The sequence below is a fragment of the Lampetra planeri genome, chromosome 34 (genome assembly GCF_965212315.1).
Source record: "Lampetra planeri chromosome 34, kcLamPlan1.2.h2, whole genome shotgun sequence".
NCBI classification, from domain to species: Eukaryota; Metazoa; Chordata; class Hyperoartia; order Petromyzontiformes; family Petromyzontidae; genus Lampetra; species Lampetra planeri.
In genome coordinates, this window is record NC_136140.1 from 3,619,505 (window position 1) to 3,691,593 (window position 72,089).

The 72,089-nt window shown below is 48.2% G+C and overlaps 2 long non-coding RNA genes across 3 annotated transcripts in view; both read right to left on the minus strand.

Moving 5' to 3' along the window:
* Window positions 1-8,717: 8,717 nt before the first annotated feature.
* Window positions 8,718-58,580, minus strand: LOC144729973 (uncharacterized). Of its 2 annotated transcripts, none has more exons than XR_013587770.1 (3): window positions 58,230-58,580; window positions 33,574-33,652; window positions 8,718-9,897 (listed from the first exon to the last, which is right to left on the minus strand). It is a non-coding gene; the product is annotated as an uncharacterized LOC144729973 (long non-coding RNA). The 2 variants fall into 2 exon arrangements; XR_013587769.1 differs by lacking the exon at window positions 8,718-9,897 and adding an exon at window positions 29,738-31,931.
* Window positions 58,581-70,577: 11,997 nt separating this feature from the next.
* Window positions 70,578-72,089, minus strand: part of LOC144729974 (uncharacterized) — a 14,582-nt gene continuing 13,070 nt past the window's right edge. Inside the window, exon 3 of the long non-coding RNA XR_013587771.1 lies at window positions 70,578-72,089. This exon is cut by the window's right edge and continues 66 nt beyond it. This is a non-coding gene — a long non-coding RNA (uncharacterized LOC144729974).

Sequence of the window (72,089 nt, forward strand, 5' to 3'; positions counted from 1 at the left end):
ATGCTGACTCCCCTTTCATTACCTCCCGTGGACACTAGTCCATTCACACTGCAGGCTGACTCCCCTGTCATTAATTCCCGTGGCCACTAGTCCATTCGCACTGCAGGCTGACTCCCCTGTCATTACCTCCCGTGGCCACCAGTCCCCTCGTACCGCATGCTGACTCCCCTTTTATTACCTCCCGTGGACACTAGTCCATTCACACTGCAGGCTGACTCCCCTGTCATTAATTCCCGTGGCCACTAGTCCATTCGCACTGCAGGCTGACTCCCCTGTCATTACCTCCCGTGGCCACTAGTCCCCTCACACCGCATGCAGGCTCTATTGTCATTACAAAAGTACTCATCCGGGTTTGAACCTGCGAGGTTTTCGAGATGTGACTAAAATAAATTGGGCACGCTCAAGGCGATGAGTTGGAAATAGCTTTTGTTGCTAGTTCATCATCATGATTCTCATCATCATCACCATCATCAAACACCGTCTATCCACTACCCGCCAACACCATCGACACGGCTACTCTGCTCTCTTTCACGAACAGAGCGGCACAATAGCAACACAAACTACGTTTAGCGTGATAGTGGTACAATTACGTAAGCAGATTGCGAATGGACGCATTAGTTGTGTACGTCTCACACGTAAGACAGTTTGCTGCTGTTGTCGTTTTTGTCCTTCTCAAAAACAAATCGTCGCGTACACCCATTAAAGGAAGCGAAAACTGATGCATAAAATGTGTGAGTAAGGGCGGGGCGGTGTGTTATCTAATGGAAAGTCTTTTTATTTTTTGCTTTAAACCGATAAAAGCACGACCAGTGTACGTGTCATCGTGTGCGTCTGTCAGCGTGCTGTCCCAAAACACGACATGCTTGCTGCTGCTGCTGCAGGAGATGACGGGGGTTTATTTTTAGCTCAGTAGTCGAGCAGCTATCTACTGTTACTACGTTTTACCAAGTAAGGCCCACTGAGCCGAAACAGCTCTTTTATCAGAAGCGACCTGGCTGTCGCGAAGTGGCTTATTGCGTGGAAATGTATAGCAGCCAAATACTCTGAGCCCACGTTGATTCTAAAATGTGGAAGGGAAAAAAACGGAGGACCCGAAGAAAAATCCATGCAACCACGAGTGGAGAGAGAGAGAGAGATACACGGAAACTCCAAATATACAGGCATCATCAGGGTTGGGATCGAACCCGCTGACCCCATGTACACCAGGCGAGGTAGTTAGCATCTCACCACCGCGGTGCCCTGTAATGCAGGGTGCTTCAAAAAATGTGAACACTTCTGAGCATTTACAACAATACCACGAGAAAATGTGTCTCCGGGCTCTGGAGACCACCTGGAGAAGATTCCAGGCACGTGTTGACAATTATGGCGAACAAGTGAAGACCATTTGAAGCTATTAACATGCATTTGTTATCATGTTGCAGTGCATTATCCGTTCTTTTTCCATTAAAAACGATAGTCCCATATAAGTGTGAACAAATTTTGAAGCACCCTATATGTATCGGGGATATCCGTACCTAGTGAAGACTCTTCCACCAACAGTGGCATGAGAAAGCAACTTTCAGGGCCGCACCTTTAACTACTTTCGTTGTTGCTGTTGATGCCAGGGCCCAATGCCAGCCACGCTACCCCACCTCTGCACCAGCCATGCATCGCTGATGCAGGTTCCTTCGAGATGATGAGGGTTGCTGAGATGAAAGGTTCATCACGCCGAGGTCAAGGTCAAGATCAAACCGATCTCCGTAATGTACACGTGATGCAGCAGCAGCAGGAGGCGCTGGGGGATATGACAATGGACGTTTCTATACTCTTAGTTCTTTCGGTAAAGTCACGTAGTTAAAAAATGAAATTAATAAAAATAAAATAAAAATCACGACGTTTCGGAGGCAACACAAGTCTGGCTGTGACGGTCCCACCTGGTGACGGAGACTTGTGTTGCCTCCGAAACGTCGTGATTTTTATTTTATTTTTATTAATTTTAATTTCAATTTTTTTTACCTACGTGACTTTACCGAAAGAACTAAAAGTATGAATCCTTGCAGTCACGAAAGCCTCAAATCTAGAATTAATGGACGTTTCTGCCAAGCGGATTGGCCGCTTTTTGGTTAATGATCGCGAGCGCTATAGCAGATCCGTCGACGCCGTAGGAGAGGTCCTGGCAGCAGTCAAACCGAGTGAGGTGGAGGGAGGGGGAGGGTAGAAGGGGGAGAGGTAGGCAGGGGGGGGGGGAAATACCGGCGGACCGCCACCGCCAGGGTGGATTGAACTGGGCTACGCGGGGAACAGGCTGCGTAGTTTCCCCAGCATGCGCCGGTTTGTGCTCCGACCAGAAAGTCGGCATTTCTTGGCTAACGGAGCGCAACGTTACCTTCGCAAATCAGGGGGCCCTCAGCTGCCTGTCAGACACCCCCCCCCCCCGCCAACAACACACCCACCACGCACACTTACACAAAGACAAAGATCCCCCGCATAGCCCGAACAGAATGTTGGGGCAAGTGCTGTGTCGCGACTAGCTGGTGGGTGTGTGTAGAACACAACGTCCCCGTATTTACACATTGTACAGGTATTCATTTGACGCTGAGTCGACTTTGGGGAGGCCCAGGACCGGTTTAGATATTCGTCACTGGTGTTGGCCGTGAGCGAGAATGGAACTCGGGTCGCCGGGTTTGTAGCGCAGCGCGCTAACCGTTGCATTACCGCCCCCCCCCCACACACATTTATACAAACTTACACACATACACACTTATACAAAGTTACAGACAGACAAACACACACACACTTACACAAACTTACACACAGACAGACGAACACACACACACACTTACAAAGACAAAGATCCCCCGTATAGCCTTAACAGACTGTAGGGGCAAGTGCTGTTAGCGAGCACCTATAAAAGCCGGCACGGCACACGAGGGGGTGAGTGGCCAACACCACGCCCGGCCGCCTTTGTCTCCCCAGTAGCGATGTTTACACAACGAACCAGGTACTAATTTGAGGCTGAGTCGACCTAGGGGAGGCCCAGGACCGGTTCAAATAATCATCACTGGTGTTGTGCCGTGAGCGGGAATCGAACTCGTTTCGCTAGGTTCGTAGGTTAGCGCGCTAACCGCTGCACTACCTCTCCCCACAAAAACACACTTACACACAGACACACACACTTACACACACTTACACACAGACAAACAGACACACACACTTACAGACAGACACACACACACACTTACACATACTTACACACAGACAGACACACACACTTACACACACTTACACACAAACAAACACACACACACTTACACACAGACAGACACACACACTTACACACACTTACTCACAGACATACACACTTACACACAGACAGACACACACACACACTTACACACACTTACACACAGACAGACAGACAGACACACACTTACACACAGACACACACACTTACACACACTTACACACAGACAGACACTTACACTTACACACAGACAGACACACACACTTACACAGACAGACACTTACACACACTTACACACAGACATACACACACAGACAGACACACTTACACACAGACAGAAAGACACACGCGACCAACCCTTTCTCGCTCGCCAACTCACCTTCCACCTATCAATTCTCGTGACACGTGTCATGGTGGCGTTAACAGCAGCATGCAAATAAACGCATCGGAAAAAAAAACGTTGCGTCGGCTCTCTGATGGTCAAATCGAGGTTCATGAAATGCTACGCTTGGTCCGAGTGCAGCAGCGAGAGCATCATAGTGATAACATTGAAGGAAGGATACAAAAAAACCCACACAAGATGACACGCCACGGCATTTTTTTGACAAGCGACGCGAAAGTTAATCGCACCCGCCTGCCTCAAATGTATATTGGGCTGACAGCGTGCGGTTTAACACTGTAGCCACCTCATCGGTGGCTTGCTCGCTTGAGTGTCTTGCGCAAGCGCATAACGCGATGGCATGTGTACTTACAGCGCAACTCTCAAATTGATGGCCCGAATCTCGCTGCAGCTTTCAGAGGCCAGAGGTAAAAGCATGCGTGGTCGGTTGCCTGGGCTACACTCAGTGTTGTCCTTTTGTTGTCTGTTCATAAAGCGAACAATCCTGCTCATGTCCCCCCCACCACCACCCCACACACCCCCAGCTCTTACCTACCCCGGAGAAAGACGCGTAAAAAAACTGAGAATCTCAGCAACCCATCATTTCCGCAGCAAGCCTCGGAGGACTTTTGCTGGGAGCGCAGAGCGCGTGGAGTGAGCGAACCGTGCGGACCAGCGTGGTGAAATATGGTCAAGCAACCCCCCCTCCCCAGCATGGTGAAGTATGGTCAATGAGCCCCCAATGACTGACAAGACGTTGTGAAAGGCCTGCATCCTGCAGTGGATTAACAGTGGGGCTGTGCGTGCACACACGCTGTCCTCTGCTGATGCTGCTGCTGTGGTTTGCTGCTGCTCCTTGCTTCTGCTGCTTGCTTGCTACTGATTGGTGCCGCTACTTGCTGTTGCTGCTTACTGCTGCTGCTCCTTGCTGCTGCTACTGCTGCTACTGCTGTTTGGTGCTGCTGCTGCTACTGCTCTGTGACAGACAAAGCAAGGCTGTTTCTCTCTCACTGCAGTGCTCAGATGCAGTGCGCTGTGTGGTGACGTTCGTTTGATAGTAATGATACAAAAAACTTAGAGGCTCTGTGTCAAATCCACTTGTGGATGAATGACTTCCCACGCCTTATCTGCGATGGCGGTCTCTGACCATACTTCACCATTCTGGTCAGTGTAGATTGGTTAAAATAGGGGGTGGGGTGGGGGGCGGTCCAGGATTCGCCACTCGTGTTATCCGTGGCCTTGAATCAAACTCGCTTTTCCGGGTTCGGTCACGGAATTGTTTTATTTACCATAACTTTTCTATTCTGGTTCGTGCAAGACGCTGAAAGGGTGATGAGCACAGCCAGGCCCAGTTGAGATGTCACTCAGCACGAGGCTCTTCTTGCGTTTGTTGGCAACAATATTTTCAGGAGCTAAATGCCAATGCCGAGGTCGATCAGCCACGACGAGAGGGCTTCTCGCTATCCCTGACCGAGAATCAAACTCAGACGGGCAATTGTTGGTGTCGCATCGCAGTGCGCTATCCACCGCACCAATGTTCCACGTTGAACTACCAGCAACAGCTAAAAGCGCACTGGGTTTTGTTTCATTGTAAAGTGCGGAACTCTTCATCATCGCAACCATGAGCAGTGACATCAATTACACTTACAAAGACACAAATCCCCCGTAAAGCCTGAACAGACTGTTGGGACAAGTGCTGTTAGCGAGCACCTATGAAAGCCGGCACGGCACACGAGGGGGTGGGTGGCCAGCACCACGGCCGGCCGCCTTTGTCTCCCGAGTGGCGATGTTTACACACCGCACCAGGTACTCATTTGAGGCTGAGTCGACCTAGGGGAGGCCCAGGACCGGTTCAGATAATCGTCACTGTTGGTGTTGGCCGTGAGCGGGAATCGAACCCGGGTCACCAGGTACGTAGCGCAGCGCGCTAACCGCTACACACGTACACACACACACCTACACACACGTACACACACACACGTACACACACACACACACGTACACACACACACGCGTACACACACACACGTACACACACACGTACACACACACGCGTACACACACACACGTATACACACGTACACACACACGTACACACACACGCGTCGCTGCGTATATTAGTCGCGTCGCCAGATCGAGATGGAGCAAGAAACGTCAGCGAGTGGTTAAGCAGGGGAGAGCGAAACGTGAGACGTTTTATTTCCCTCTATAGGTCTCCGGCGGCGAGACTCTCGGAGACGAATGGTCGGGGGCCGTCGTATCGCGCAGCGAGCTTTAGCGATAGCGAATCGGAGCGCGCGCACAAATCTGGCGCAATAACTCAGGCGGGCAGAACACCGCGACACACCGAGTAGCCTGTGCGTGCTTTCGGATTTAAAGGGAAGAGAGAATTCACCAAAGGCACCCCCCACCACCACCACCAGTGCCGGATTATCCTCGTAGCACAAGTAGCTGCATATGTAGTAGTAGCTACGGGCCCCGCACTTTCAAGGGCCCCGCGCGAAATGCTTTCAAGCTATCAATTCCGGTTCAGTGATTCTGCACTTGCTCTGTTACTATAGTACTATACCGCCTTCAACTTTTATGAACGACTGGGTGTTTAAGGTTAGCGATTCATCGTATTATCTGGCTGTATTGAAAATAAAAAAAAACAATCACTTGACTTTGCAAGTAATTTTTTTAAATATTTATGCTTTTTTAGGTGCCCTTTATAAGAAATGCTACAGGCCCCGCAACTAGCATAATGCGGCACTGACCACCACCCCACCACCACCCCCCCAACCCCCAGCCCCCCCCCCTCCATCGCCGCTGCCCCGGAATGGTCGGCAAACAATGGGCAAGAATGAACTGGGGGGGGGGTGTGGAAAAAACGGAAAAATAACATTGGCGCGTGTTGGTTTTGCGTTTTGTTAAAAAAAAAAATGTTACCCACCACGACGCCCGGAGCTGTCAGAATGTTTCTAACTGGAGTCGTCGCATCCTTTACTCGACGGGGTCCGCTCGCGTTCCGGCGTTGTCCTTCCCCCACCTCCTTTTCGTGTTTGTAAAAAAAATGTGTTGATTTGCTGCTCCTGTGTCGGTCGACTCGGCCTCGATCGGGTACCTGGCGCAGTGTGGAGTGCTGCGTGTGTGTCTCTGTGTGTGTGTCTCTGTGTGTGTGTGTGTCTGTGTGTGTGTGTATCTGTGTGTGTATATCTGTGTGTGTCTCTGTGTATGTGTCTCTTTGTGTGTGTCTCTGTGTCTCTGTGTGTGTCTCTGTGTGTGTGTCTCTGTGTGTGTCTCTCTGTGTGTGTCTCTGTGTGTGTGTGTCTGTGTGTGTGTGTATCTGTGTGTGTGTATCTGTGTGTGTGTATCTGTGTGTGTGTCTCTGTGTGTGTCTCTGTGTATGTGTCTCTTTGTGTGTGTCTCTGTGTCTCTGTGTGTGTCTCTGTGTGTGTGTCTCTGTGTGTGTCTCTGTGTGTGTGTCTCTATGTGTGTGTCTCTGTGTGTGTATCTGTGTGTGTGTATCTGTGTGTGTGTGTGTATCTGTGTGTGTGTCTCTGTGTGTGTCTCTGTGTATGTGTCTCTTTGTGTGTGTCTCTGTGTCTCTGTGTGTGTCTCTGTGTGTGTGTCTCTGTGTGTCTCTGTGTGTGTGTCTCTCTGTGTGTCTCTGTGTGTGTGTCTCTGTGTGTTTCTGTGTGTGTATCTGTGTGTCTCTGTGTGTCTGTGTGTGTGTGATATATTGCGGGAAGCGGTAGTGTAGCGGTTAACTCTGCGCTACGAACCTGGCCACCCGAGTTCGATTCCGGCTCACGGCAAAATTTTGTGACGATTTTCTGAACCGGTCCTGGGCCTCCCCTAGCTCGACTCAGCCTCAAATGAGGACCTGGTGCGGTGCGTAAACATCGCCACTGGGGATACAAAGGCGGCCGGACGTGGTGCTGGCCACCGACCCCCTCGTGTGCCGTCCTTGCCCTCAAAGGTGCTCGCTAACAGCACTTGCCCCAACAGTCTGTTACAGGATATAAGGAGGATCTTGTTTTTTCTTTAGTACATTTAAGCAGAATTCTTGTTCTGTATGTCCACATTTTGAAAAACATTTTAGGCCAATGGCCGATGTATTGGGCGTCCTAGACCAATATTATCCAGCATCATTTGTTAAAGCAAGCAAAACACTTCGGACCGGTTTTGACCTTCTGAGTCTCATCGGCAGTCAAGCCCGTGCAACAGATGCTGACGGGTTGCCAGATATTGTTGACGAAAGCACTACACCTAAACTATGACGGGGGGGGGGGGGGTGGGTTCTATTGAATGAAAAACAAAAAACAATACCGCACGCAAACTTGTTACGCTTCGTTGGGGAACATTTTGGTCAAACGTTTGCCCTTGATTATTGTCGCCGTTTCATTGCCCCCCCCCCCCCCCCCTGCATTGGTGTCATTGTATGAGTATCCAGGGCGTCGCTTGATGAGTTCTCAGCTGGTTGACCGCGAGTCACGGCTCTGTGTGGTGCTCCATCGGGACGCTTGCTCAAAGGTTACACTGACCGAACGAGTGTTACATTGTTTTTGGGGTTCTTTTTTTCTTTGAAGCTTCATATCTAAATTCGTGATAATCGTTACACGTAAGTTGATCAATTGATTAAGTGCTCTGCGTTTTTGGCCCCGGTAGATAAATGGCAGATGTGCGCATTTTCAAGTCAAGGTTCATCTTTCATCAGCGTGAAATAACATTAACGAGTAAAAAACTAAAAAATAATCTCGGCGTGCGGACAACAAAACCATTTATTAGGCTGTGTTGTTTTTTGTTAACGTAATCTGATGACATTTGTTAAAATATATACGGACAAGATATGGCAGGACGGGTGTGGGGGGGGGTGTTGCTGGTGTAGGGTGTGAGCAACGCATTAGCACTCACGAGCTGAGAGCCACAAGTGACAAATCGCTCTCGGTAACATTTCGTTATCAAACAGAGTAATTGGCAACACAACACACAGACACAGACACGCGCGCACACAAAATACGATACGCGGACGACGACGACGAGGAAGAAGAAGAAGAAGACGCGCACGCGAGAGAGACAAAGAGAGAAAGGGAGAGAGACAGAGAGAGAGATACAACAACAACAAACCACACACGCGCGCACACGCCATCCTCGCAGCGGTGAGATGGTCCCGATTCGAGGCACCGGGGGCGTAAAGAGATCCAACGCCGGTGCCCGCTCCAACAAAATTGGACGCTAACGGCCGCCCTAATTGCGTTGCGCGAGGCAGCACATTAGGGCGACGGATACACCGCCGGCCCCCACCTCCCCGCGCCGATCCACTGCGCAGATTGCTATGAGTGCGCTCGGGGTCTAAGGACCCCCGGTGCGGTATCGTGTTCTCTCTCTCTCACCGCCGCAAAGTGCAATTACGGAGCGCGCTTGAAACCGGCCACCGCCACGCGCGCTGCTGCCGCCGCTGCTGCTGCTGCTTGTGCGTGATGCCCGGCCTGCCTGCAGTGATCGGAGATGTTGGGCGATGGGGCGCGGTGGGAGAGGGGGGTGGATGGAAGATGGGGGAGAGAGAGAGTCCGAAGGCCGTGGTTTAGGCAGCAGGGTGGATGGAAGATCGAAGTGCAGCTCCTGATCTCGGCGAAGATGGCACGTGGAGTCTGAGATGCGGCAAATGGCAGGTCAGTCGGGCGAGCGGTTAAGTCATTGGTTTGGCCAGTCAGTCATTTGATCCGTAGGTCATTTGATCAGTCGATCGGTTAGTTCGTCAGTCGTTTAGTCACACGGTTAGCCGGCGAGTCAATCAATCACGCCTTCACTGGGTTAGTCAGTAAGCTGGTAGTGTTATTGAAAGTCAGGTGAGGCTCTCATTTAAAATTAAAAGATAGCAAGTATTGTTTGAAAGGGAGACCTGTATTTTTAAAATAATGTGCGAATGCAAAACAGGCAACATAATGCAGTGAATTACAAAAAAATCACGACAAGCGAGAAGAAAATAATGACATTTATCCAAAGAGCAGAAACTAACGCAAGCCTGAAACAACACCATGAATTGTAAGACTGTACTGTACACACATGTTTTAAATGATACGTAATAAAAACACACGCACATTTATGTTTGTGTCACAACCTTTTGAAACCCGATGTATGCACCGCTTTAGGATCAGCACGGGATCATCACAATCGCAACCATTCTTGATTAACTTTCCTGTTGAACCGTTCTCGATCCACTGCTGAATAGCGGTCGCCTCCACGTCTGCACCCCTCCTCGTTTGAAGCTTCCAGTCGCTTCTCGAAGCCGTCACTCCCATCGCCAGTTTATCTTGAAGAAACAAGAATACAGCCCTTTGTCAATCCACTTCTGGATGAATGTCTCCCCGTGCCGTGGCGGCCTTGAGGGTTGTTTGACCATACTTCTCTATTGTTCTTGGTTCTTTCGGTAAAGTCACGTAGAAGGAAAATAATAAAATAATAAAAATAAAACAATAAAAATAAATAAATTCTCACGACGTTTTCGGCCACAACGCAAGCAGCAGTCCTCAGGTGAAGAAACAGAGCTTATGTTTAATTTGTATTACTTTATTATTTCCCTTCTACGTGACTTTACCGAAATAACCAAGAAGATGAATCCCTGCAGTCACGAAAGCTTTAAATCATACTTCTCTATTGTTGGTCAGTGCGTGTTATGGTGGAGGTGGGGGGATAGACCGGTGCAGATGATGCTTGCCGCCGTGGTTGGGAATCAAACCATACTTCTCTATTGTTCTTGGTTCTTTCGGTAAAGTCACGTAGAAGGAAAATAATATAAATAAAACATAATAAAATAGAGCTTATGTTTAATTTTTATTATTTTATTAATCCCTTCTACGTGACTTTACCGAAATAACCAAGAAGATGAATCCCTGCAGTCACGAATGCTTTAAATCATACTTCTCTATTGTTGGTCAGTGCGTGTTATGGTGGAGGTGGGGAGAGAGACCGGTGCAGATGATGCTTGCCGCCGTGGTTGGGAATCAAACTCAGCACAACGGGCTCATACCACCATAACCCTACTCCACCATCACCCCGCCGCACTGAAAAATGAAAAGGATGACAATCGTCAAGTGATAAATGGACGTGTACTGCTCACTTAGGGGCTGTGCACCTTTAATAACGTGTTACCGATTGGCACATTGCCCAGAACCCATTTTAAGGGGGGCAGGGGGGGTGGTGGTGGTGGTGGGGTTACCCAGCACTTTCAGGGTGGCAGGAACCGGGCTTGACAATGTGATCGAGTGTGCAATCTGTCACCCACTGGTCCTTCAAGTTGCCAAGTCCTATCCGCACTAAGTTAGGAAACCGTCTCGCAGTGTGCGTGGATTTATGCGACTGCTGCTGACTCATGACAAACAACGACGACATCAACAACAACAACAGCAAGAAAAACAGGGCCCTTTGTAAATCGTCTGCCCGGGTGTCTTCCTGCATACACTTTAGATCGTGCGTTCGTCTTCGGGAGGGTTTTAATTGTTTAAATTTGCGATACGGAAGATGAGAAGGTAAAGATGTCAGTAGCACACCACCTAATTGTATTTATTCAATTAGTCCGTTAAGCTCTGGCTTGTGTCTCCTAGTTTTAAACAACCATTTGTTTTATCAATTTGACCAGTACTCGGCAGTGCAAGTCCCTAATAGCAGCTCAACTTTGTACCGCGGCTTGGCCCACATTGGATCATATGTACACGCATTACCGTGCCACCCCCCCCCCCACCCCCCGTTACGGAGGGAACAGACAAGAGCTAATGAGTAAACGCCGTTTAGAAGAAAAAAGAGAACCGCATACGGCAAAAAAAGACACCGAGATAGCAACACGGGGCGGCGGGTGTCGTTCCGGCGGCCTGCACAGCTGCCGTGCGTGCTGCTCGTCCGTGACTTTGACAGAGGCTGTTGACTATTTTGACAGAGCGGGGAAAGGGGGGGGAAGAAAAACAATGGGCCCCCTTCTCTCTCTCTCTCCGACTGACGCAGATGCTCAAGCGCTGGGACCAATCGTCTGGTTTCCAATGGGCAACACAGAGCCGAGAGCGAAGGCCTCGTAATTAAAAAGTAGCGTAAGGCGATAGGTGCCGTGGCCCGCTCGACACATTACAGGGCCATTAGCAGGATGTGTTTTGCCCAACACAGGCAACGCGAATCAGTTTATGTGTCTTGAATTTCAGTGTTTTCTCTGCTCAAATTAGTTCCTCCATCACATTAGTGGCGGTGATAACTGACCCGGGGTCTTTTCGTGTTCCTGTAAACATCGCACACATTCAAGAAAGTACTTAAACATGCTTTTAACATAATGCTGTAAAATATAAGCGACTGTCCTACATGACCATATATGGAATGCGCAGTCTGTCCACGTGTCGTGTCTGTGCGTGTGTGCTCCAGTCTGGCGGGGAGCGGTGGTGCAGCGGTTAGCGCACTGCACTGCGAACCCGGCGAACCGAGTTCGATGCACATTCACAGACAACACCAGCGACGATTATCTGAACCGTTCTTGGACCTCCTCTAAGTCAGTTCGGCCTTAAACTACTACCTGGTTCAGTGCGTAAAACATCACCACCGCCAGCCTTCATAGATGCCCCTTGGCATCATTTGCCAAAACAGTATGTTAAAGGCTCTATGGGAGATATTTTTCGATATTTTATTTTTTTGTGATGATGTTGGCTACACAAACCCCTTTGTCCCTCATGCTGGTCGAAATCGGCGCTCCCTAACAGCACTTTCCCCAGCAACCTGCTTGGGCTAGATGTGGGATCTATGTCTTTGTGCTGCGGGGAGCAGCGCTGTTGTGGTTTCTCGTGCATCACTACTTATCCCCGCAACCCAGGTACGTAAAACCTGTTCTTGGCTTCCCCTAGGTAGACTCGGCATGAACGCCATTGGCCGGTGCCGTGTGTGAACGGTACTGAATTATTAACGGGGTGACTTGGAGTTGTGCTGCTGACACCATGCCCCGTGAACTATGTCTGTCCCGCATATGTACTCGCTAGCAGTGTGAGTCTGTGCAGTCCGTAAGGCTTCGCGAGGGATCTTTTTCTGTGTACTACGTGAGTGGGACTTTTATTGTGTTTTTTTGTGCGGGGGAGCGGTGGCGCAACGGTTAGCACACCGCGCTAGCGAGCGCCAGCTTTCTCGAGTGCGACCAGTAACAGCGACGGTGAACATCTGAAGCGGCCATGCGCCTTGTCGAAGTCGACTCAGCCTCAAATGAGTACCTGGGGCAAGCGTGTGCAAACATCGCCACTGGGGAGACAAAGGCGGCCGGGCGTGGTGTCGGGCACTCACCCCGATCGTGCCTTCATAGGTGCTCGCTCGCAGCACTTGCCCCAGCAGTCTGCTTCGAGGCTACACGGGGGATCTTTGTATTTGCTTTCGGTTTGTGGAGCAGTGATGTACTTGTACAATATTTACAAGCGGGCAATATAACTCATTCATTTCTACGTTTCTCCGCGTAAACAAAAAGGATATAACGGGTTTTTTTTACACATCCCATCAGCCGCGCCATCTTTTTTTTGGGCGAGCACAATTCCGGCAGCACCTCCGATTAGCGCGCTTGGTTTACGTGCGCTGCGAAAGAAGTTCAACATACACGCATGGGTGCAACAAGACTGGCGACCGGTTTGAGCATTCGTTGCCTCGTCGGCAGTACACAACGCGCACTAACTGGGATCCCCTCGTAGGTCGGCTCAGCCTCAACACGCGCGCACGCAGGGCTTCCGCGTGAGTGCGCGTCTCTTTGTTGTACGATCCCAAGCCAAATGCCCAGGAGCCGCTAGGATCCTTCCTTGCGAGGACCCCAAACAAAGCTGCATTAAAATCCCCGCCAATCTCGCATGCGTTCAGATCGTCCCGAATAATCCCACCACCACCACCCCGGCCCACAACAGAATCCTTATCGGGTTCATCTCGATGACATTTTTTTTTTCATTTGCAGGGTTCGGGCAAGAACGAGGGAGATTCGGTTCTGTGTGGCTGGTGAGCCTCCTAATTACATTTCGTCTTAATTGCATTGCTCAGAGATAGCAATCGTCGTCATCGTCGACATCGTCATCGTCTTCGTCGTCTTCACCGTCACTTACATTATTTGCCGGAATTGATAAGATTAACTTTTGCCTTTGTGGCACAGTGTATCGATTTGCACAATGCAATGTATATTTAAGTGAAATTCTTCATTTTTTGTTGTTGTTGTTGAAGCGAATACGTGGATTTCATTGTATACTATCCCTTGGAATATTCCTGTATTTATTTTTCTTTTTTTTGCTTATTTATTGTTTTAGTATTATCATTATTTGATTCCGTAAGTTAACTCTGACGATGCTATCGTTTCAATGCGACGAAATGAAGACGACGTTCATCGGCAATATCCGCAGCTGGAAGCCCACGTGGTGTGACGTCACAGGACTACTCCTCTGACGTCACTCCAGCGGGTATAATTTAGTATTTGCCCGGGCTAGATTTTGTTTCGTCACACGTCAATGGAACAAACTTTTTATTCAGTTCACACAAAATTATTTCAGAACGATTGAGCCTCGTGCAGTCGCTGGTTACTGGGCTTGGACCATCTGCTCGTCACGCTCGACAACCCGGTTCAACCACGGGTGTCTGCCGACGATCGAACCCAGGGTTTTAGTCGTTTTGAGACAGCGCGGACTCCCCGAGGCACCCTGCCGCTGATGCTTTAGCCGTGTGCACTGTTGCATGTATGTGAACTTCTTTCGCACCGTACGTAGGCAACCGTGTAAATCGGAGTTTGTGGAGTAAGGACAACAAGCTGAACACTTCTGAAGAAATTCGTTTTCAATCGATATTTAAAGGTGCAAAACTCCATTGGCTTCCTAATATCGGAACGGAAGAGCGTTCCTGACGGCCGCAGAAGCGCACTTCAATGCTTGCATTGCGGTGACCTCCGTCTTTGTTTGATGTCCAGCCAAAAGCCGCCGCCGCTGCTGCTGCTGCTGCCGCCGCCGCTGCTGCTGCTGCCGCTGCTGCGATGACCGGAGTGTCGCGTGATGATGGTCCACGCTCCTTGCCGACTGTTGATCAGAGAGCGACGCGAGTTGGAGAGAGAGAGACACATGGCAGTGGCGAGGAAGGGTCACGTGGACCAGGCTAGACGGGGCGGTGGACAGCGGTCTGCAGAAGCCTTTGTCCAGCAGTGGACAGAACGTGGCTGATGACGATGGGCACGTGTTAAAGTCAGCAGCTTGTGTAGTCGGGACCACCCCCAACGATCGTGACGATGACTTCACCTCACGTTAGCGTTGCGTCTACCCGGGGAATACACAAATCGGGTTCAGCTACGAATCATTAATGTTGTTGGGCACAGCCTGATATCGAACCCAGGTCACATGGGATCATAACAGTGTCCGAACAATTACATCACCACTTTCCCCATACATTCATACATCCGTGCATTCATACAAATACCCATGCAGATGTAAACACATGAAAATTCGTTCGTCGATACAGAAATAAAAAAACATCACCATCGGCCATGATCCATCTACCGTTGGATACAGACCTCCCAATCCGTTGTTGCCATGTCCTGGCGCTCTGCTTTGTTGTTGTGAGCGTGGCTCTTCCACCCAACCCTCCTTCGTTTCTGCAGTGAGGTCGGCTGCTTCGAAACTGCCCGGGAGCGTCTTTGGCGAGCCTCCTCTGCAGAGGCCGATTTTGACTCGGCCTGGCCATAGGCAAGGCTCAAACATCCCCAGGTCCTTCGGCGAAACAGAAGCTGCTTGGGCACGCGAGCTCCACGGCCCGGCCAATGCACGTGCACAACACGTGCACACTCTAAGACAAAGCTATGCCGTGTAGCCTACGCGGACGGTTAGGGGCAAGTTCTGCTGTTTGCGAGCACCTATAGATGCTGGCGCGGTGCGTGAGTGGGCAGTGTGGCCTGCGTCACGCCAGTCCGCCTTTGTCTCCCCAGTGCTGATGCTTAGATACTGCACCACATTCTCAATTCAAGGCTGACTCGATCTAGGGGAGGCATCGGAGCAGTTCAGGTTCAGAGAAGTCACCACTAATGTTGACCGTGAGCGGGATATCACCGTACTTAGTTAACCGTGCTAATCGGACGTGCTGTTAACTACTACACTAAGCCACACAGATCCCCCTTATAGCCTTAACAGACTTGTTTTGGGGGAAATGTGCTGTTTGGGATCACCGATGAAGGCCAGATATGCCAGGGGGTGGGTGACCAGCACCACGCCCGGCCGCCTTTATCTTCCCAGTGGCGATGTTTACACACCGCACCAGGTACTCATTTGAGGCTGAGTCGACATAGGAGAGGCCCAGGGCCGGTTCAGATAATCGTCACCGGTGGTGGCCGTGAGTGGGATTCGAACTCGGCTCAGCGGGTTCGTAGCGCGGCGCGCTAACCGCTACCCTCACCGCATTATACCACAAACTCATCTGCATCGACACACACGCAGGGTGGACGCAACCCACTTAAACGCCATTTGGCAAAAAACAGGAGCACAAGTGGCGTGTCTAATTAAATAGAATATCGGCGCGCGCGGCTGCTGCCGCCTCCTCGCCAAGAGATAGGTGGCTCGGCGAGACCATCGGAAAGCCATCACTCACGGACTAGCCGTGGCAAAACTCACTTAAGACCACGGATGCAACGTCCCGTGCAAAAAACCCTCAGATGGGGGGCAGATTCGTATTTTTTCCACCCCCCCCCCCCGAAACGCCCGGCCCGGCCGAACGGCGTGATTTTCTAGGGTTTTTTTGTTTAAAAAATTATTGTTATCAGTGCAATCAAGGACATGGCGTCAGGCGGGCTCGGAGGCTTATCTGAGCAGTGCAAAAGCAATTACCAAAATGGATGCAAGAAATTATTGCCATTAATGTCAAGGATGCGGCCGTGATAGGAATCAGCATCAATGCTCTTCTGGCAGCACGGCACAAGCATTTTCTAAGTAAAAAAAAAGTAATTTCCTTAATGTAACTGGAATGATGCCCCCCCCCTTCCCCCCGGCTTCTCGGGAAAATCGGCTGTAGAGAACGGGTTTTTTTTTTTCAATGGAGTGTTTTATTCCAGGTTTTTTTTTTGTAATATATATTGAGATAATTATTTGTATTTGTTTCTGCCCGAGTAATAATTTGGAGGGCATAGCCGAAGGTCACTGCCTGTTTTCAGTCGTGAAGACCAGTTCCACGTGAAAACACGCTGCAAATTGTAAGCACGTTCTTTAAAACAATTGATTAGGGATTTTACAATCTGCATTAACAAATATAATCCTATATTCTTATTGGTTATGTCGCTACATCGAAACCGTTGCGATTACACTGCTTAGACTACACCGATGTAATCATTCCTGCAGGTATCAAGCATGTTATGCACGCGACCATGTGTGGATACATGCGTGCCCACCTTCATAGGTGCTCGCTAACAGCACTTGCCCCAACAGTTTGTTACAGGCTATCCGGGGGATCCTTGTCTTTATACATCCGTGCATCGAAGGTGAATTTCAGAATATTATATGTATTTTTATTTTTAAGGCCAATATTAGGATCTCCTCTCGAATTGTGTAATCGTTAGCGTGGTGTGAATGGCACGTGCCATCGTGCTCAAAAAAGTGATGTCACACCTTTGGTTGGTAAAGCGACGCAATAAAAACGACGTCATTTTTACGATGACGTCATACTTTCAGATAGAGTTTATCTGAAAAAAATGTATTTTCGTCAAAAAATCTCAAAAAAAATTCAGAATTTATTTTTGTTATTTTTCAGATCATTTCGAAACCTGGAGCACATCCACGGTGTGTTACTCGTAAACATGGCAACGTTAAGCCAACGTTGCCATCTTGTTGGAACCGTTGGAGCAAAGTTGAGGCTGCTGGGCCGTGTCACCGCCCCAACAATGCGTGAGATTCATCAATCATCGCTACAAGAGGCACCAATCAGTGAATAATACCGGTGAATTGCGTGACGGGAGGCAGAGGGGGGGGGGGGGAAAGGCCTGTGTCGGGATGGAGTGGTGTGTGAGCAAATCACGACATAAAGGGGGGCTCTCTAGAATTCTAGTAGAGGCCCTTCCGCCAGCATTGGCGTGAGGAGGCAATTTCAGTGCTGGCACCCCATCCGTTACCTTCAACAGAACACACTGCCCATGTGCGTCCAGTGCTCGCCGAGCTGCATAGGCTTCCAATTGCCGAACGGATACGTCATGAGGTCGAGCTCAGTGCACACACAAAGTGCCTGACACAATATCGATTTAAAGCTTTCGTGACTGCAGAGATTCATCTTCTTGGTTCTTTCGGTAAAGTCACGTAGAAGGGAAATAATAAAATAACAAAAAAAAAATATTATATTATTATATTATATTACTTTATTATTTTGTATTTGTATTATTTGATTATTTCCCTTCTACGTGACATAATAAAATATATTATATTATTATATTATATTACTTTATTATTTTGTATTTTTATTATTTGATTATTTCCCTTCTACGTGACATAATGAAATATATTATATTATTATATTATATCATTTTATTATTTTGTATTTTTATTATTTTATTTTTCCCTTCTACGTGACTTTACCGAAAGAACCAAGAAGATGCCTGACACAAATGAACCACAATACCTTGCTAATCTCAAGGAGCATAAACCATCACCACGCAACACTCCGGTCAACCTCGCAGCCGCTTTGGTCTAGCCATCGAACAAAGACGACCACCGCAACGCAAGCATTCAGTTGCGCTTCTGTGGCCGTCTGGAACGCCCTTCCGATATTAGGAAGCAACTGGAGCAATGTACTCTTAAATCTAGATTTAAAACTATTTTTTTCCTAACTGCTTTTTTACGTTTAGTTTGTTGTCCTTCCCCCGCAATTCCGATAAGCACGGTCGGTTACGTGCGGTGCGAAAAAGGTTCAACATAACACACGTACATCGAATCGCTGGGTCTCTCTGAGCCACGGCTCTCCCTACCTCCAGCTGTGAGTTATCCCAAAGCTGAGCGAGACCCCCTCCCCCCCCGTCACCCCGTCCCCCCGTGTGCAGATGCAGAGACAAGGTCACACAAAGCCCCAACAGCAGTCGCCGTATTTAGTGTCACGATGTCGTGTTCACCATCGCCCGCCACCAACGCCACCAATCAACAAACCAGCGGGCCGTCCCACCAGGCCCAGTCCACCCACCACGTGAGCGCTGCAGAGCGACACGATGAGGCCGTGACGTGTGGAGCGGCACGTTATGACAGCGCAACGTAGGAGCGTCGTGCCCGCAAGCGTCCGTCCGCCACGCGATGAATATCCCCAAACGGCGTGCGGGTAGGAAGGCACGCGTACAAACGTACGAAAGGTCCGCGAAATATTCGTAAGAAACATATATTCATGTATTTCAAAATGTGCGTGCTGCTGACATTGATTAATAAATGTAAATTAAGTAGTCAATGCTCGCGTCTTTCGCCCCCCCCCACTCCCGGCCCTTGTACTCAGGGCCAGTTGGTACGGTCCGGATGAAGGAGGGGAGGGGCGGGTGCTTTTATGAGTTCCCCACGTAATGTCTCTCCATTTCCAGCCCTGATTACAGGCGACTTTAACCTAGATTCAAACCCAGACTCTTAGCAGTGCCGAGTCACTGCTCAGCCACCACAGCTCACATTTGCAAAAAAAAATTTACCAGGTAAGACCCACCGAGCTATATAGTTCTTTTTCAGAAGCAACCTGGCACCAAACGATATGTCAACGAAGTAGATTATTACGTGGCAATTCATAGCAGCCAAATACTCTAAAGGCATGTTTGTAAATGTAGAGGGAAAAACTGGAAGACGTGGAGAAAAATCCACACGACCACGCGGAGAGAGACATGCAAACTCCAAGTATACAGCAGGCATCGTCAGGGTCGGGATGGGACCCACGACCTCCTGCATACCAGACGAGGTAGTTAACATCTCCTAGCCACCGTGACGAGATGTTACTATGGGTGACTGCCGATGCCCGTGACATTGGCGGATAAATCCACAACCCTGCCGATGAGGCTCACTACTAACCCACAGTCGCTCTGTTTAATAAACAAACGCTACTGCGAAACGGTAATCCGGTCTGAGCTGGAGAGAAACCCATCGGCCAACTGGGATGAATTGTTGTTTCCATGAAGTGATTTTACAAGTGTCCTTCCCACTTTAAATATTTAATAGCGAACGTTCACTGAAGCAGAAAGTTAAAATATTTAAGCTCGTAAAACCTTGTTAAATCGCTGAAGCTTCGGCAAGCAAAGCGAGGTTCATTTAATGAGCACAATCCAGTTCGTAAAACGTGAGCTGGTTGTTTTGTTTTGTTTTTTTAATCACAAAAACTGTTGCACTCACTCGAGGCTAAATTCCCGTCTTGACGGACTCCCGGATCTCTCACCAGAAAAGTTCCAACGTCTCCATTGACAACGATGGCTCGAATCTCGCCACGCGTTGTTGTTCGCGGTCGTGCTGTATCAAGGCCGTAATTATAATATAATATATTGGTGGGGACATATTCCAATATTCAAATATGCCCAAAATGCCCCCCCCAATATATTGCTATAAACACTATTAAAAAAAACATTGCTATGCTATGTAAATAAAAACAACTACTTGATAAACCTTGGCCACAAGATCTGGACTTGTCTTCATATAACAATGCATAGATTTCTGTTTATATGAATGTGGTTATGGTTGTACTTTATTAATCCCTAATCTCTGCCATTACATACAATGAAACAAGAAAATATAAAAAAAGAAAAAACAGAGCAATGTAACACAATACAATATTAGACATTATTGTAAAAAAAAAGTCGATCCCATGTGTTAGTGAGATTTTTAATATTTTAGGCAGGAACTTCGTTTTAAAATGTAGATTTTTTTTCTGGGGGGGAGGGACCCCTAGACACCCTGGAAGATTTGGTCCCCCCCAATGTTGACTCCATGGCTACAACCTTGTGCTGTACAGCTCGCTGGTCAATGCGTCCTTGGGTTGCACTTCACGTTGACACTGTCAAGAACCGCTCCTGACGCTGTTCTTTGGCTTGACCATCCCAATGTGAAATTATATTTGCCTCTCCACGGTGGCGAGATGTTAACTACATCGTCTGGTATACAGGAGGTCGTGGGTTCTATCCAGAGTCTGACGCCTGCAAATTTTCAGTTTGCATGTCTCTCCCCGTGGACGCGTGGATTTTTCTCTGGGTCCTCCAGTTTTTCCCTCCACATTTAGACACACGCGTTGAGATTATTTGAATGCTACACATTTCCACACGATGATAAGACACTTCGTTGAGCTATAAATTGTGGCCAGGTCGCTTCTGAAAAGAGCTATATAGGTCAGTGGGCCTTACCTGGATAAATAAAAAAAAAACATGTTCATAGTTTAGAACTTTTCACTTGGATTAACCCTCACAACCTTCTGATTGCGAGCGATGAAACGAGTTATTATTTCAGAAGCTCACTTTTTGTTTCAACGCTTCCCCCCAGAAGGTTTGAATTGCATGCAGTTGGAATGAAGCTCACAACGCCGTAGGGCCTGAAGTCACACACCGGAGAGCAATGGATAGAAAATCGCCCAATAAGGATGCGTTGTGGTGATTTAGTGTAGATGAGAATCTGGCCCTCAGTCTTACACGTTGGCTTTCTTGACACTATTAACCTACATGAGCAGATAATAATAAGAAGAAGAATACGGGCAAGGTCCGCAGATAAACTCGAGGGCATGGATAATAGTACAAGAGGAGCAATAGGAGGGGCAGATAAGACGGATTTCACTGTGCATAGATGTACAATACGATTTGATGACCTTTCTTTCGGACCAGGTAAGAGCCCATTAGCCGAGAGATCAAATCCTGGAATGGCACTGAGAAACAAACAGACGAACGTGTGGCTCGGAGAATAATTGCGCATTGGGATCGACTGATGAAATGTAAATCATTGGTATTATTAGTATTAAGTTAGAGATATCGTCTTCTTGGTTCTTTCGGTAAAGTCACGTAGAATGGAAATAATAAAATAATAAAAATAAAACATAATAAAATAATTATCACGACGTTTCGGCCACAACGCAAGCAGCCGTCTTCAGGTGAAGAACAGGTCTGTCGAGAAGACAGAGTCTGAATTCAGACTCTGTCTTCTTGTCGTGAGAATTATTTTATTGTTTTATTTTTATTATTTTATTATTTCTCTTCTACGTGACTTTACCGAAAGAACCAAGAAGATGAATCCCTGCAGTCACGAAAGCTTTAAATCGAAATTTAAAGACATCGTATTCACTCTTGATATCACGTGGGCTCGGTCAGGACACGCCACGAGAAGGAGTTGATGGCCTGCCGCCGGGAATAACGACGGAATGTTAATCAAAGGAGGTGATCACGCCAAAGGTGAGGTCAGAATCAGAATCTTGCTTCATCCCAGAGCAATCTGATGATCTGTGAAGCTCTTTCATTCACAGACCTCCAGAAGGTTGCGGGTCAACGAGTTACGCAAAACAAACAATGTGTTACAACATTACGACTTGGGGAGGCCTTGATCCAGAAGTAGATATTTCTTAGCTGATAATAATCAGAATGGGAACATTTATTTATACAGGAGGAATCCGATGAGCTACAAAGCTCATTTTCACAGATGCCCGGTAGGGGCACGGGGTCAGAACTTCACAACAACAACAAACAATATAACAACGCGACAGAAGCACAATGTACAGGAAAGGTAAACAAATCCGTTTTAAAATAATACACAAATGAAACTATACTATTTAGATCTTACCGGGTAAAGCCCACTGTGATATTAGCTTATTTTTCAGAAGCGACCTGCCCACAAATGGACAGCTCAACGAAGGGGCTTATCGCACGTGAACATTTTAAAAAGCAACATCATCTAAATATTCTAAATGATGGTGGTGGTGGTGGTGCTGGTGATGACGACGGCGGTAATGAAGACCCCCCATTGACAAGGACAATGTAGATCGTGTCCCAGGCTAGCCGAGGAGTGGAATCCCCTTGTGCCCGTGGGTATTTAACGGCGAGCGAGACCGGACCCGGCCACATCGAACCAGCCCCGTGCGGTGGAAGTGGGGGCAAGGCGGGCAAGACGTGCGGGCGGGCGGGTGGGTGTGTGTACGTGTGGGTGTGTGTACGTGTAGGGTGTGTGTACGTGTGGGTGTGTGTACGTGTGGGGTGTGTGTACGCGTGTGTGTACGTGTGGGTGTGTGTACGCGTGTGTGTACGCGTGGGTGTGTGAGGGTGTGTGTACGTGTAGGGTGTGTGTACGTGTGGGTGTGTGAGGGTGTGTGTACGCGTGTGGGTGTGTGAGGGTGTGTGTACGCGTGTGGGTGTACGCGTGGGTGTGTGTACGTGTGGGTGTGTGTACGTGTGGGTGTGTGTACGTGTGGGGTGTGTGTACGCGTGTGTGTACGTGTGAGTGTGTGTACGTGTTGACTGGTCACACTCGATCGGACCCCCCCCCCCTAAAACGGAGCCGGGATACCGTGATGATGAATAGATGTCTCATTAGGCCAGATCGCGTTTAACAACAACAACAAAAAGAGCTATACAGCTCAGTGGGCCTTACCTGGCAACAACAACAAAAACTGGGTTTAGTTTTCATATTCTTGGTTCTTTAGGTAAAGTCACGTAGATGGGATTTTTATTACTTTATTATTTACCTTCGACGTGACAATACAAATTTGTATTTGTTATTATTTTATTATTTCCCTTCTAGGTGACTTTACCGAAGAATTTGAATCCCTGCAGTCACGAAAGCTTTAAATCGAAATGTGGGTTTAGTTTCTTAGTTTAAAGTAAAGTAAATGCACGAATCAAAGAATGCTCGACTGAGTCGCACGGCTGGACGGAGTTGAAGCGACGCAAGCCGTCACCACCTCTCGCTGTCCTACGACGCGACAATCCACATGGCACCTTGCACACTTGCTCAGTTTCATTGCTCCATCTCCTGCAATGGACGCACCCTCAGATGCCTGTCCTCCTTATTTTCTACGCAATGCTGAGCTTAGAGAGGCCAATTCTACGAGGTGCCTGCCGTCACTGCGTCGTGTTTGTGTGTATACTACCATGGAGTTGAACACGTTTTATTTGTGTTGGTAATTATACCAAATGACGCCGTCATTTATATTATCGTGGTGAGTGTTACCGAGCCTCTAGATTTATTTATTGTCAGGATGATCATGTCTTGGGGAGTTTGGTTTAATTCCTCTCGAAGGAGTAGTTTTTTATTTGTATTTGTGGAAGGAAACTGAAGTGCCCTCTGCTAAACCTGGCATATGAAGGAATTAGTTGCATCTTATTTGTTTATTTTTTGTCGTGTTGGTGACCCCGGTTGGCTCGTGTCAACGAGACTCCACTATCCTGGTCTACCCGGATTCTCATCCCGGTCACACTCACAAAATAAACTTGACCTCAGTCCACCTCGAGTCAATTTTCCCGATATTTATTCAACTGTATTGTTTTGGTTATTTCGGTAAAGTCACGTATATAAAATAATACAAATTAAAAACCACGACGTTATTAAACTATTATTTTATTTTTGACTTAAAGCTTTCGTGACTGCAGGAATTCGGTAAAGTCACGTAGATAGGTTAAAAAAATAGTTATTTTCTTTGAACCTATCTACGTGACTTTACCGAAAGACCCAAAGAATATATTATTTTATTGTTACCCCAGGTACAGCCCGCTGAGCGATATAAGCAATTTTTTTTTTTATCAGAAGCGACCTGCCTCATCACAAATGACAGCCCAACAGAGCTGCTTGCACAAATCAAGTACACTCCGGCCAGCGTGGTTGGCTGCGCACGGCGTGAAATAAGTGCCGTGTACGTGCGTACACACGTGCGTGCACACGTGCGTGCACACGTGCGTGCACGCGCGTGGAATGAAGCGACGGGCGATGCAGTCGTTCGTGGTAGGACGCAGAGGGAGCGACGGCCGGAGCAGAATGCACGACATACAATGTCGTTGTCTCTGTGTGTGTGTGTAGAACTTCTTTCGCACCGTGCGTAGCCAAAACTCACTAATCGGATCGCAGCTTATGAACATTCTTTGTAGTTGCATTGTTACCTGGTAAGGCCCACTGAGCACTTATTTCAGAAGGTACCTAGCCATCACAAATGGACAGCCAAACGAAGCAACTTATCACGTGGATATTTACAGCAGACAAATGCTCTAAACGCGTGATGTTGAATCTCAATGTGGAGGGGAAAACGCAGAGGACCCGGAGAAAAATCCACGCGACCACGGGGAGAGAGAGAGAGACATGCAATCTCAAAATATACAGCAGCAGGCGTCAGGGTCGGGATCGAACCCACGACCTCCTGTAGACCAGGCGAGGTAGTTAACATCTCCTAGCCACCGTGATGATGATGATGATGATGAGAGAGACACGCAATCTCCAAATATGCAGCAGGCGTTGGGGTCGGGATCGAACCCAAGAATCTTGCATACCAGCCGTGGTAGTTAACATCTCGCCACCGTGGCGCCATATGAGGCTTCTGGAGGTTTCATCCAGCAGTGGAATGACCATGGCTCATGGTGATGAGGATATTAATACTCTTGTGTTTTTCATTATTCATGTCCCTTCCATAATTATTTCCTTTTATGCTTTGGAAACTTACTCTCCGTGACGTTTACATTTAGCCCCACTTTGCAGCCTTATTCATGAAGTTCTGCAATTGTTTCTTCGGGTGAATTAGCAGTACTTGTTGTAGTGGCAATGTCATCGCTGATTCCGAACCGGTTAATACTTTTACCGTTAACCTATTCTGCCGTCATTTCACCAATGCAATGGGTTTTTTTTTGGTAAATAGCTTATAAGTTTCGATTTAAAGCTTTCGTGACTGCAGGGATTCATCTTCTTGGTTCTTTCGGTAAAGTCACGTAGAAGGGAAGTAATAAAATAATAAAAATAAAACATAATAATGAGAATTATTTTATTATGTTAGCTTATAAGTGTTGATCTGGATAGCACCTTGGTTAGAGCGCATCTCCTTTGCCTGGGTCCTCTTATCGTTAACCTTTTCAACTTTCCTCTTCAATGCGTCTTAACAACAACAACAACACAAAATTGCAATCTCACTGTCGGGAAACAGCAATAAATGGTAGCAGGGATGTGGCGGTTTCAGAAGCGTAAATTCGATCAACGATCGCGCAAAGCAACGTGCCACTTGTACCCAGAGGATAACATTGCGGATCACCGGCTGTGCGATATCGATCAGAAACGTGAACTTTGACAAAGAACGTGGAATGAAAATCGGATAACCCCCCCTTCCCCCCCCCCCCTGATTAATTCCATTCGCCAGAGTTCATTGCCGACCGCGCTCCACCACTCACGGAGCCAGATCGCTAAAGACAGACATCGATGGACGGGTGCATGATATAGAGCATCTATATCTTAGTTAGACAGATGATGTGTTGCCAGACAGACAGATAGCCAGATATTTTCAAAGACAACTTAGGTAATTAGGCAGACACAGGTCGAATAGACACTAACAGACAAATAGATAATTAGACTAAAACATACATAATTAGATGTAGATACGATAATTGACCAAATAGATATGTAGAGATAGATATCCAGCTAAATAGATTAATACAACGCGATATTAACAGATGTTTAGACAGAGAGCCGCTGTATTTATGTATAAGAAAGCAGATGATAGAGATACACACACAGATGGTGTAAATGAACGGATTGATAGCAAAAGCAGACGTCGATCAATTTACGAGATAAGCAGGTGGACAGACAGATAGACATATAGACATACAAATAGGCAAAATAGATAAATATGTACACAGAGATGTATGAACAGATTGATAACCTAACAGCGCGATATATCTAGAGATGTGAGAGATATACAGATTAGGGATAGGCTAAACAGCCAGTCAAACAGGGCCCGATAGATAAACAATTAAACAGGCAAGCGAACACACGTCTGTGTCAGTGGCATTACAGGGTGCGGTGGAGGAGTGGTGGGACGAGTGGCGCGGTGTGGATGGGACACGTGCAGGAAGATGCACGGGGGTTGGCTGGTCACGGGGGAGGGGGTGCTAGGGGGTCTGAGTTTCATAGGGGATGTGGGTGCGTGTAAGTTGCACACGCCGCGCCTGTAAAGGTTGGTGGTTCTTGCTGGAGCCAGCTGAAGCAGTGTTTCCCAGGGAAGGCGGGGGTGATAGGTGATGCGACGTCTCTCTCTCTGTGAGCGAGAGTTCGATTCCCGCTCACGGCCACCAACACTAATGACGATTATCCAAACCGAATTGAGGACCCGGTGCGGTGTGTAAACATCGTCACCACTCGGGAGGCAAAGGCGGCCGGGCGTGGTGCTGTCCATCTAACCCCTTGTGCGTCGTGCCGACCTTCATGGGTGCTACTCGCAAACAGCACTTGCCCCCACAGACTCTTTAAGGCTATACAGCTGATGTTTGTTGATGGGAAGTGATGGCACAATGGTTTGCGTAATGTGCTATTAACCCGGTGACCCGATTATGATTCGCGGCCACTGCTGATAACACTGTTGGACGAATGTCGAGTGGTATCTGGACTGGTCCTGGGTAGTCTCTCCTAGGTCGACTCAGCCTCGAATGAGCACCTGGTGTGGTGTGTAAATTATTAGCACTGGGAAGACAAAAGCAAAATCGGTGGCGGGGAATGGCGTTTGCCAGGCCGATCCATTCGTGCGCCATGCCAGCCTTAATAGGTGCTTGCTAACACTTGCCCCAGCAGCCTTTGAAGGCTACACGGGGGATCTTCGTCTTTGCTTGTACACTAGGAGTGGTGATGCAGTTGTTTGTATCCACAATAGTGTAACAATCTCAGCAGGCGCGGTGCCAATGGAAATTGGTGCGCAAATCTAGCCAGGGCCGAACGCGAGATGAGCTCAGACTAAAACTGATACCAGCCATGGAGTTAGCAAGATGGGAATAACAATTCGACCCCCGGTGATTCAAATAAATTGTCACGATTCGGCGCCGTAATTTGAGTCAAGAAAAAAATGTGTCTGTTCAGATGTTACCGTCTCATCGTTACCGTCCATTGTGTGTGTTTCCAGTCTCTTAGGCACACCATTGTCTTCCCCGTTAGCCAAGTAAAAACAAATCGTCGCGTGATCCTGCATTGGCAGTGGCGCACACGCACAATTCACGAATAACTCGACACATTCACCAATAATAATACCGTGGCCTTAAAAGTAAAATATATATTTATATTTAACATGGACCGTTTGGGACAATGTGCCTTTTTCATTGCACACAGACAAATAATCGTGTAATTTTCATGTTATATTTCTCTATCATTTGCATACAATGAAGCAGCATGCACACACGATTCAATGATTGTACGATTAATTGGGAGTGGCCCAGTGGTACGCGCCACTGCACTATGCATCTGGTGACCCGGATTCGATTCCCAACGACGGCTGTCATCATCAGTCATCTGACTGTACAAGGCCAGTGAGATAGACCCAGAAAACGCGGAAAGTTGGGCCAACGTTCAATCGACGTTGCATATTGACTGGGGAGCCGACGTTATTGTCACTTGTCTGGCCCCACATCAGTCAAACAACGCACGGGGTGGGTGCAAATATAAACGAGCAGCCATTAAGGGACCTCCACTTTGATTAAAACCAATTTAAAGTTAATGTTGTGCTCAGTAGCAAATTAGTCATGGTAATTTAAAGCCACGGACTGTTACGAACCACGCGATGCGTTTGTATACATTGTCGATAAGTCTTTGCTTGATGCGGTACTCACACTATAACGCGGTTCGCGCATTATGGAACTCGTTTCACATAACGCGGGACTCACACCGTCATAACGCGATGTCTGAGCGATCGAACTACTGGCAACTGTAACGCGGCAGCATACACTCAGTCATTTGTCCCGAAATGTCAGTGTATCCTTCCGAACTTGATCGTTACATTATTTATGATGGAAATATTTTCTTGCTTAGCGAATTTTCCACTGAACGCGACACTTTTCAGTAAATTTCATCCACCGCGTTCGACGAGAAGTTACTTGACGGCCCTTTGTCAAAATCCAATGCTTGCCATGGAAATCATTTATTGTTGACCACGCTTCGCCACGCTGGAGAGGCCCAGGACTGGACCAGACATCGCTCATCAACCGAGGCAGGGACTGAAACTCGCGTCGCCAGGTTCACAGCGTGGTGCGCTTAACCACTGCACCTCTGCTCCTAACGCGGTCACGTAAAACCCCGTGTACAATTACGCAAAACATACCGCATCTATTTACTAAATGACCGTGAAGTTAATTGCCCTTGTAACGTAAATTGACCTGCGTGGATAAACGAGACCCCCCCCCCCACCACGTGAGCTAATTCTGATTGATCAATGAATTAGTTGCTGCCTTACCTTGGGACGTGTTCCCACTGGCCCGTGTTAATGCTGCTGCTGCGGCTGCTGTTGTTGTTGTTATTACTGCTGGAAGCTTTCCCATCGTGGCGCTGCTAGCGGTGGGCGAGATGCAGAGTTGCGTTTGGAAGTGATTAGGAGCTAAGGCCCTTATCAGCTGCCCCGATGTGATTATCGGGCCCCGAGGATCTGTTTGCTCAGCTGTTTTTTTGTTGGAGGACCGGCCCTCCTTAAGTTTCCAACCAAGATTATTACGTTTATTGTTGCAGCTCTACCAAAGCTGGCTTTTTTTTCATTTCAAAGTCGGAACTAGCGCCTCTTCAATGTGCAAGGTGCTCGCTCTGAACATCGCGAGCCGTGCATTAAATCTGACCAGTGAGCAGCAGTGGAGGATTTTCTTTGTTTAACTCATTTTTGTATTAATGTTGAGTCTTTTATCCGTGAATGCGTTGCCACTCCAGATGCTTCCACAGCACAATCGTGCCGAGTAAACGCATGGGCCAAACATCAACAACGCTAGGAAAACTTTGGCAGAGGTTTCATTGAAGCCTTGTTGGGCGAATGCATTAGTCTTAGGTTTTTTCGGTAAAGTCACGTAGGTAAAAAATTGTAATTAAAATTAATAATAGTATTTAACTTTTATTAATTAATTTAAAATTTTAAATTAAAATTTATGAAAGTAAAATACTTTTATAAATTTTAATTTTTTACCTACGTGACTTTACCGATAAAACCTAAGAATATGAATCCTTGCAGTAACGAAAGCTTCAAATCTAGAAAGAAAGCATTATTGTTGTTGCACATGCACAGCCTTGATGTGCATCCACCGCTGTATGAAAGCCTCCCCATGCTGGCTGTCAGGGTCGTGATGCTCATTGAGCCATACTTCACCAATCTGGTCAGTGCGTGTAGGTGAAGACGTGGGGGGAGTGGGGGGGGGGGTCAAATTTGTCGGGCATGTCCAGTGCGATTGTTTTTGCCGCACTGCCCTATGCTGCTCACAACATTGCACAACCCCTCAGCCTATATCACCTGTTGTTCATGGTGGACACCCAGATAATGCTTGGACATTATCTGGGCTCAAATTTGCTCTGCTTCGGAGGCCTGATTTGTTCATGGGCAAATAAAGATTGTTACTCGGGCAGCTTGCACCGGTTCAATTTAATTTATCCATGACTAGAAATTACGATAACCGGTGATGATAACGGTGATGTCGGAAAGGTGTTTTGAAATGAAATTTCACGGCAAAGAAATTGTTGCAAAATCATCAAAATGGTCAGCATCATAACATCAACCATATGGCAATTATAATGCATTATATATCAGCTGTCTCGTTCACATCATCGTCATGTTACAAAAGCCAGAGCTAAAATCCAAAACTCGCGAACGTCCTACGAACTCATTCCATTTCGCTGCAGAATAGCGCTGATGCAACACTCCTCGCATATGTATTTGTAATTAGCGTCCACCTCTCGATTTAAACTAAACGTATATATCACCTAATATATATTACCAACTCAATTTCATTATCGGTATCAACAACACGGTGCACCATTGCAATGACTGCAATCCAGGGACAGAACTTTTATTCATAATTACATCATCATCATAAGAAAAACAACAACAACAACAACAGTGATGTAGTACGCGTGGTTTTTACGCGGAGCTGCGAGGCTACGAGGACGGTGCCGCGTTTCACGGACGCACAGAGGAGTCGACGATGGGACAAGGCCGAATTAAAACCTCCCTCTGCGACGGACGCGATATTAAAGTGCGGAGAGACCTGCGCGCGCCTGTGAATCCACGTAATCGATACGTACTCCGTTAAAAAAACGCGTTTGATTCATGTCCAGATCGCCGTTGCACAGGGGTCAATATTTCTCCGTGTGTCTCGATGTGTTTATTTCATCTCGTGGTTAAATTAAGGATGCTGAATGACCGCCGTTGTGTCGCCGCATTTGCATTGCAGCTTACCGCTGTTTAGTTGTGTCAACAACAGAACAGCCATTCTGTTTGGAGAGGCCTTGGCGGGGGAGGGTTTGTGTCACTGTGTGTGCGCCAGTGTCTATGTCTGCGTGTGTGTGACTGTGGGTGTGTGACTCAACAACAACGAGCCGGGCTGATAAAATGCAGCAAGTTGGCACAGTAGGGGGTATAGCTGGTGGTGCATCTACCAGTGGTCATCTCAGTCGGTCAAACCACGGCACCTGCAGGGTCTGTCCCGAGACATCCTCCACCTAGCCTGGCACAGTAGGGGGTACAGCTGGTGGTTCATCGACCAATGATCATCTCAGTCGGTCAAACCATGGCACCTGCTGGGTCTGTCCCGAGGCCTCCTCCACCTAGCCTGGCACAGTAGGGGGTACAGCTGGTTGTGCATCTACCAGTGGTCATCTCAGTCGGTCAAACCACGGCACCTGCTGGGTCTGTCCCAAGACCTGTCAGTGAGCCTTCGACACTTCACGCGACAGCCTCAAAGTGCACCTGGCCTGGCACAGACGCCGTGGTGACGTCACCGTCACTTGGTGGCGAATGGCGGCTGTCCTATGACGTGTGTGGGGCGTGTCTTCACTCTGTGCACGCGTGACACCGCGAGAGTCTGCGTACGTGTGTGTGTGTGTCTCTTTGTTTGTGCGTGGGGGATCTTTGTGTGTGGGGGAGAGGGGCAAGGACGGTGGGATTGTGGGGCTTAGCCAGGCGTGCACAACGGCTAAGAAGGGGCGGAGAAATTAACACGAAACTGTCGCGTTCGGGCCACCCAAAGGAGCCAGCTGTCGGGGGAAAAACATGCGCAATGCATTCTGGGAACAATAGGCTTTTGTTGTAAGAACAAGGAGCTGGCACGGATTGCTGCTGCTGCTGCTGCACCACCGCTCCTTCGTTCACCACCCCCATTCCTTCCCTCCCTGGCTCGCTCTCACTCCCTCCCCTGCACTCAACGACTCATCCAACTTGCCATTGATGGATGGATGCCCCCTGAGAGAGAGGGAGAGTGAAAGAGCAAACAATAAAACATGGAATAAAAGTCAAGTTTTTTGTTTTTTTTTCTTCCCCCCGCGAAGGGCGAGGGACGATCCAACCCCTCGGCCCGCCACCCCGCGTTAATTGAGGAGGCTTTTGTGCGATCCCTTAACTCGATGGCGAATTAAGTTGGCGGCGACGCCTCCGTTCTCAGAGGTTGACAACCAGACGATGCCCGGTTTTGCGGGTCCCCCCGTTGCGTTTATTTGTTGTTTTTGATCCTCTCAGCCCCGGCACTGTTTATCCTATAGTCTGGCTCTCGAACGAAACGTCGTGCCAAGTACTACGCTGCTTCTCTGCCTTCTTCCTCCTGTCGCAATTTTTTTTTCCCCCTCCGATATTTTCCGCGAAGAACGGCGATAACAACGCGCCTTGAGAATTCCTTTGTAAATGCGCGCAACGTATTCACTAGTCCCCCCCTCCCCTCCTCCTCCCCCCCCTTAACTTTCCCGTGCACCAAGGTCGTGGGGCGTTCGTCCAAGTCGTCCACATTGGGACGTAAAAAGAATGGACGTTTGCCCACACTTTCTCCAACTGCACGCTACCTGCCAATCGAAATGCTGTATAATGTAAAACAACAACAACAAAATGGTGACACTTTTATTTATATCCATCGATGGAAATGTGAACATAACAACAACTAGATCCTGAGCAGAACACTTCTAATAAGGGATAATTACAGTAACGTACGGTGCGAAAGAAACTCAACGTAGACACATACGTATCAGCTTACGGACCAATGACATGTACTATCTCTCCCACGAAGCAGACCTGGGAGATTGCAGCTTATTTCATAATCAATTGCGCGCCATCAGCCATGATCTATCCACTGCTGGACGGAACCCTCCCGCAGGTCCAATGATGCCACGATCCGTCTGGCTCCTGCGCGCGCGTACACCAATCTGGGCATCTGTGAAAAAGAGCTTCGTAGCTCATCGGATTCCTCCGGTATAATCAAATATTCTGATTGAATCGCATCACTCCGCCTCTGTGGTGGAGCCAATGGGATCGGGTGGCGTCCCTCCTTTGGTTGCAATTCCCTACAGTGCCGGATTATCCTCGTAGCACAAGTAGCTGCATATGCTACGGGCCCCGCACTTTCAAGGGCCCCACGCTAAATGCTTTCAAGCTATCAATTCCGGTTCAGTAATTCTGCACTTGCTCTATTACTATAGTACTATACTGCCTTCAACTTTTATGAACGACTGGGTGTTTAAGCTTAGCGATGTGTCGTTTTATCTGGCTGTATAGCAAATGAAAAAAATACAATTACTTTACTATGCACGTAAAAAAATTAGTTTTTAATATTCATGTGTTTTTTTGTTTTAATATAGCATATGCTACAGGCCCCACACTAGCTTAATCCGGCACTGATTCCCTCGCGACACTTCCGGCCACGTGTCCTGCCCAAACCAATGCAGTTGCATTCATCGCCCGTCAAGAGATGTCTATGACAGGCGTCTGCACATATAGAGTCACCAACGCATGGTGTGACTCTCTTCCTGTTCCCAGTCTAACTCTGTTTTTGCACATTTTTGCGACGACGTAGAAAGGAGGTCAAAGTTCAGTCCCGCAATTTGGTCGCCTCAAAACTCACCGTGTTTTGGAAAGGCCTCCAAGGCAGGCGGTCTCTGGAGACGGCATTCGGCCTACTTGTCCACGTTGGCCTGACGTCCCTGTCGAAAAACAAAACAAAACATTGAGTCCTCCGTACCCATACTTTTTTTGTCACATCACACGCGATCAACCGATCGATACAATGTGGCTGTACCCTTTTTATACTTCCGTGTGGAGAGAGTTGGGTGGGATCCGAGAAGATTGGCCGTTCGTTCCCATTTGCCATGTCGGGACATTGGAGCGGTGGAAATGCGAACGGCAAGTCAACAAATGTGGCGGAGGCAACAGTGCAGCCCTGACAATTGCTGCTTGAAGAGAGGCGGCATGGGGATTTATGGGAAGCGGTTGCGTAGTGGTTAGCGCGGGGGCTACGAACCCGGATTAAAAAAAAAACTAATGAAACTTCCTCCGTTGTTTCAACCGCCGCGACATTGAATCGAATGGAGCCCACGACCTCTCGAATCGCGAGTCCAGTTTCGCGGCACCCGTTACAACCCCACGGTGACAGCGTCCACGACATTTCCAATCCACGTAACAATGAGGTGGTGGGGTACTGGTGCTGGTGGTGATGTGAGACGACGAATTCGCTCGACGAATTCGCACGACGAAGCGGCAACGCATTGAAGCCGCGTGGTCGAAGGGCAAGCAACAAAATAAAAATGGAGTCCATCACGCGAGGCGGCCCTTCTTTTCTTGTGGGAGGCGGCACTGGAGGGGGGGGGGGCAGAAGGAGGAGGCCCCTTTTGGGCGCTTTAGAGAAGAAACGGCTCAGCCCCAATGAATAAGTAATGGGGCATGCGGCCGTAAAAAAAAAAGACAAGCTCTTAACCGAGCCAAGCGGATGCCAGACCTCAGTGGAAGCAGTGAGCCCCCCTTCCCCCACTCACCTCGGTAGGGCAGCTCTCGCTTGGGTCGACGTCTGTGCGGAAAAGAGTGCATCTTTAAAAGAGAGAGAGAGAAACGAGTCCTAATTGAACAAGATTGAACGCGTTGATAATAGGCGAGGACGCGGGACAGCCCGAGTAAGTGGAGGAGAGACAGGGAGGTAGGTGAGGTCCCTGAACATTCTCCGTAGGAGTTGGTCTGGCCTTAGCACGGTAATGGTGACGACGACGATGATGATGGGACTCTATGCGGAGTTCCAATGAGTTAACTTCATTAACCGGGCGATGGGGAAATGCTGACCCCTGTCCATCAAAGTCCCCGTGTCGTGTCGGTACGCAGCAACATTGTCGCTGATATCGCTCGAGATGTTGCCGAGGAAACCTGGCTGCACCACGGTCGTTGTGGCCGTACGCGTGGCCACCTCTTGGCAAAGTTATGGTTGCAGTGGTTTAATTTCGATTTACAAATCTTCTGAAATGCAGTGGCACGTGCATTGCAGGGAAAAAAAAGATGCATTTAGATGTTTTTTTTCTTATCAAGAGAAGAGAGTCACAGGCAGAGGAGAAGAGGCAGGGCATTGAGTCTGCACTAGGCCAGGGACAGGGAGTCAACAGCACAGATGTCTGGTGGAAGAGAGTTGTAGACATTGGGAGCAGCAGAGAAGAGGGGGGGGGGCATGAGGCCACCCCATGCCTCGCGTGGCCTGGGAAAGCCATCATCCAGCAGTGGATTGACAAAGAGGTTACTTATTGAGTGGAACGCTGACCAGCCTGTGATCACTTTTGACCGGATAGTTTTTGTCACCCGTGTGACGCCATGTAGCTTGGCATACAGCCCAGCAAACAACTCGCATATTGAACACAACATTTAGTAGTTGAGTGGTACTCCGAGAACTCACCAACCCATTGAAGAGATGTTGCCAGTCGTACTTAACCAAACGCGTGGCACGGAATCAGAGTGCTTTAGACTCTGGTTGCACTCAGCAATGATGCTCAGGATGAGAATCATCAACAGAAAGGCAAACATTGTTACATCCATAATAATAGTTTTTGGGTTAGATCGCGTAAGTATACATGTGTTGCAACCCTCCACCACCCGACATGTCCAATTAGTCAAAAATGTGTCACGTTAACAAAACGCCAGTTAGTTACTTCTTCAGCCCACCAGTGTGTTTGAAGAGTGAATCTACAACATTTACAATTTGAGTAGTACGACGTTTCGCTGGTAATTACATCCAGCATCTTCGGGCGATTTGCCAGAATAGTGAAGCCATCCACCTGCTTCCGATCCTAAATGTTGTGGATTCACTCTTCAAACACACCGGTGGGCTGAAGAAGTAACTATTTGTCTTTTGTCAACGTGACACATTTTTTACTGATTAGCCGTGTCGGGTGGTGGAGGGTTGCAACACATTTATAATAACGCAATCTAACAAAACACCTTGATTATGAATAATACTGGTCGCGAAAGCCTGCCTACGTGTTAAATTGTTACATCCATGCGAGTATCCAACAATTTAGGCTTCTATCGGTAGATTGCTCATGTTTTTTGGCATCTTACTGCCACGTCTATCTGTGACTGTTGGGGACTTACCCCAAAAAGTCTGTTAAAGGCTATACGGGGGATATTTGTCTTTGTAGCACGACGAACCCAGCCATCCAAGTTCGATTCCCACTCACGGCCACCAACCCCAATGACGGTTATCTGAACCAGTCCTAGGCCTCCCGTAGGTCGACTCAGCCTCAAACGAGTGCCTGGTTTTACCTTTTTGCACAATCGCCTGGCGTGGTGCTGGCCACCCAACTTCTCGAGTGCCGTTCCGGCCTTCATAATGTGCCCGCTGAAAGCGCGTGCCCCAAGAGTATGATAAGGTGAAACGGTGGGATCTTTGTCCTGTGATGTTCTGCGTGCGCACGTGCGCACGCGCGCACGCGCGTGCGAGACTCTCAATGCTGGCTCGGACCCTCTCTGAACTCTCTGCAGAAGAGGCGGAAAGAATCAAAGCAAAACAGATACGTAACAAAAATGTGCTGGCATCACACTAACCACAGTGCGGGTTTTTTATTTATTTTGTAGAAATCTTGCACCGGTGTTTTTCAGAGCCCCCCCTTCTAACCTCGTCCACATTCTTTCGTTACGTCTGTCGATAAAATTAGCAACATAATCCGTATCGCTATCTGCATCACGAGCTGTAACAGTATTTACAATTCCCCATAAAGCCAGCTGATTGACACGGCTACGACTCCTCCTTGTGTGTCTAGCTAGGAAACAAGTCTGCCTTTATTATTTTCATTATATTTTTTCCCCGCCATCATATTCCAATTGTGCTATCGGCGTCATGTCCAGAGAGAAAGAGGGTTCCCGTCTAGAAATTCTTTGGGAGTCGGGAGTTCATCGCCTTGCGTCGGAGAAATTGTTGTGGAAGATGATGTCAGAGAGCTACTTCCGAAGTCTCTGCAGGTGACTGAAAAAAAATCAATCCCAGATCGAACCCAGCTTCGCTGAGCCGCACCTTCGATTTGCACAGTTGGCTACGTGCGGTGCGAAAGAAGTTCAACATACGTACGTACATACGAGACGTGTGACCTAGCTAGCGTCTAACTAGCAACGCAACAACCACCGTTTGTTTAAGACTATAGTGTTCGTTTCATGATCAAATAGTCAACATCACTCAACCCGAGGTGTGTGCCTCCTTACACCAAACCGACTTTCACTCGATACTAAACGTGATCATATATCGAATGTGTACTATTTAAGTAGTATTCCTACTTCTCTCTCTCTCTCTCTCTGCATGTATATATATATAATGTGCATAGTACTCGTAACTACCGTGTACTTTTCGACTCACACTCGTTTGTCAAGGATCCAAACGTTCCACTGCCGTTTGCATGGATTACCCACGTGCAGGTCCTGCCCCTCGCTCTTTGCGGTAGATGCGTTCCCAAAAACAACAACAAATCACCTCCCTTCAGAATCGCGCCACCCTTAGACGCTCGAGCACAATGCATCCGCCACGTGAACCCGAGCCCTACATCAACCTCGAGTTCGCTGCTTATAAGTCGTCCTCATTAGGAACCCCTTCGCCTCGTCAAACGGTGACGAGCAACCCTCGTTGTCTGAGTGCCTCTCAAGCACAGAGAGGCTACGCAGAGGACTTGGGACACTTTGGAGGGTTTTTTTTGTTTCTTCTGCCGGTTGAGTGGGGAAAGGGTTGGTGATACGCTCTGGCTCCAGGGTTGATAGTTTTTGAAGCGTCCCGTCGATTCTTCCAAGTGCTGGGGAATATACACTAAGTGGGAAGCGCGGACAGGCACGGATGGCCTGTTGTGTAAATGTGACTGAATAAATGAGTAATGGGAGCATTGAGGTTTGAGACGAGTGTGTGAGTGCATCTGTTTGAGTCTGCCGCATATCCGCATCTCGGGCACGCTCTCTGTCCCCGTGTCTTTCTGTGCGTGTATAGATACGTGTGGGTATTTCTAGATGTGCCTGTGTGGGGAGCGGTCGTGTAGCGACCCGAGTTCGATTCCCACCCACGGCCAACACCAGCGACTATGATCTGAACCGGTCATGGGGCCTCCCCTCGGTCGACTCAGCCTCAAATGTAAAAAAACATTGTCACTGGGGAGACAAAGGCGGCCGGGCGTGGTGCTGGCTACCCACCCCCACGTGTGCCGTGCCGGCCTTTATAGGTTACGTGCGAGCAAATAGCACTTGCCCCAAAAGTCTGGCACAGGCTAAACGGGGGATCTTTGTGTTTGTGCATGTGTCCATCCATATGTTTGTTCATCTGTGTGTGCACGCGTGCGTCTATGCGTGTCTGTGTGTCAATTCGTCTGTCTGCATTGTGCGTGTATGTGTGTGTGTGCGCGCGCGCGTCTGTGTGCGTCCGTACGTGTCACGCGCATACATACAGACACGCGCACACGCACACGTGCATCTGCTCACGTGCGCGCAAATCGAGCGCGCGCGTGCGCCGCGCTAGAGCGCTCGCCAGCCGGGCACCCGAGCCACGAGAGAGGGCATCGCCAGGGAGACGAAAACATCTGCACGCGCGCTCACCCACCCGCCAAAACGCTCACCCACCCATCCCGAACGCTCACCCGTCCACCCAAACGCTCACCCACCTACTCGCTCATTCACTCACCCACCCGCCCGCCCGCGCGCTCACTCACCCGCACGAAAGCTCACCATCCCTCCCGTCCGTGCGCTCACCCACGCCCTCACCCGCACGCTCACCCACCCACCCGCTTAGACACACGCACGCTCACCCACCCGCTTAGACACACGCTCACCCACCCACCCGCTTAGACACACGCTCACCCACCCATCCGCTTAGACACACGCACGCTCACCCACGCGCTTAGACACACGCACGCTCACCCACGCGCTTAGACACACGCACGCTCACCCACGCGCTTAGACACACGCACGCTCACCCACGCGCTTAGACACACGCACGCTCACCCACGCGCTTAGACACACGCACGCTCACCCACCCGCTTAGACACACGCTCACCCACCCACCCGCTTAGACACACGCACGCTTAGGCACCCGCGCGCGCGCTGCCACCACGCGTGAGATACTCCCCCCCCACCCATCCGCCCTCAACTCCATGAACCAGCTCGACTCAAATCCCATTGTCGCTACGGATAAACAGTTCAAAGCTCGCCGTACAAGTGAGGGAGGGAGGGAGGGACAGGAGATGGCAGGGGGAGTCTGGAAGGAGTGAGGCTAAATAGAGGAGGAGGCTTTCCGTCACATGCTAATCATCGCATTGTCCCATTCTACGCTTTTTATTCTGCGAGCAGAAAAAAAACCTCTCGTCACAATAGGATTATGCGGTCCCCCAGAGAATGCTCGCTACTGAAGCAGCAGCATTAAGCGTGCGATAAATAAGAGGCAGAAAGAGCATAACATATATATATAAAGAGCATTAATTGAAAAAAATTACGCGCCTTGTAATATTTTCGCATTGTCGGGCGTTGTATATAATCCCCGGTTTTTTTGAATATTTGATATTAATGTCAATAATGCTGATTGAGACGTTACCATAGTAAAACTAAATAAACTAAATGTATTATTTTTTACACGTGTTCCCTCCTCCCCCTGCCACAAAAATATTCGTTGAGGCGAGAGGCACCTGGTTCCTCCATAGCCATGGAGTCGGCGAGCACAATGACATGAAGAGCCATTCATGTTCGGATTTGGTATTTTAAAAAATAATAACTGCTTCAATATTTCACTTGAATACGAGACGGTGGGGGTCTGCGCTTGCGAAACGTGTACCCCCCTAATGAAACATCTTCGCCGGTTAGAAACATTTAGGCTGGCCTGCTTACGATCCATCCTGGGTTTAACCATGTGTATGTGTGTGTGCGTCTAGGTCGATGTGTTTCTATGTGTGTGGGTCGATGTCTGTGTGTAAGTCCAAGTGTGTGTCTGCCTTTTTCGCCCCCGGCAACGCCGGGTACTAACCGCTAGTAGCAAATCAACTTGACGAAGCGGTCCAATAAAGAGCCACATGCGGCTGTAAACCTCTGCCCATTGCGATGGTCAAGTTGTACGTAGTGATAGTACGTAGTGATAGTCAGTTGTACGTAGTGATAGTACGTAGTGATAGTCAGTTGTACGTAGTGATAGTACGTAGTGATAGTCAGTTGTACGTAGTGATAGTACGTAGTGATAGTCAGTTGTACGTAGTGATAGTACGTAGTGATAGTCAGTTGTACGTAGTGATAGTACGTAGTGATAGTCAGTTGTACGTAGTGATAGTACGTAGTGATAGTCAGTTGTACGTAGTGATAGTACGTAGTGATAGTCAGTTGTACGTAGTGATAGTACGTAGTGATAGAATGTAGTGATAGTCAGTTGTACGTAGTGATTGTACGTAGTGATCGTACGTAGTGATAGTGCGTAATGATAGTGCGTAGATAGTGCGTAGTGATAGAATGTAGTGATAGTCAGTTGTACGTAGTGATTGTACGTAGTGATGGTCAGAATCCAGAGTGCATTGTCTTTGTACTGTTCGCCTTTTGGCGTCCTCTGGTCTGACACCGGTGAGACGAGGCCCTCAAGAAGGCTGCTGTCCTCTGGTGTAGGCAAATCAGTTTCAGGGACAATGCCCATATATTATATCAGAGCATGCTTTGTTTGCCTGTTCACAGCAAGTTCTGTGTGGTTAATGCGAACTTGACTCCTTGCAAAAAAATTATCTGTTTGGTGTTTGAACATCTTAACACCTGTTTTATTGCCAGAGAGGGTAAACCCTATTCTTATTTTTTGATACTTTGATTCTGGCAAAAAGGTCCCAATTGTGTTTGAATGCGTTCTGTTTATGCCCCAGCAGTCGATTGATTGTGGCTAGTAATGACGAAGAGGAAATTGAGATACTAAATCTGTTTTGCAAAGGGTAAAACTTACATTATGATGGCATCAAATCAATTTCGGGAATTGTAAAAAAGAAAACCTTGGAGATGATCATATTAACGTTATTAAATTTAGTTTTTACCATTTTGAATGGTCAGTGTATTAATGTTCATGTATGTTCAACTTCTTTTGCACCGTACGTAGCAAACCGCGCTAATCGGAGATGTGGGCAAGGACAACAAACTAAACACAACAAATTATAATAACTTACAGCCGTTTGCTAATCCACTGCTGGATGGAGGTTGTTTGTCCAAACTTCACCACGCTGTGTGAACAGGTGGCCCACCAGGACTGATTCAGATATAACCCACTTCTGATGTTGATCATGACCGAGAATCGAACTTAGCCTGTTGGGTAAAGTAGCACAGTGAGCTTATCCACTCTGCCACCGATACATATACATACATATAAATACAAAGAACCCCCGTATAGCCTTAAGCGACTGTAGGGGCAAGTGCTGTCGGTGGGCACCTATAAAAGGCGGCACGGCACACGAGGGGGTGGGTGACCAGCACCACGCCCGGCCGCCTTTGTCTCCCCAGTGGCGATGTTTGCACATCGCACCAGGTACTCATTTAAGGCAGACATAGGGTGGGCCCCAGAACTGGTTCAGACAATCGTCACCGGTGTTGGCCTTGAGCGCGAATCGAACTCGGGTCGCTGGATTCGTAGCGCAGCGTAGCGCTAACCGCCACACCACCACTCTCCCGACATATAAAGACACACACAGATAAACACACACGCACGTATTCACGTATACACATGCTAACAATGTACGGTGCATTTAATGAAACGGTGAATGTGAATTGTAGCATCACAAGCGCGTGAATCACGGTGACAGCGTCGGGATACCTTCCTCCAGCAGTGGATAGAAAATGGCTCACGACGATGATGATGATGATCAATTAGGAGGTTGTGGGTTCGATCCCGACCCTGACGCCTGCTGCTGTATATTTGAAGTTTGCGTGTCTCTCTCCCCGTGGTCGCGTGGATTTTTCTCCGGGTCCTCCGATTTTTCCCTCCACATTTAGAAACCACATCGCGCGTTTAAAGTACGCACGTATGTATGTTGAACTTCTTTCGCATTTGGCTGCTATACATTTCCACATCATAAGCCACTTTGTTGGGCTATCATTTGTGGCCATGTCGTTTCTGAGAATAAGAGCTATGTAACTCCGTTGGCCTTACCTGGTTACATTTTTTTTTTTACAAAATCCTTTATAGTCTAGTTTTTAACTCGAGGGTCAATAGTTGGTGTTGCATGGTCACATTCGCGCTACCCTGGCTCGCCTTTAATTTTCCCATTCATGAAAGAGATGTCGCGTATCGGCCTGTCGATGCTCCGATGTGGATGGCAATATGAACTGCGCACGTGTCAGGCGCGCGCACCTGCCTCGCTAAGCCGACGCACGCACTTAGCACAGAGAGAAAGCGAGAGGAGAGAGGGAGAGAGAGAGAGAGAAGCAGACTTGCAACAACCAGAAAAAAAAATCCACACCGGCCAAAGATAAAGTAACGGGGCGCTCGCTATCTCCGAGCGGAATGTTTAGCCTGGCGCGTAACAGTTTCCAAACGCGCCGCAACGGTCGGGCACCCTCTGCGTTTTGTTTGCAAGAGGGGGGGGGAGAGGTGAGAGACAGAGTGTGGAGATGGCGAGGTGGCTGGCGGGAGCGAAATGCACCATTTTCAGAAAATTTCATTACCCCGAACACAATATCGTCTATCATGTGTCACATAAATCATTTGACAAAGGCAGGACAAGCAATATGATGCTATCGGTTGCTCCTCGGTAAATAGTGCTACAAGAATTTACGCTTTGGGGATGACAAAGTAAGGTGGCTCCGAGCTATCTTTGATCTCTCATTTGAAAGCACGTTATTGAACCACGCGTGAATCAATGAGTCATTGTCTGTTTACAGATTGCCCAACAAACGACGAGCGGGACCCCGCCATCCTTTCCCCTCTCGCCCCCCCCCCCCTAATCTGCATGCAGCAGGTGTCCTCATAACCGGCTCCTCCGATGCTAATCGTGCCAGCCACTTTCAAAGGGCGCAGCTATTTGGGTTGCTCTGTTTTTGATATCAAACTACCGAGTCACAGGCGGAAGATTTAACTATTTATTTAGAGCTCCACCACCCACCCCACCACCCCCCCAAAAGTAGTTTTTGACTGTCTGTTTGTATTCCACGGCGACTTTGCAGAGGCTTGGGTCGCGCGGGGTGGTGGGGGGGGCTTGATCGAGCAGAGACAATGTCGCGACGAAGATGACTCGCGATGTTGACATGGCGGTACAGCAAGTAGGTGGACTGTCACGAAGAGAATGCTCGCACGCGTGGTGTTTGCCCGTGCACTCTGATTTTCACCCACGTTTACGTAAACTCAAATATAAGCACAGCGTCGTATATCGTTCTGGAACGGAGATTTGGAGACGCGTTCCAAAAGCGGGCTCTTCGTGGGTAATTTTATAAATTCAGAGTGAAAATTTCCGAAGTAACAATAACAATTGAAAAACACGTCTTTTATGGTGCAAATCTCTCTTGAAGAGAAGACTGCTGGACACTCATTACAATGCGGGGAAATAAACTGTCAAGTGACAATATTCCAAGTTGCCTCCCAAACCGCAGAGCAATGGTCAAGACTCCCCGCGTGTTTACAATTCTCAACCAGTGGCAGGAATTCCACATTCCCACAAACCGAACTCTAACCCTAAACCCTAACCCCTAACCCTAGACCCTAACCATAACCCCTAACCATAAACCCTAACCCATAACCCTAAACCCGAACCCATAACCCTAAACCCTAACCCATAACCCATAACCCTAACCCTAATCCCTAACCCACAACCCACAACCCTAACCCCTAACCCCTAACCCTAAACCCTAAACCCTAAACCTTAACCCCTAACCCCTAAACCCTAAACCCTAACCCTAACCTGTTGGCCGGTGGGGGTGGGCAAGCCTAATCCATTTTGACAACCACCGTTGACTTCCCACAACGTGGTACCTATTTTATCGACCTAAGGGACAAACGAAACGCAGAGTCAAGCACCGACCAGGATTTTTGACCTCGCAACCTTGTAACAGCGAGCCAAGTGCTCTGCCCACTGCTGCCGGCCGGTTAAGTAATAACAATTAATATATAAATTATAACGGAAGGGGCGGGGGGTGCGGGAAGTTGAAATGAAAGAGCTAATAAAGGACTGTAATTGACGGGCACGCTGAGAGATGGATGGCACGGCAGGTCCCTGCAAAGACGCGTGCCGGCCAGACAAAGCCACCGTCCTGTCACCTCTGCCAGCTGTCTGCGACTCTTCCTTTCCTCCCCGGACAGCCACCTTTCACTGCTGCTCATTTAGACACACCTGGACACGCGCGTCAGCGGACAGGACAAAGACAAAGATCCCCCCCCCCCAACCCAAAAAACCTCAGCGGACTGTTGTTGCAAAGGGTCGTGAGCGAGCAGCACCTCTGAAGGCTGACACGGCACGCGATGGGGCGGTCTGGTGGCCGACACCACCACGACCGACCGCCGTTGTCTCCCCGGTGCTGAGATGCGTACACACCGCACTAGGTACTCATTTAAGGCTGAGCGAACCCAATGGAGGGGCAGGAGCGGTTCAGATCTTTGCAGTGAGCGGGAATCGAACTCGGTGCGCCGGGGTTCGTAACGCATCACGCTCACCGCTACACGACAGCAGAGAGAGACTGGATTTAAGTTGAAGCGATAAACTTGCGATAGTGTTGAATGTATCGAGCTAAGGGATGCTGCTGATTGTTACAGTGGCTCACCCACGTGGACATTCATTCGGAGGGGGCAGATCACTTGAGAAGCATTCGATTAGCATGGTTGGCTACGTAGGGTGCGAAAGAAGTTCAACACACGTACATCGCTAAATATACAAGACGAAATGTTGATTATTCCCATTGAACATTATATTGCCATAATGTCCAATTTATGTATTTGTAACAATTTTTACTTTTATATACTTAATTTGTATAGATAATTTTTTTGCTAAATGTTTACCTTTTGCTCTATCTTGCTCTCATACAGTCGTTGACTTGTTTGTTGTTGTAGCTTGCTGACCCGCTCCTATTGCTGGACATCGGTGAAACAGAGTTTCATGGTTTAAAGCTTTCGTGACTGCAGGGATGAATATTCTTGGATCTTTCGGTAAAGTCACGTAGAAGGGAAATAATAAAATAATAATAAATAAAACATACTAAAATTCTCACGACGGCTGCTTGTGTTGTGGCCGAAACGTCGTGAGAATTTGTATTATGTTGAATTTTCATTATTTTATTATTTCCCTTCTACGTGACTTTACCGAAAGAACCAAGAAGAAGAGTTTCATGGCTCACCGGATTCCTCCAGCAGCCTAAATAAACCGGCGGTCACCAGTTCACTCTCCGGGCGCGGCAGTCGAAACATCGGTGCCAGCTTCTGACCCTCCCCCCATCCTCCCCGCGCTATGTCCACCCAGCGGGCGCACCGCTGTTAGCCAATCAGCAGGTCGTGTGCTGTGGGTTGCCACGTGAGCACTCACACATTTATTTTATTTTCCGAGACGTCTCTCCAGCGTGGAGCAATAAGGGGGCCAAAGTTACCCCCCACCCTCCCTCTGGGAGAGCTCGCCGGAGCTTTCCGCTAGCAGCAGCAGCTGCAGCGGCAGTGCGAGCGAGCAATTGCAGGGCCGCGCCTCTATCCCTGCGCCCATTGAATGTCCTCTACTCGTAAATTAGCGTCAATTCGCGGTGCGGTTCCGGCGGCGCAGCAGCAGCAGCAGCCGCGCACTTTCCACCCCCCACAATCTCTCCCCGCCCGCCCCGCCCCGCCCCGCCCCGCCCGCCGCGCCCTCTGCCCACTTGGCTTTTGTCCGTCTCTCGTGTTCCCCGTCGCGCGTTACGCGTAGCGCCCGTCCCCGAACGACCCCGGGGTCAATTAGGGTTGATGGATCTGGGACCTTATCGGGAAGTGCGGCCGCTGCGAGAGAGCGAGCGGCACCGCCGTCGCTGTCTCCTTCCTCTGCACCCGTTACCCCCCAAGCCCCCCCCCCCCACCCCCTCTCAACCCCCACCCCCCCCTCCCTCTCAACTAGTGGGACGCGTCCTCTAATGGGGACCCTGAAATTTAATTTTTGCGCGTAAAATCGCGCATTGCGATCTTCCACGATGGGGGTAGCGGAGCCGTTAGATTGGATGCGGCACGGGGCAGTGTTGGGGTGGGGTGGGGTCCGGTTGGCCCCAGGTGTAGTCCACCACATTTAAGAGAGGGGAGTGTTGGGGGGGGGGGGTTGGGTGCGGTAATTCCCCTCCGCCGCTCTGTCCCACTCAACTATCGGGGCACGTGCGGCGCCCCTGTTTCAGGTAACCCCCCCCACCCACCGCGCGTTAGCCGTGGGAGATTCGCTGAGGGCCGGGCGCGTTGCCGCATCGCGGCTGCACGTGGGGTCTCTGGGTGGGGGTGTACGTGTGATATTGTGGGGAGCGGTAGTGCAGTGGGTAGCGCCATGCGCTACGAACGCGGCGACTAGAGTTCCATTTCCGCTCACGGCTAACGCCAGTGACGTGTTATGTGAACCGGTCCTGGGCTTCCCCTAGGTCGACTAAGCCTCAAATTACTACCTGATGTGGTGCTAGCCACCCACCCTCTCGTGTATCGTTCCATATATAGTCGTGTTATATCCTGGCAAGTGCCCTTCAACTATAACAATTCACAGCCCATTGTCAATCCACTGCTGGATGAAGGCCTCACCACGCCGCGCCAGTCAAAGAGGTTGCTTGACCACACTGTACCGTGCTGGTCGGTGCAGGTTTGTGAGGTTGGGGAGAGAGGGTTGGATGCCTCGCACTGACTCAGATAATCACTCGCCACTGATATTAGCCGTGGCCCGGCATCAAACCCACGTGGCAAAAGAGGCGACGCCTCTTTTTTTCTCCAACTATTTTCCTGTTATCCGATTAAAGCGCCCAGGTCCGGTGGCTAGGAGATGTTAACTCCTTCGCCTGGTGTGCAGGAGGTCGTGGCTTGGATCCCGACCCTGACGCCTGCTGCTGTATATTTGGAGTTTGCGTGTCTCTCTTCATCACGGTGGCTAAGATATGTTAACTCCTTCGCCTGGTGTGCAGGAGGTCGCGGCTTCGATCTCGACCGTGACGCCTGCTGCTGTATATTTGGAGTTTGCGTCTCTCTCTATCATCATCATCACGGTAGCTAGGAGATGTTAACTACCTCGCCTGGTGTGCAGGAGGTCGTGGCTTCGATCCCGACCCTGACGCCTGCTGCTGTGCATTTGGAGTTTGCGTCTCTCTCTCTGTCCGTGGTCGCGTGGATTTGTCTAGAATCAACATCACGTTTAGAGTATTTGGCTGCTATAGATTTCCACGTGATGAGCCCACGTCGTTGAACTATCATTACATGTGGCCCAGGTCGCTTCTGAACAAAAGAAAATCGATATGGCTCAGTGGGCCTTACCTAATTTTTTTAATAATGTTAGTGAAAGTAACGAAGTGTCAACACAACTGAGGCCCAATTTTCGCATCGCATCACCACGCACTTCCACCATCGCGCCTCTCATCGTGCATTCAAACGAGGCCCGATTTCAAAGTTACTTGCAGGCGAGACCACGTAAAATACCGCGTGCTAATGTACCCCTCGGGGCGTGCACTTTGCGCCTGAAACTACTTTCCGGCTTGTTTGAAGGTGCGTCAGTCGCTTTGTTGTATCCTCAACCCGTCAAATGAAACAACATTTTAGCCAACGTTAGCAACAACGCCAACAACAACAACAACAACAAAACGAGCCGGCGTCAAATTGCTGGAGAGGCGGGAAATAAAAACGGTGACCGATTTAGCAACATGATAGGGCTTCATTTAAGGAACTGAGAGATTGTAAGATAAATAAAAATTTTAAAAATACAACCGTTCAAACTCTCGACGCCACGGTCTCATTTCGCCGCTGTTCGCCGCGCAAGTTTAGGCCGACAAATAATCGTCAGCCGCGTTCTATCCACTGCTGGACGAAGGCTTCTGCAGACCGCTGTTCACAGTCCCATCTAGCCAGGTCCACGTGACCCTTCCTCGCCACTGCCATGTCTCTCCCTCTCTCTCTCTCCAACTCGCATTCGCTCTCTGATCAACAGTCGGCAAGGAGCGTGGACCATCATCACGCGACACTCCGGTCATCGCAGCAGCAGCTGCAGCAGCTGCAGCAGCAGCGGCAGTAGCAGTAGCAGCAGCAGCAGCGGCGGCAGCAGCAGTAGCAGCAGCAGCAGCAGCGGCAGCAGCAGTAGCAGCAGCGGCGGCTTTTGGCTGGACATCGAACAAAGACGGTGGTGGTCACCGCAGTGCGAGCATTGAGGTGCGCTTCTGCGGCCGTCTGGAACGCTCTTCCGTTTCGATATTAGGAAGCCAATGGAGCAATGCACCTTTAAATATCGATTGAAAACGAATTTCTTCAGAAGTGCTTTTAGTGTTCAGCTTGTTGTCCTTCTTTGGTAACCTCCGATTTGCACGATTGGCTACGTACGGTGCGAAAGAAGTTCAACACGAATACACATGCATAAGTGCACACGGTTAAAGCATCAGCGGCAGGGTGCCTCGGGGAGTCTGCGCTGTCTCAGAACGACTAAAACCCTGGGTTCGATCGTTGGCAGACGCCCGTGGTTGAACCGGGTTGTCGAGCGTGACGAGCGGATGGTCCAAGCCCAGTCACCAGCGACTGCACGAGGCTCAATCGTTCTGAAATAATTTTGTGTGAACTGAATAAAAAGTTTGTTCCATTGACGTGTGACGAAACAAAACCTAGCCCGGGCAAAATACTAAATTATACCCGCTGGAGTGACGTCACAGGAGTAGCCCTGTGACGTCACACCACGAGGGCTCTTCTCCAGAGCACAGACAGGCTGGTGGTGCGCTTCCAAACCGTCAACATTTTTTTCCGCGACCAATATCATCAGTAATAGAGTTTTTTAGGGTTAGATCACGTAAATATAGAAATGTGTCGTTAAAACCCACCACCACCCGACACAGCCAACTAGTAAGCGTTGTCACGTAAACAGAACGTGGCCAATTCGTCACTCGTACAGCAACACTGATGTGTTGGAGAGTAATTACTCAGTTTGTAAATGTTGTGGCTTGGCTCTCCAACACACCGGTGTGCTGTACTAGTGACGAATTGGCCACGTTCTGTTTATGTGACAACCCTTACTAGTTGGCTGTGTCGGGTGGTGGCGGATTTAACGACACATTTATATATTTACACGATCTAACCCAAAAAAACCTCTATTATGGATTGCAGAAGAACGTCGTCTTCATCTCGTCGCATGCAAACAATAGTAACGTAGGAGTAAAGTTCGGGACTAAACAAATATAATAAAACAATAAATCGGTAAACAAAACAGAAAATACGGAAATATACCAACATATTTTATTAAATTAAATTCACGTAAATCCATACGAGTCGAGAGAAAACTATTACTTGGCTGAACTAGGCATTGCATTTAGCAAATGTATACATGCTGTGTCAAGGCAAAAGTTCACTTACCAATTCAACTCTGGCCAATAATAGACATGACGATGATGATGACGATTGCGGTGACGATGATGACGATTGTGTTATCTCTAAGCAAAGCAACACAAAACCTCGTCTGCCTCGTTCTTGCCCGAACGCTACAAATGCAAAACAAATGTAATCGACATGAACCCGACTAAGGCCCACGGAGTTGCCCTATTGATTTTAAATTCTCCTGCGTGACACGCACCTACGATAGGCATGCTTGGCTACGTACGGTGCGAAAGAAGTTCAACATACATACACGCTCCACGTGGTAACTGAAATGACTCCTAGCAGGTCAACAGCCATCGTGTACCTCTCAATTGCATGTTTATTGTTCAAACGCACGCTGCGAGGCCATACAGTGTTTTGTTTCTGGCCTGGAAGGTTTGAGTCACTCGATTTTCCACCGTCTGAGCGACGATGATGATGATGGTGGTGGTGATAGTGGTGGTGATGGTGGTGATGGTGACCATCGCGAACCACCACACGCCGCCTGAGTCATCCGGGCCACGCTTGGCCCGAGCCTCACGTGGTCACGTGACGTTGCGATGAGTCGCTTCGTCACGTTGGCCACGTGACGTTGGGATTCGGTGCGCGCGGCAAACAGCAGCGGAGCCATTGAGCGCGTGCCGGCAGTGCGACTGCGATTACACTGGTGAACACACTCTTTCTGGCACGAGGTTTTAAGGTAATTTTGGGGTGCTGATTCCAAATCTGGCATAAGTTTTTATCCATCACATCAGGTTTTTGAGATATCAAATATTGCATTTTCAATAAAAACTGCAGAAGAAATATATTAAATAAATGTTTATCTACATAAAATTATATTATAAACACACTATGCTAAAAATACAGCACCATATTTTAACACTAAAGCAGTCGCTGACTCGCAACAACTTGCAATCAAAAGTGACAGAGTTAAGATTACACTGGTGAACACACTTTTTCTGGCATAAGGTATCCCAACGGTTTTAAGGTAATTTTGGGGTGCTGATTACAAATCTGGCATTAGTTTTTGTCTATCACATCAGGTTTTTGAGATATCAAATATTGCATTTTCAATAAAAACTGCAGAAGAAAGATATTCAATAAATGTGGATATCTACATACAATGATATTATAAACACACTATCCTAAAAATACAGCACCATATTTTAACACTGAAGCAGTCACTGACTCGCAACAACTTGCAATCATAAGTGACAGAGTTAATTTCGGGTAAAATCAATGAAAATGGGGTATGCCGATAGCATAAAAATGAGATGTGATAGAGCAAATCTGAGATCAGATTTGGAATCAGCACCCTGAAATTAGTCTAAAACAGCTGCAAAAGTCCAGGCCAGAAAAAAATGTTTTTTTGTTGACCAGTGTAATCGGTGGCGGGAGGGACCTGTGGGCATTCCGAATCCGAGCAAGATGTTGACGGAGCGTTCAAATCGTGGTCAACTTGTAGATCGAAACAGGAGCAGGGTTTATCCACAGCTCTGACTGTCGCCTGATGATGCTGCTTGTAATTACTGGCGAAACGCCGTACTCGAATTGTAAATGTTGTGGGTTTGCTCTCCAACACATCAGTTTGCTTAACGAGTAACCAATTGGCATTTCTTGTTCACGTGACAAACCTTACTAATTGGCTGTGTCGGGTGGTGGCGGGTTTACCGACACATTTATAATTACGCGATATAACCCAAAAAACATATATTATGGAACTCATAGCATATCATAACTTCTGGGGGTCAATAAAGTGATGATTACTGTGAAAGAATTTGGATTGAGATTTTTTTTTGGGGCGAGTCTTTTTTTTCCCCCCATGTAGGAATGCGAGGAACGCTGCGACTTTTTCATTTCAAAGGAATTCGCGAATTCCACCGCGGCCCTTGGGAGCTGCTCACGACGACGAGCGAGGAGACTTCTCCGGCGCAGTGCGGGGCCGCCGGAGGTTCGACAGCGCCTCGGTGAATGAATGAGTCGCGATTCTTTCAGCTTACGGATGCATCCGCCAAATGTGTGTGCGCGTGGGGGGGGAGGCGGTGGTCGCATTGAAAACCTGGCGACCTGAGTTCATTTCCCGTCCATGGCTAATATCAGCGGTGATATCTGAACCGGTCCTAGGCCCCACCTCGTATCACTAACCCACAACTGACCAGCACGGTGATGTATGGTCAAACATGACTGATACGACAAGGTGAAGTCTTCATCCAGGGTTGATAATATTGGTTTTTATGTTGTACTATAATCGGTTCAGATGACCTCCGGAGACAGTAGTGGCTTGTACATTCACCCACAATGTTAATAATAATAATAATACAAATTTCGATTTAAAGCATTCGTGACTGCAGGGATTCATCTTCTTGGTTCTTTCGGTAAAGTCACGTAGAAGGGAAATACATTATTTTATTATTTCCCTTCTACGTGACTTTACCGAAAGAACCAAGAAGAATAATACAAATGATTCTTGGATTGAATCGAGATCCTGAATCGTGACTATCAACTTGCCATGGGTGTGATTCGTTCAAATTCTCACGGCGACACCGTGAGGCACGAGGTAATACCAACGTAATTGCTAAAGGAACCGGTGAAAGTGCCAAACGTATTGACTCAACAACAATTTGTTGTCGCAATTATCTCTGATTCTGTGACAAAATAAAATCGACAAATAAGTAGGTTATATTTCACGCTGGCTTTTGTTATTATTCCCGCCTTGTACCAACAAATCAAAAATGTCCCCCTCATCTTCATCTGTGCTTCCACTTGGATAGTAAAGATTGCTGGGAATAGGAAGATTGCTCTTCACTTCGGATGAAATGTAGATGATGGGCAGTCTTCAGTGGCATTCTACCCACAGGGCTTCTACTGACACGTGGTACTTACTTTCTGTCGCAAAAGCACAGCGTGTCCGTACGCTCGTCCGCGTGACACACACACACGTGATACACACACACACACGTGATACACACACACACACGTGATACACACACACGTGATACACACACACACACGTGATACACACACACACACGTGATACACACACACGTGATACACACACACACGTGATACACACACACACACGTGATACACACACACGTGATACACACACACACACGTGATACACACACACACACGTGATACACACACACACACGTGATACACACACACGTGATACACACACACACACGTGATACACACACACACACACGTGATACACACACACACACACGTGATACACACACACGTGATACACACACACACACACGTGATACACACACACACACACGTGATACACACACACGTGATACACACACACACATGATACACACACACACACACATGATACACACACACACACACACGTGATACACACACACACACACGTGATACACACACACACACGTGATACACACACACACACACGTGATACACACACACGTGATACACACACACACACACGTGATACACACACACGTGATACACACACACACATGATACACACACACACACACATGATACACACACACACACACACGTGATACACACACACACACACGTGATACACACACACACACGTGATACACACACACACACGTGATACACACACACACACACATGATACACACACACGTGATACACACACACACATGATACACACACACATGATACACACACACATGATACACACACACGTGATTCACACACACACACGTGACACACACACGTGATACACACAAAACCATGATACACACATATACGTGATACACACACACGACACAGACGTGATACACACACACACATAAGCGTGACACACAAATCGGTCAACTTTTCCATCCGTCCAGCAGCAGTACCAACAATTGACGTTTACACAGAAACAGAGCCCCAGAGTTAGACAACTATCGCGGCTGGACATTTTCTTTGAACTAGGGATTTTCCCTGCTCACAAGCAAAGGTCACCTATCTGTAATATCGTCGTCACGATGTCGTACATGAGTGCACATTACTGGAGTCGTTACTTTCAGAGTCTCGCGTATAGGAGTGTCTTTGCTGGGCTCTCCGAGTGCTTTGCACCTCTGTTACCGCTATGCGTGCACCATTCTTAGCTTCATACCGTGCTGAATTTATGCACTGCATGTGCACGAGAAAAAATATACGTGTTGAATGTGTCTTAGTATGTACTGTGCAGGGTGGCCCAGAGGTCAGGGAACGAGAGGTTATTTTATTTTTAACACTGGCATAAAAACATTTTAACGGTTTGTTCTTTCAGTTAATGTTTTATCTATTATATTATCATTAGTAATATTTATCTTTTTTTCTTCCTTCTCGGATGACATCTAACAATGGATGGAACCTCGACTCAAGACGAACGAGTTTAATTAGTCATTACGTACGCTAAAGAAGGCAGCTGTAATCTTTAAAACGTCCTAAATAAATTTCAAATAATAATTCAGGCATGCATTTATGTCAATGTAAGTCAATTTGGATATTTGTTTAAATAAATATAATACTAAAACAGCTATTTTTATTTTACCAGGTAAGGCCCACTGAGTTAAAGTAACTTTTTTTCAGAAGCGACCTGGCCACAAATGATAACTCAACGAATCGGCTTACCATCATGTGGAAATGTAGAGCAACCAAATACTCTAAGCGCGTGATGTTGATTCAAAATGTGGCCTTAACAACCATAGGACGCGGAGAAAAATCAACGCGACCACGGGGGAGAGAGACACGCCAACTCCAAATATACAGCAGCAGGCATCGCGGTCGGGATCCAAATCCACGACCTCCTGCATACCAGGCGAGGAAGTTAACATCTCGCCACCGTGGCTCCCTGTGTGTCCTGACTTTTGGGCCACGCTGAATAATGTACCTCAGAAGCCGAGGTCGCAAACGGGTTTTGATTCCTTACCCGTACCCGTACCCGGCCGCACCAGGGTCGCAAATGGGTACCCGTACCTGGCCGGGTACGGGTACCCGTTCCCTACCCGTACGCGTACCCTACCCGAAATGAGTGACAAACGGTTACTCACCAGTGACTCACGGCCTACCCGTACCCGTACCCGGCCGCACAAGGGGCGCAAACGGCTACCCGTACCCAGCAGGGTACGGGTAGCCGGGTATCGGGTACCCGGTTGCGACCTCTGCTCAGAAGCCCCTTGTGTCAATTCACTGCTGGATGAGGCCCTCCCCTCGTCGTGCCGGTTGGCGGTGGTAATTTTGTGACACTGGCGGACCAAGCAGCGAAACGACAAAGGCTGCCCTGCGCGTCTTCGCGTTCCTGCGTACGGGGCAAAGCACTACCGGACGTCCGTGAAAAGGAGCTTTCATGGCACGTCGTGTTCCTCCAGTCTAAAAATAGATTCTGATTAAGCGATTTATTAAATCGGTGGAAAAGATTGCAACGGTCGGTTGAACATGATGACATTTTTGAATTTCTATCGTTTTAGTTTCCCCGCCGCGCACTTTGCGGGCATTTCTGTGGTACATTTAAGGAAGTAACACCCATGTATATGTATATAATATATATATAACACGTTACGTGAAATGCTCCATGTAGTGCTGCCCGAAGCACCTGACCGCTTCAAACAGCGGCCGGTCCGCACAGTGACATTTACACTGCCAAGCGCAGTGTGCCAGTGGTAATGAAAAACTATAAACGATCACATTTACCGTAACTGCCATTACTCAAAGTTTACCTAATTCTTGTTTTTGAAATGACTAACTTTTGACCTCTGTAATTCTGTATTAGTAGAACCCAAGACTGTACTCCACTATTAAACAAATGAGTTGGTGGTGATGCTGCTGCTGCTGCTGCGTTGGTGCACAATTAACAACATAACTCAACACATTTGTCAATGACACTGCTTTAAAAGAAAACAATATAGATATAATAGGCAACGCTTCAGGCGGTATGACCCTTCTTGGTGCACTGCTCTAATGAGTCTGACAAATCTGAATTCGATTCCCACCCACGGCTAGCATCGGTGGTGAGTGATATCTGAACCGGTCTTGAGCACATCTCGTTCACGAATTTATCTACGATTTGCACGGTCGGCTACAAACGGCGCCGATGTAGTTCAACATGCTTAGAGCACTGGGATGTCTCCACCCGGCAGTGGCGTTACAAAGGGCTCTAAATTGTTGTTATTATTAAAAACAAACAATTGTGAGACCTTTGTGAATGTTCAATGTAAAAAAATACGAGAAGCGAGAAGGACGATTGGAGATTTGCAAACAGGCTAACAAAAAAGCAACGGAATTGGAACAAAATAAAATAAAAATCATCGTTCAGTCATCGATTCGCTCCTGAGAACTGTTTATTTAAGCATTTCATTGTTACCCAACGAGATTGCGCTATGACCTCACGACTTGATATATTTTTTTATCTTTCACGAAAAAAGTCGACTTTAGAAATCGCGCAAAGGTCAACAAATTAGCTCATTCACAAGGAGGTGCAGGTGAGGAATGAGTTTGACTTTTACAACGTGCACGAACCGCACCACTATCGCCGTCCCCACGGATTTTGCCTACCGCTCCTTGGCAAATGCCCAAGCAATTGCCAAATGATTATCGGCACTGAGGAGGCTTCCGTTGAACATTCGGTTCATAATGCCCGGCTCGACCGTCGATTTGCATTTGTCGGTAACATTCGCAACAGCCAGCAATCAATGCACACAACGTTCCATCCGGCCACCGTGACATTTATTGAAAAAAAAAATGAAAACCACCCATGATACTACACGAAATTAAACGAAATTTTGATTTAAAGCTTTCGTGACTGTGAATATTCATATTCTTGGTTCTTTCGGTAAAGTCACATAGAAGGAAAATAATAAAATAATAAAAATATAAAACAATAAAAATGCTCACGACGTTTCGACTGCAACACAAGCAATCATCATCCGGTGTGAAGATTGCTTGTGTTGCAGTCGAAACGTCGTAATAATTTTATTGTTTTATATTTTTATTATTTTATTATTTCCCTTCTATGTGACTTTACCGAAAGAAACAAGAATATGAAATTAAACTACTTTTTTTATTTTATCAGGTCAAGGCCCACTTAGCTATATAGATCTTTTTTAGAAGCGACCTGGCCACAGATGATAGCTCAACCAAGTGGCGGATCACGTGATAATATAAAGCAGCCAGATATTTTCCAACGCACGTTTGGATTCCAAATGTGGAGGAGGAAAAAACCTTCAAGACTCTCAAGGAAACCGGGTGGCTCCGAGAGGTAAATTGCTGCGTCGGAGACACCAAGTTAGCACTTGCTCAGGAGCTGGGTTCTAATCTTAGCAGTTGTCTGTAATCATTCGGGACTCTCTGTTGCAGCGGAGATGGTGGTCCCAGTCTGGTCACCAGTGACTGCGCAGAAAACCTAAGAAAATTCACCCCATTGAGCATTGTAACATGAGAGATGGTTATGGGTTTGAGGAGGCCATCATACAGCAGTGGATGGACCATGGCTGATAATCATGCATTGTATGGAATGATTGTGAGTTCATGAAATCAAATAAATAAATGCAAATTACTAATTCCATCCATCATTCAGCCTCAAGACCTCAACATACAAGTTTTCGTTTGATTGACATGCGGTGCCCACCCTTCGCAGCGGGGTTATTAGGTTTGCCGTAAGTGCGGACAAAGGTGCATTTAAGTTGCTTCAGACAATGTCACGTGACATCACCTTCCGGGGGCTACTCTTTGACAGCGAGCGATGAGTTGATCGCTGTATTGGAGTCATGAGTGGAAATGTCTTAATCTCAAGACTTGATGCCAACAGTTCAATTGGAATACAATTGGCAGAGAGAGAAAAAAATGAAATCCAGCCCCCCCCCCAAAAAATGATCAAAGACACTCATTGATTAAGACGAAATATGACGGAAAGTTTGTAAATGCCGTGCATTTCAAAGTAAATTATTTGTGTTGTAGATTTTAAGCATCGACCCGCAAGCTGTGCACTTAACGTACACCATTCCATTCCCAAATGTAGTAGTGGTAATAATAATAACGACATGGGAGTGGATCATATTTCCCAAACTCATATAATTCAGTGCAGAGGAGGCCTCGATTGCAAGTCAGCTTGGGAGACTTCGCTGAAGTTAGCATCCGCTCGGGAACTTTAATTCCAAAAAAACTTGCAAACTTACGGTTGATAAAAAAATATATATACGTAAAGGATATGTTAATACTCTTTGGTTCTTTCGGTAAAGTCACGTAGGTAGAAATAACATATTTTATTTAGGTAGAAATACAATATTTTATTTTAATAAAATATTTTATTTTATATATTTTATTTTAATAAAATATTTTATTACATATATTTTATTTTAATAAAATATTTTATTTTATTTTCAACTACGTGACCTTCCCAAAAGAACCGAAGAGTAGAGATTCCTGCAGTCACGACAGCTTCAAATCAAGGATATTTTAATGTTCAAGGGCAACGAGAAAACCCGTGTTAGTTTGACAGCAGCATAGAAAGAGAGAGAGGTCATTAGGGTCACTGTTCTTCAGGCTACCACACCTCACCATGGCTTACTTCCTTCTGCAAGGTTGACACTTGACCCGGCAAGGTTTGCTCTTTCAGCCTCGTCACCATCACCTCGCGTTCTGTCTTTCACTTGGTCGTACACTTCTTGTCGTCTGAGTAACCCACCCTCTCCTCAATATTTGTTTTCCATCTCCCCCCCCCCCACCTCCGATTTGCGTGGCCGGTAACGTACGGTGCGAAACAAGATCGACAAACAGACACGTGAGTGTGTCACGCCGGTACCAACCTCCTACGCGTAGCATCGGTGGCACCCCTTCGCCTCTTCAAATCCTTGAACTCCAAGTTGCTCAGACCTTTATTTCCATTGAAATTCCTGGAATCCCGCTCAAACGGGCTAGAAACTGCCGATCTGTTTTGCCTGTGAACGTCTATTGCTCACAAACGAGAATGCACATCTGTAGGTGGCAGGTGCAACCAAGGTGCTGGAAATGTTAAAAAGGGGGGGACACCTCGTTTCGACGACTTATTGCCTCAATCACCCATCGCAAACTTGAAAATGTTCCACAACAACTCTCAAAAGCCCACGCACAAACTTCAAAACTTCACAAAACTCCTACGCAACTTTGCCGCCACATCTACCATAGGAATCTGTTTCACTTCCGCGTGCGAGCACAACAACAAAAATAAGGTTGATTTTGTTCGAGTCAAACTGTTCAGAAATAAGTTTATTTGTAGAAAGGCAGTGGGTTGTTTTTTTTTCACCACGGAGGGCGCAAATGAATTACGGGTTGCACGCTAGCGGTGGAAAAGATTGAAGAGCGTCTGTCACGATTTCACAGGTCACAGGAAGGCATCGCTGTGCCTTCTCTTACAATCGCCAAAGTGTCCGCCCCGTTTCACAAGACTTCCCTGATACCAGCCAGTGTTCGGAAAACAGCACGCGGGGGTTTGAGGGTTTCAGTCTCCATGATGGCCATTTCAGCAACCCTATAAATCACACCTGTCACTTTACCGTCGCTTTAATGGACTTAAAAAAAAACGTCACTGACTTTACATTTTTAAGCTGAAACGCTGTTTTTACTGCGGCTGCATTAATGCTCGCTGCGATCGGTATGCATTTTACAATTTAGTGGCAGGGCGACCCACCCGTAATTCCTTAATAATGCCGAAATATATTCCTTGGTTCTTTCGGTAAAGTCACGTAGAAAAAAAAAAGTGAATAAAATTAGAAACATTTTAAATAATACTGTAGCCTAGTTTTTAATCGGAGTGAGTGTACTGGCAGTCTATAATGTAGACTGTAGCCTGGTTATTAAGTTTGGTGAGTGTACTGGCAGTCTATAATGTAGACTGTAGCCTGGTTCTTAACCTCGGTGAGTGTACTGGCAGTCTATAATGTAGACTGTAGCCTGAAAAATAAAAAAATAAAAAACAAACAAAAAGCCACGACGTTTCGATCGCAACACAAGTGGTCGTCACCAGGAAAAGGGGGGTTAGCCTCTAAAGACAAACTGCTTATATGGGCGGGGCAGCTAATGCCAATGCAGCAGCATTGCCAATGCAGCAACAATGCCAATGCAGCAACAATGCCAATGCAGCAACAATGCCAATGCAGCAACAATGCCAATGCAGCAACAATGCCAATGCAGCAACAATGCCAATGCAGCAACAATGCCAATGAAGCAACAATGCCAATGCAGCAGCATTGCCAATGCAGCAGCATTGCCAATGCAGAAACAATGCCAATGCAGAAGCAATGCCAATGCAGCAGCAATGCAAATGCAACAGGAGAAAACAACGACACCGGCATTGGGGCGGACACTTTGGCGATTGTAAGAGATGCCCAAATGCTCCTAAATTGTCGTCGTGTTATTGCGAAAAGACAATTTCTCTTGGGAGAAAATAAAAAGCCATCTGAGCCCCTATTCAATAGTGGAAGTAAATAACGAAGAGCAGTGTCAAAGTTACATCTTATTGTGCGTGCCGATTGCTTAAAAGCGTAATATTTCACGAGTAACCCGGGGGGGGGGGGGGGAGGAGGCAATGTTTTTCTGTTACATATTTATTTGGAGAGCACAATTATTTACATGCACTCTTAAGCGGATTGCATTTGTATTTACAACCACGGCTTCACACAACGCAGGCATTCAAGCGCACGCACACACGCACGCAACACACACACAAACATACGTAGAGCCCACCATACTTGCACGCATGCAACCTACACAGCACATAAACCTTGCAGCGATGAAATTATTTATCTTGGCGCATTGTGTAGAAATGGAAGCGCGCGGGGCTTGTACCCGGGATTAGTGCCTTGCACCGACTTGCCACGGTGACTGAATTAATGCTGCCCTGCCGGCTAAGCAGCATTTAAATTGACAGCCGCATTGCTGGAGTTGCGCGCGAGTGCGCGCGCGCGCACGCGCTCGCGACACCCCAGACGAGCGCTTTGCATCCCACCCCGCCCGCCAGCCCGTCCGTCGCGATGCTCACCCGCCCGCCCGCCCGCCTGCTCACCCACCCATCCACCTGCCCGCCCGCTCAAACGCCCCCCCCCCAAACGCTCACCTGCCCACCCGCTCACCCGCCCACTCACCCGCCCGCCCGCCCGCCCGCCCGCCCGCTCGCCCGCCCGCCCGCCCGCCCACCCGCTCACCCGCCCGCCCACCCGCTCACCCGCCCACCCGCTCACCCGCCCGCCCACCCGCTCACCCGCCCGCTCACCCGCCCGCCCACCAGCTCACCCACCCGCCCACCAGCTCACCCACCCGCCCGCCCTCCCACCCTCACGCCCGCGAGACATCGCTCATCGTCCCCGCCCTGCCGTGACGGCGTTGCCTGCAGGTGAGCACAGCGTGTTATTTCAAGCGCCGTGGAATTACGATGGGTTCTCCCGGCTACGTCTCCCCCTTGGAGATGCTGCCATGGCCGCGGCGTAACGAGTTCGCAGCGCCACTGGGCTTGCAATGCAGAGGTCGCCGTTTCGATTCTATGTACCGGGTTCAGCCGTTGAAACGATGGTGCGACAATTCTGCCCGTCCCCACCGCCTTTGTCCACCCAGCGGTGTGAATGGGTTCACCACATCTTCTTGGTTCTTTCGGTAAAAGTCACGTAGAAGGTAAATAATAAAAAGAAAACGTCGTGAGAATTTTTTTCTTATGTTTTATTTTTATTATTGTATTACTTCCCTTCTACGTGACTTTACCGAAAGAACCAAGAAGATGAATCCCTGCAGTCACGAAAGCTTTAAATCGAAAAATCGGTTCACCACGGTTAAGGCGCTAGCAGGCCGCGCGTGGTGGGGGTAAAGTGTTCGCACTCCCATCTCTTCGACGACATCTCGACAACGTGGAAGAGTAGGCCAAATGCACCCGGCAGAGGTGCTCTCCAGAGTTTACTCTCGTGGAGGCCCTTCCACCAGCAGCGGCTTGAGCGAGCAATTTCAAGGATGCACCTTTGCCATGTTCTTCACCTGTCCGCTCGCTCACTCTCTCTCTCTCTCTGTCTGTCCTGGGGCTGCCCATAAAATTAGCGACTTCGCCGCATGACCCTCTGGTTTTGGGTTCAGCGCCCCATCGCTGAAGGAGTTCGCTTGGATCAGCACGGCCCATTTCTGAGACTGTGCCACGCGCCTGAATAAGGCGTTGTATTCATTCAGACGCTGTCTTCCCGACAGACCTGTTCTTCACCTGAGGACGGCTGCTTGCGTTGTGGCCGAAACGTCGTGAGAATTATTTTATTATGTTTTATTTTTATTATTTTATTATTTCCCTTCTACGTGACTTTACCGAAAGAACCAAGAAGATGAATCCCTGCAGTCACGAAAGCTTTAAATCGAAATTTAAGGCGTTGTATGTTTGAAAAAAAACGTTTACACGCGTACAAGTGCCCTTTATCAATCATACCGCTGGATTGTGGGCTGTTGGAGCTATTCAATTGAACTTGTATTTTTTTTCAAAAGCGATCTGGCCACATGTGATAGCTCAACGACGTGGCTTATCGTGTATAAAATGTAAAGCGGCCAAATACTCTGAACGCGTGTTTCCAAATGTGGAGGGAAAAGACCCGGAGAAAAATACACGTGACCACAGAGAGAACATGAAAACTCCAAATATACAGGCATCAGGGTCAGGATAGAACCTCCTGTCCACCAGGTGAAGTAGGTTACATCTCGCCACCGATACCTGGTCATCGTGGTTTGGTGGATGTGGGGAGTATAGATGTGGGAGTCTAGAGATACGGCACGGCAATGGATCTTTGTTGCACTGCCCTCGAAACATCCACCATTTGTGGCCCTGCAGCCGACGGCGCTTCATATTCATGGTGCTCACCCATACAAACATTTTGTCGGCGGAAACTCTGCTGAGCCTCCGAGATCTGATTAGATCGGGCCTACTGTGGGTGATGTGGTCATCGGCCAGAATCATGAACCCTCGTTTTGCTTTGGCAAGTACCCATGGCTACGTGCGGCGCGCAATAAGCTCAACATAGATGCATAGACACACATGCCCAGCGCCAGCTCCTCTCAGATGGGAGGGCAGCAGAGCTGTCGTGTAGGACCCTCTACATTTGAGATGCACCTGTAAGGGGGAGGGTCAACTGGAGTGGTGCCAAAGGGACATTTGGCGGTGCATGGCCCAACGCCAGCACCTGTCTCGTACCAGCCCTGCTGGTGCAATTTAATTCAACAATAGCGTGTAGTCGAATTTCGATTTAAAGCTTTCGTGACTGCAGGGATTCATCTTCTTGTTTCTTTCGGTAAAGTCACGTAGAAGGGAAATAATAAAATAATCAAAAAATAAAAATAATTCTCACGACGTTTCGGCCACAACGCAAGCAGCCGTCCTCAGGTGAAGAAAAATAATTCACCTGAGACGCTGTCTTTCCGACAGACCTGTTTTTCACATGAGGACGGCTGCTTGCGTTGTGGCCGAAACGTCGTGAGAATTCTTTGATTATGTGTTTATTTTCATTATTTTATTATTTCCCTTCTACGTGACTTTACCGAAAGAACCAAGAAGATGAAAGCCTGCAGTCGGTCAACGTATTTATCTAACTCTGGTTCTGAGGCAAGTTCTGAGGTAAATTATCATCGGCGATGAACGAAATCTTAACCGGTTTGTGGGCCCTCGTTCACCAAAGCACACTGCCTTGTGTGGTGAAACGAGAACAAACAACGTCCAGCACTGCCAGCTCACGGGGGAGGCCTTCATGCAGCACTGGTATTGACAAAGAGCTTTGGGTCATAGCTATAATTTGGACAAAAGTATATCTTGTAAATGTTAACGATACACGTGGAAAAGCATGTTTAGCCCATAATTACGGGTGGCCAGATTTCAAAGTGCAGTGCGCCACCCCCCCCCCCCCCGCGCGACCACCCCACCCCTCTTGCTTAACACGAATCCGCCGATATTTGACTGAAAGCTAAAAGCTCCTATAAAACAGCGCCTGCTGCACTTACCGCTGACCTTAGCAAGCACAAAAAAAAGACGAAAAAATATACGTTTTTTTTTGGAACTTGTCCCAAGGAAGCAACAAAGTCTAACTTCCAATGTTTTTTTTTTAAACGCGGTAAGGCTCACTGAGTTGTATAGCTCTTTTCAGAGGTGACCTGGCAAACAAATAAAATGCTCAACTGAAGTGGCTTGTCAAGTGCAAATGCACAGCGCCAGCCAACTATGTGAAGCCGTACACAGCGCGCAATGACAGTGCCCCCATGGAAACACAAACCCGCCTTGCTCTGGTCAAAGCAGGAGCGCAAAAGCTCACAGCAACTTCGCCCGCCGCGATTCCTCCTCCAGCCATCGTTTCGCAATCCCCTTCGGCTCGACAAGAGACGTACAAAGAGACAGACGGACGGACTTGGACAGGGACACTCGTGTCTGAGCGGTAGAACATTACCAACCCCTTCAACTACGGTTCAGTGCCTACTAATGTTAAATATACATTGCATGGGCAGTGGTGAAGCCCTTGAAGCCAGACGCTAGACAAAAAAAAACCGCTATCTGTTTTTGGTTTATTTGGTGACGCCTGTCCTATGTGCATAGTGTATCCCTTTGTCTATCAACTGCTGGATGAAGGCCCTCTCCATGCCGTGTCCATCATGGGAGTAGTTTGGCCATGACTGCAGCACGCTGGTTGATGCGAGTTTGTGAAGGGGTCTGCCCTGGACCGGTTGGGGCATCACTCGTCACTGAATTTTTTGTTTGTTTGTTTCTACCATGGCCATGAATGAAACTCAAGAAATCAAAGTACAGCTAATATAAGTGGCGAGCAATGTCCTGGACGGGTCTCTGTGCCTTCCTTCACTGGGCCTCATTGTGCTATGCAGAAAGAGCCATTGACCAAAATCACGCCTCTTATGTTTTAAGGCCAAATTGACAAGATGTGGTTCGTCTCGACTTCTTGTTAACTGCCCTCTGTTGCACCGCTGCAAATGAGACAGCGTCGCCAACGCGTCTGTTTAAGCATCGTGAGCTGTGGTTTAAGGGAGTCCCTCAACTAACGCACCGTGTGGAGGAGACCTTCACGCAACAGTAGATTCGCATCGTCTAAGTGTTCATGATAGTTGTAAATATAATTCGGAAATATTCGTGTATAAAAATGCTACCAAACGTTTATGATGATCTCACTACCTACCATTAATAGCAAGCAATAATGTAATGAATAATACAATACCAATGTTATATTTGTGACATCAGAATAATTATCATAAGGTTATAACAATAACCAAAGCACTATGGTTATGTTTTTTATCATATAGTAATTATCGCAAATTCATAGCAATACCCACAACGCTATCATTATCGGCAATGTTTACGAATAAAACACATTAAATGCGGAAAAAAGAATTATACCGTTGTTGTAAGCTATTTATATTCATGGAGGAATAGATTTCAGCTATCGGTGGCTTCCAGTTCAAGTCCGACGGTTCTCCATCTAGTACCTAACCCAGATGCAGACGCGTGCAGGACGCACGCACCAATAACCACCGTGTAGCCTCAACAGACTGTAGGGGCAAGTGCTGTTAGCGAGCACCTATGAAGGCCGGAATGGCACACGAGGGCGCGTGTTGCTTACACTACACCCGGCCGCTTTAAACTCTCCAGAAATGATGTTGACACCGGTACTCAGGACCGGTTAAGATCATCGTCACTGGTGTTGGCCGTGAGCGGGAATCGAACTTGGGTCCGCCACGGTCTCTTTGCGCAGCGCGCTTACCACTTCACGTCACGGGATGAACATATCCCAGCGTTGTCACTCCTTTTAAAAGTCCAGAGCGAAGATATTTCGCTCGCAAGCTCGTGGTGCGCAAAGGAACACGTGCACACAGACGGCATCAAATAACAAAACACGATTTTCTTGTTGGACTTGGCGACTGCAGACGAAGACAAAGACAAAGATCCCCCGTATAGCCTCGACAGACTGTTGGGGCAAGTGCTGTGAGCGAGTAGCGCATATGAAGGCCGGCACGACACACGAGGGGGCGGGGGGGTTGGCCAACACCACGCCCGACCGCCTTTGTCTCCATCGTAGCGATATTTACACGTCGCACCAGCTACTCATTTGAGGCCGAGTCGTCCTAGGGGAGGCCTAGGACCGGTTCAGATAATCGTCATTGGTAATTGGCCCATGAGCGGGAATCGAACTCGGGTGGCCGAGTTTGCAGCACAGTCCGCTAACCACTACACCACCGCTCCCCACTTGCATCCCCACACACACACACGTGCACAACAGAGAGAGCGTCATGTCTTCTTCAATATCATAGCCGTACAGACTCTGCGCAGGCGATGAGGTCGCGTTGAGAGCTGCACGCACTCAAGACCCACACACACACACACTTGTACAAGTAAGCATGTGCATCCTTGTCGACTATAAGTGATGTTAGTGAGCATCTATTAAGGCACCTACAACACACACCGGCATCTGCACACACACAATGGCAACGTGTATATGTGTGTGTGTATAAACAGGCACCCACACGTACCACAATTGAGATGTTTTAATATAAATGCCGAACTACACCCCTATCACACGCGAGACTGTCTTGAATGCCGAAGTGTTAGGCGCTAATTGCGTAACAAAATCATTGCATCGACGCTTCAGTGATAATAATTGCACAAACAACATACAATTGTAAGCACTTGGCGTAGAGCGGTGTACTTTTCACGTTCTGTTCTAAAAAATTTGTTTTGCAGTGGCCTTTGAATTTCTGATTTGTAAGCGACGGGGGTAGTTGTGGAGTTTGTTGTCCATCCCCCGCACCTCCGATGAGCCGACCGCGATGGTTGAGATGAGAATGTGATGATGTGTGTACGGTGCGAAAGAAGTTCAACATGCGTACTTAAAGAACATGGGGAGGGGGGGGTGGTGGAGGGAAAGGGAAATGAAAATTCCATTGCCACAAAAAAAAGGCAGACGATGACAAACGCAAAAAATGAAATGTTCTGAAACCCCCCACCCACACACTATTCAAATTCATCAGCTGCAGTAACGCACATTCCGTCATGCGCCAGAATCGCTAACAAAAAAAACATATTCAAAAATAATCTCACGTTTACGCTTTGTTAATGGTGTGTGTGTGGGGAAAGGGGGTATTGGGAGGATAACCCCCCCCCCCTCACCCTCACTTGGAGTGCAACATTCCCTAAGCACACGCACTTACAGACGCGCTCCAGTGTTGCATAACGCACCTGAGGTTCAATTCAATGTCAGGCGCGCACGCTGACATCACGAGCGAGACGTGCACACCGCCGCACTGCACGGGAGCATGCCCACTGCACGAAGTGGCTCGTAATCATCATCATCATCATTATTACATTTTCCGTACGCCGATTAGCACATCATCCGGAACATGCCCGATGTCACTTCCATCTTGTGGACAACTCGGCTGGTTTGAGCCTGAAAAAATCGCTGCCATGGGTATTGCCATCTTGCGTATGATGGCAACACGTTCACGAGATACATGCCAATGTCGAGGTCTGCTCGCCACCAAAGGCGCTTCTTCGGGGGGTCGTGAGAGTTCACCAATTTCTCGGTGTTCCTCCGTTGAAGAATCACAAACTGCAATGGGTTTGACTCGTGAGCTCCATCGTTTTTGGGTGTCACGGCCCCACGGTGGCACTGCCGTGACCGCGCATTGAGTTTTCACATTGGCGGAGGCTCATCAGAGCCGGGAGGTTTGCGATGGTTGGGTCCCCCCGATGAGGTCTTTACTCGGAACGTCCGCGCCTTTCCACTTTGCCCGCCTGCGTCCTTCAGGATCGGGGCGAGGTTCTAGGATGGGTTGGCAGCAGAGGTCGCAAACGGGTTTTGATTCCTTACCCGTACCCGGCCGCACCAGGGTCGCAAACGGGTACCCGTACCCGGCCGGGTACGGGTACCCGTACGCTACCCGTACCCGTACCCTACCCGAAATGAGTGACAAACGGTTACTCACCGGTGACTCACGGCCTACCCGTACCCGGCCGCACCAGGGTCGCAAACGGCTACCCGTACCCGTACCCGGCCGGGTACGGGTAGCCGGGTATCGGGTAGGGTACGGGTATCGGGTACCCGGTTGCGACCTCTGGTTGGCAGCGGCGCGATCCCAAAGGGGGGGATTGGGTCTTGAGTCGGCGGAGAGGTGAATTTGTTGAGGCCTTGGTTGATAGATGGTTGGCAAGTAAACGTGTCAGCACCCTTGCAGTTTTCTCTTGGATGGGTGACCACCACGCACACACAGCAAAGTGCTGCTGCTGAGCTACATGGTCAGCTGCATCGCACGGCCCAGTGTTGAGCTGTACTCCTAGGCTCCCACGTGCGTTTCTCCCACCGTCACCGACCCGTACCGACACGGCGTGGTGACCGCCGGGGTCAAATATTATCCGTGACCCGCGTGCAGTGCTATGAAGGCTCTCGGTCAGCAGTGGTTTGAACAACAAAGTTCCACGTGTGCACATTGTGTTCACGTGCAATGTCATCTGCTTTTAACTTTGATGGTACACCAGGAGTGGCTGCATTGTGCATTTAAAACACCCGTAGGTCTATCGTGCTAGGAATGTTAGGCTCATGTATTTGCAATCATTCATCTACTGACAACAGCAATATCAATTGATATACATGCACATCATGGGGCAAAGCCAATGATGCGTCACAAGTGTCAGGTACAAGAGTGATGTTTTAATTACGTAATGATTATTGGGATGTGGCCTACATGGAGAGTTATACGTTTATAAAAACAGCGACTCTCACATCTACATATGTTGTATAATATATATTCAGAGCCTACTGCTTTGATGCATGGTAAGCATATGTAGTTTTTTTCTTCATATACAACAGATGAGAACTCACTGATGAAGCAGATCCCTTTATTACACGTGCCAGGTGGGGATAGCTGCCATTGGGGGTACCCTTATCTCAACTGCAGCAGGGCATTGATGACGATATTGATGGAATGATAGGCACTTTGTGTTGCTGGGGCATTGAAGGGCACTGTCAATTCAAATAATTATCCTTGTCTGTACGTATGTCTGTACGTATGTGGCACAGTGCGCGGTCAGCCGTGCTGATCGGAGGGGCGGGAGACCTTGGGATGAGATTCGGGGTCAGGGGTCGCATCACAACAACGATAGCTCGGCGCCTGCCACGACGGCCAAACAAGCTAGAGATGCCACGCGTGCGATTATCGACACGCATATACGACGCAATCATTCCGATGGCTTTAAATGCCACGACGCATTGCGGGTAGCATCACACGGTGACGAGAAACAGGGTGGGGGGGGGGGGGTTTGATGGCTAAATCAAAAATATAATATCTGAAAAAATGTGTCCTTCTTGTGAAAAAAAAGGTGTCCATCGTGCATCGTTTTACAAAGTGCGCTTCGGAAAGATTACGTAAAGTAAGCGAGTGCCGTTGTTCGGGCTCAAGACGTGCCAGTGAAACAACAAAAACAACAACAAAAACCCTCCGTCTCAGTTACACAACTCTGGGTAGTGGCACACCGGCGGCGGTGTTTCTGCAGGCCGACGATGTGGCACGGGCAGCCAAACATTGGACGCCAAGTTTCGTTATTAGCTTAACGCCCCCTTGGTGGTGTTGGTGTTGGCGGGGGGGGGCGGCAGGGGTGGGTTGGGAGTCCGTGATGGATGGGCCGTCCCGCCTGGCTCCATCTCGCCGGCGGGCTTACACTCGCCGGCGTGTTCATCAACGTCGACTCCGACGCCTTTCACACTCGCGGCCATCCGGGCACGGCGATGCCACTTCCCCAAAGCTCTTGGGAGGGAGCAGGGGTGTTGCGGCGGCGTTGCTGCCGAACGGCTCACGTGAACGAGAGCCACGTGTTCGTCTCGACGCCTGCGGATGAACGACTTCTTCGGTGGACCTCGTTGAGCCTGGGGAGGGGGGGGGGAGTTATTTGCTGTTTTTTTTTCTTCTTGCAAGGGGTGGGGACGCAGCGCTGACGCGTTAACTTTACCCCGAATCCTCGGAGCGCCGCACCTTTGATTGACGCGTCCTTTTGTCTGAAGGCATCGGGAGTTTATGGTGCCGCCGCGAACTGCCGATGACAAATGTGTCCCTGCGGGGGGCGAGGCGGACGGGGAAACTTGTTGCGCTGTCGGCGTCGAGACTTTCAAACAAGTGACGCGTGTTGAACGCGCGTGGCTATTTGTCGGGTGGAGGGAGCGGTGGCGCGTTGGTCCGCGCGTAATCTTTATTTGGGCACGTGCGTATTATTTACGCCAGGGGTGTCCAAACTTTTTGCAAAGAGGGCCACATTTGATAAAGTGAAGATGCCCGGGGGCCAATAGATCCTTTTGACATTGTTTTAACCACACAAGTTACGTGGAAATACACACTGTTATAAAACAATTTTCATTGATAATTGTTTTTTTACCCTTCTATCTGGCAACAAAACTGACACCTTTTTACAAGGAGTCATGTTTGCATAGACCGCAATACCTGCAGTCATAATACAAACAAAAGACATAACTCTGATAATGTGCACTGTCCTTGAAGTTGATTGGTCCACACCCGAGACAGCTTTCCTTTGAGCCTAGTCTCACATGGGTTGGACCAGATGACGCCAAAAGGCGCACAACTCAAAGACAATGCACCATCAGAGTATGAGAGCTCGGGGCAAGCATCTACACTATGGGAACCTCATTTGCCAGTAAAAATATGATAATTGTTTTTTTACCCTTCTATCTGGCAACAAAACTGACACCTTTTTACAAGGAGTCATGTTTGCATAGACCGCAATACCTGCAGTCATAATACAAACAAAAGACTAGGCTCAAAGGAAAGCTGCCTCGGGTGTGGACCAATCAACTTCAAGGACAGTGCACATTATCAGAGTTATGTCTTTTGTTTGTATTATGACTGCAGGTATTGCGGTCTATGCAAACATGACTCCTTGTAAAAAGGTGTCAGTTTTGTTGCCAGATAGAAGGGTAAAAAACCAATTATCATATTTTTACTGGCAAATGAGGTTCCCATAGTGTAGACAATTTTCATTGTCACAATTACCTTTATTTTTCAAATGACAATGTAACCAAATATAAGCCACTCAGGCAGACGTGAACAACTCTAAAAACGCAATTCTGCCTTTCATTCAGTCAGATGACATTGAACAAACTGTATAGAATACCTTAAATTTCCATGAGTTTTATGATGTATTTATTCTGACAGAGCTAGCGAGCCATAAATAACACATTATAAGACCGAAGCTGCGGGCCGCATGAAATCTGACCGCGGGCCGGACTTTCGACATGCCTGATTTACGCGATCTAATCCAAAACAACTCAATTATGCATTATGTATGTTGAACTTCCTTCGCACCGTACGTAGCCAACCGTGTTAATCAGAGGTGCCGGGGTAAGGACAGGAAGCTAAACGCAATAAGCAGTTTCTAAAGAAATTAATTTTCAGTCTTCATAACATCGGAAGGAAGAGCGTTCCAGACGTCCGCAGCAGCGCATCTGAAAGCGCGCGATGCAGTGACCGCCTTTGAACCTGGCCACCTGAGCTTCATTCCTAGCGATGGCTCGCATCAGTGTTTTCTAAATAGGGCCAGCACACCCCCCCCCCTTCGCCAACCTGCATTTACCAGCCGCTGAAGTATGGTCAAACAAGACCCATGACTGGCTTAGCATAGGCTGGTGTGTATAAGGAAGTTACATGGCAAAAGTCGATTGGCATATAGATGTTAACACAAGTTGCACGTGTACGATGTGTGACGTCATGCGTGGCTCATTGTGGAGTCACAAATAATGAATGTATGATTGGTCACGCGCACACTCATCCACATATTCACGTATGCAGTCACACAGACATGCAGTCATACATTCAATGAGTGCATATATTGGATAAGCCAAACAGTCATGAATTTGCCAAAATATCCCATTGCGTGACCCTTCTAAGACTTGAAACTCGGTGAGACTTTCCTGGATAAGTAAATTACATTGTACATGATTATGCCCCTGCAGTCATATATACAGCCACACCCATTTATATATATATACAGTACATACATCATATGCAATCAACTCTGCTGAGCTGAGTTGATCATGAATGTGTAAAGACAATGCCCTTTAAAATTCGACACTAAAAGTCAATTGGCTTCGATATAATGTTGTTATGAAAAAGCTAACTGTACCACATCAGCCCATATCCCCTCTCGACTGTGCCGGACCTGTTTGTCACCTTCCATCCGGCCGAACAGGAGCTGCTTGGACACGCGGCGGCCAAGCATACGGGCTACATGACCCAGCCAACACACGAAGCACAGACAAAGATCCCCCCGTATAGCCTTGGCATACTGTTGGGGCAAGTGCTGTAATCGAGTAGCACCTATAAAGGCCGGCAAGGCGCACGAGGGGGTGGGTGGCCAGCACCACGCTCCACCGCATTTGTCTCCCTGGTGGTGATGTTTACACATCGCACCAGGTACTCGCATGAGGCTGAGTGAACCTCGAACTGGGTGACACGTGATCGGTGATGGGAGATGGGCGACACGGGATGGGTGACACGAGGTGGGTGACACGAGGTGGGTGACACGACGAGATGGGCGACACGGGGTGGATGACACGAGATGGTTGACACGAGGTGGGTGACACCACGAGATGGGCGACACGAACGGGCAGCATGCAAACAGGTGCTGT